The 60948-nt window shown below is 44.6% G+C and overlaps 1 protein-coding gene across 1 annotated transcript; it reads right to left on the bottom strand.

The window, feature by feature from the left end:
• Positions 1-8378: 8378 nt before the first annotated feature.
• On the bottom strand, positions 8379-38896 carry LOC144683423 (beta-klotho-like). Its single transcript, XM_078546420.1, has 5 exons — positions 38051-38896; positions 22910-23414; positions 18368-18636; positions 17016-18195; positions 8379-9895 (listed from the first exon to the last, which is right to left on the bottom strand). Exons 1-5 carry the CDS (start codon positions 38810-38812, stop codon positions 9564-9566), a joined length of 3048 nt encoding a protein of 1015 aa, XP_078402546.1. The 5' UTR covers positions 38813-38896; the 3' UTR covers positions 8379-9563.
• Between the last annotated feature and the right edge of the window lie 22052 nt (positions 38897-60948).

Raw genomic sequence — 60948 nt, 5'->3', positions numbered from 1 at the left:
GCACAGCAAAGGCTATATGCCCTGGTGATATCGTGGCTGGAGCAATGTAAACCATTGCTCCAGGACTAGCTGCACCTTGAGACAAACTGCTCCTATACAGCTACAATGACATCTACTCAACATTTTGAACAATTGCCCAAGTATGTCCTGCAAATCAAAAGCAGGATGAATCCAATCTGGGCAATTGCTGCTTCATCAGGCTACTCCAAATCATCAGTAATATGATGGAAAGAGCAACTAACTTTTTTTTTATTATTCATTCATGGGATGTGGGCGTTCCTGGCTAGGCCAACATTTATTCCCCATCCCTAATTGCCCTTATTCAGAGGGTATTTAAGAGTCAACCACAGTGCTGTGGGTCTGGAGTCACATGTAGGCCAAAACAGGTAAGGACAGCAGATTTCCTTCCCTAAAGGACATTAGAGAACCAGAGGGGTTTTTAGAACAATCAGCAATGGCTTCATAGTCATCATTAGACTTTTAATTCCAGATTTTTATTGAATTCAAATTCCACTATCCACCGTGGCAGGATTCAAATCCGGGTCCTCAGAGCATTAAAAGCAAAATACTGCGGATGCTGGAAATCTAGAACAAAAACAAAAATACCTGGAAAAACTCAGTAGGTCTTACAGCATCTGCGGAGAGGGACACAGTTGGCGTTTCATGTCTGGATGACCCTTCATCAGAACTAAGACATATAGAAATGAGATGAAATATAAGTTGGAGGAAGGGGTGGGACAGGAGAGCTCGATAAGAGGGCCAGCGATAGGTGGAGGCCAAGTAGAGACTGCCAAAGATGTCATAGACAAAAGGACAAAGGAGTGTTGATGGTGGTATTATCTAAAAGATGTGCTAATGGGGACATTTGGGGTAGCAAACAGGACAAGCTAGTGACAGATGGCCCTAGTGCGAGTAGGGTGGGGGGAAGGGATCGAAATGGGCTAAAAGGTGGAGATGAAACACTAGATCGAAATAAATTTAAAAATAGGAGGGAAAAGAAAAAATTTAGTGTGTTAATAAAAATAATAAATTAATAATAAAAAAACCTATAAATTATTGGGAAAAGGGGGATCGGAAAGGGGGTGGGGATGGAGGAGAGAGTTCATGATCTGAAATTGTTGAACTCAGTATTAAGTCCAGAAGGCTGCAAAGTGCCTAGTCGGAAGATGAGGTGCTGTTCCTCCAGTTTGCGTTGAGCTTCACTGGAACATTGCAGCAGGCCAAGGTCGGACATGTGGGCATGAGAGCAGGGTGGTGTGTTGAAATGGAAAGCGGCAGGGAGGTCTGGGTCATGCTTGCGGACAGACCGAAGGTGTTCCGCAAAGCAGTCACCAAGTCTGCGTTTGGTCTCTCCAATGTAGAGGATACTGCATTGGGAGCAGCGAATGCAGTAGATTAAATTGAGGGAAGTGCAAGTGAAGTGCTGCTTCACTTGAAAGGAGTGGACGGTGAGGAAGGGGCAAGTAAAGGGGCAGGTGTTGCACCTTCTGCGGTTGCATGGGAAGGTGCCGTGGGAGGGGGTTGAGGTGTAGGGGATGATGGAGGAGTGGAACAGGGTGTCCCGGAGGGAATGATCCCTGCGGAAAGCCACCAGGAGGTTGAAGGGAAGATGTGTTTGGTAGTGGCATCATGCTAGAGTTGGCGGAAATGGCGGAGGATGATCCTTTGAACGCGGAGGCTGGTGGGGTGATAAGTGAGGACAAGGGGGACCCTATCATGGTTCTGGGAGGGAGAGGAAGGTGTGAGGGCAGATGCGCGGGAGATGGGCCGGACACGGTTGAGGGCCCTGTCAACCACGATGGGTGGAAAACCTCAGTTAAGGAAGAAGGAAGACATGTCAGAGGAACTGTTTTGGAAAGTGGCATCACCAGAACAGATACGACGGAGGCGAAGGAACTGAAAGAATGGGATCGAGTCCTTACAGGAAGTGGGGTGTGAGGAGCTGTAGTCAAGGTAGCTGTGGGAGTCGGTAGGCTTATAATGAATATTGGTGGACAGTCTATCACCAGAAATTGAGACTGAGAGGTCAAGGAAGGAAAGGGAAGTGTCAGTGATGGACCACGTGAAAATGATGGAGGGGTGGAAATTGGAAGCAAAGTTAATAAATTTTTGCAGATCCAGACAAGAGCATGAAGCGGCACCAAAGCAGTCATCGATGTACCGGAGAAAGAGTTGTGGGAGGGGGCCAGAGTAGGACTGGAACAAGGAATGTTCCACATACCCCATAAAGAGACAGTCATAACTGGGGCCCATGCGGGTACCCATAGCCACACCTTTTATTTGGAGGAAGTGAGAGGAGTTTAAGGAGAAATTGTTCAATGTGAGAACAAGTTCAGCCAGACGGAGGAGAGTAGTGGATGGGGGTTGTTCAGGCCTCTGTTCGAGGAAGAAGCGGAGAGCCTTCAGACCATCCCGGTGAGGGATGGAGGTGTAGAGGGATTGGACGTCCATGGTGAAGAGGAGGCAGCTGGGGCCAGGGAACTGGAAATTGTTGATATGATGTAGGGCGTGAGAGGAATCGTGGATGTAGGTAGGGAGAGACTGGACAAGGGGGGAGAGAATGGAGTCAAGATAACAAGAAATTAATTCCATGGGGCAGGAACAGGCTGACATGATCGGTCTGCCGGGACAGTTCTGTTTGTGGATTTTGGGTAGGAGGTAGAAGTGGGCCGTCCGAGGTTGGGAGACTATCAGGTTGGAAGCTGTGGAGGGAAGATCTCCAGAGGAGATGAGGTCAATGACAGTCCTGGAAACAATGGCTTGATGTTCAGTGGTGGGGTCATGGTCCAGGGGGAGGTAGGAGGAAGTGTCTGCAAGTTGACGCTCAGCCTCTGCGAGGTGGAGGTCAGTGCGCCAGACAACAACAGCACCACCCTTGTCAGCAGGTTTGATGACAAAGTCAGGGTTGGACCTGAGAGAAAGGAGTGCGGCAAGTTCAGAGAGAGACAGAATTACCTGGAAAAACTCAGCAGGTCTGGCAGCATCGGTGGAGAAGAAAAGAGTTGATGTTTCGAGTCCACATGACCCTTCAACAGAACTGAGTGTAGTTAGGAGAGGGGTGAAATATAAGCTGGTTTAAGGTGGGGGGGGGAGGGGGGAGAGAAGTTGAGGGTGGGGTGGTTGTAGGGACAAGCAAGCAGTGATAGGAGCAGATAATCAAAAGATGTCACAGACAAAGGAATCAAAGAGGTGTTGAAGGTGGTGATATTATCTAAGAAAAGTGCTAATTAAGAATGGATGGCAGGACACTCAAGGTACAGCTCTAGTGGGGGTGGGGTGGAAAGACTGACAAGGTATTAGTTGTAGATTTAAAAATAATGGAAATAGGTGGGAAAAGAAAAATCTATATAAATTATTGGAAAAAAACAAAAGGAAGGGGGAAGAAACGGGGTGGGGATGGTGGGGAGGGAGTTTAAGATCTAAAGTTGTTGAATTCAATATTCAGCCCGGAAGGCTGTAAAGTGCCTAGTTGGAAGATGAGGTGCTGTTCCTCCAGTTTGTGTTGGGCTTCACTGGAACAATGCAGCAAGCCAAGGACAGACATGTGGGCAAGAGAGCAGGGTGGAGTGTTAAAATGGCAAGCGACAGGGAGGTTTGGGTCTTTCTTGCGGACAGACCGCAGGTGTTCTGCAAAGCGGTCGCCCAGTTTGCGTTTGGTCTCTCAAATGTAGAGGAGACCTTTAGTCTTTCCACCCCACCCCCACTAGAGCTGTACTTTGAATATCCTGTCTTGCATTCTTAATTAGCACTTTTCTCAGACAAAGACCACCACCTTCAACACCTCTTTGACCCTTTTGTCTCTGACATCTTTTGATTATCTGCTCACACCACACCCTCAATGTGTCTCTTCCCCCCCACCCACCTTAAACCAATTTATATTTCTCCCTTGTTGAAACTATGCTTCAGTTCTGCTGAAGGGCCATGAGGGCTCGAAACGTTGACTGATTTCTTCTCCGCCGATGCTGCCAGACTTGCTGAGTTTTTCCAGGTAATTCTGTTTTTATTTTGTAGAGGAGACCGCATTGGGAGCAACGAATGCAGTAGACTAAGTTAGGGGAAATGCAAGTGAAATGCTGCTTCACTTGAAAGGAGTGTTTGGGCCCTTGGACGGTGAGGAGAGAGGAAGTGAAGGGGCAGGTGTTACATCTTCTACGTGGGCATGGGGAGGTGCCATAGGTGGGGGTTGAGGAGTAGGGGGTGATGAAGGAGTGGACCAGGGTGTCCCGGAGGGAACGATCCCTACGGAATGCCGCCGGGGGGGGTGAAGGGAAGATGTGTTTGGTGGTGGCATCATGCTGGAGTTGGCGGAAATGGCGGAGGATGATCCTTTGAATGCGGAGGCTGGTGGGGTGATAACTGAGGACAAGGGGGACTCTATCATGTTTCTGGGAGGGAGGAGAAGGGTGAGGGTGGATGCCTTTTGTCTGTGACATCTTTTGATTATCTGCTCCTATCACTGCTTGCTTGTCCCTACAACCACCCCACCCTCACTTCTCTCCCCCCGCCCCCCCCACCTTAAACCAGCTTATATTTCACCCCTCTCCTAACTACACTCAGTTCTGTTGAAGGGTCATGTGGACTCGAAATGTCAACTCTTTTCTTCTCCGCCGATGCTGCCAGACCTGCTGAGTTTTTCCAGGTAATTCTGTTTTTGTTTTGGATTTCCAGCATCCGCAATAGTTTTTTGTTTTTATCAGAGAGAGACAGGTTAGAGTGGGTGAGAGGAGCAGAGAAATTGAGACGACTGATGTCACGCCAACAGTTCTCAATGAAAAGATCAAGAGCAGGTAAAAATCCAGAGGAAGGGGTCCAGGTGGAGGGAGAATATTGGAGGCGGGTAAAAGGATCCGTTGAACGGGGAGAGGACTACTGCCCAAAGAAGTGAGCACGGAGAGGAAGGTGGCGGAAGAAGACTTCAGCATCACACCTTCCTCTCCCTCCCAGAACCATGATAGGGTACCCCTTTTCCTGACTTATCACCCCACCAGCCTCCGCGTTCAAAGGATCATCCTCCACCAACTCCAACATAATGCCACTACCAAACACATCTTCCCTTCACCGCCCCCTGGCGGCTTTCCGCAGGGATCGTTCCCTCCGGGACACCCTGGTCCACTCCTCCGTCACCCCCTACACCTCAACCCCCTCCCACGGCACCTTTCCATACAACTGCAGAAGGTGCAACACCTGCCCCTTTACTTCTCCCTCCTCACTGACCAAGGGCCCAAACACTCCTTTCAAGTGAAGCAGCACTTCACTTGCACTTCCCTCAATTTAGTCTACTGCATTCGTTGCTCCCAATGCGGTCTCTTCTACATTGGGGAGACCAAACGCAGACTGGGTGACCGCTTTGCGGAAAACCTTCGGTCTGTCCGCAAGCATGACCCAGACCTCCCTGTCGCTTTCCATTTCAACACACCGCCCTGCTCTCATGCCCACATGTCCATCCTTGGCCTGCTGCAATGTTCCAGTGAAGCTCAATGGAAACTGGAGGAACAGCACCTCATCTTCCAACTAAGCACTTTGAAGCCTTCCGGACTTAATATCGAGTTCAACAATTTCAGATCATGAACTCTCTCCTCCATCCCCACCCCCTTTCCGATCCCCCTTTTCCCAATAATTTATAGGTTTTTTTATTATTAATTTATTATTTTTATTAACACACTATATTCTTCTCCCTCCTATTTTTAAATTTATTTTGATCTAATGTTTCATCTCCACCTTTTAGCCCATTTCGATCCCTTCCCCCTACCCTAACTGCACTAGGGCCATCTGTCACTAGCTTGTCCTGTTTGCTACCCCAAATGTCCCCATTAGCACATCTTTTAGACAATACCACCACCATCAACACTCCTTTGTCCTTTTGTCTATGACATCTTTGGCAGTCTCTACTTGGCCTCCACTTATCACTGGCCCTCTATCGAGTTCTCCTGTCCCACCCCTTCCTCCAACTTATATTTCATCTCATTTCTATATGTCTTAGTTCTGATGAAGGGTCATCCAGACTTGAAACGTCAACTGTGTCCCTTTCCACAGATGCTGTCAGACCTGCTGAGTTTTTCCAGGTATTTTTGTTTTTGTCCTCAGAGCATTACCCTGGGTTGCTGAATTATTAGTCCAGCAACAATACCACTACACTATTACTTCCCCCTATCAAGCAACACTTATTTATCAACAGCCTGCTCAATAATGCTCAGTTGGACTTCTAGCAGTACCACTTAACATAGAAACTTAGAAAATAGGAGCAGGAGTAAGCTTTCAGCCCTTCGAGCCTGCTCTGCCATTCAACATGATCATGGCTGATCCTCTACCTCAACGCTGTACCCCTGCACTCTCCCCATACCACTTGGTGCCTTTAGAGTCCAGAAATCTATCTATTTCCTTCTTAAATACATACAGTGACTTGGCCTTCACAGCCTTCTGTGGTAGAAAATTCCATAGATTCACCACCCTCTGAGTGAAGAAGTTTCTCCTCATCTCAGTCCGAAATGGTTTACCCTCAGTCCAGACTCTTGTTCCAGACCCCCAGCCAGAGGAAATATCATCCCTGTATCCAGTCTGTCCATCCCTGTCAGAATTTTATATGTATCAATGAGATCTCCTCTCATTCCTCTAAACTTCAATGAACACAGGCTTAATCGACCCAATCTCTCCTCCTACGACAATCCTGCCATCCCAGGAATCAGTCTGGTGAACTTTTGCTGCACTTCCTCTATGGCAAGTATATCCTTTCTTAGGTAATGAAACCAAAACTGCACGCAATACTCCAGGTGTGGTCTCACCAAGGCCCTGTACAGCTGCAGTAACACATCCTTCGTCCCGTACTCAAATCCTCTCGCAATGAAGGCCAAAATACCATTTGCCTTCTTAACTGCTTGCTGCACCTGCATACTTACTTTCAGTGATTAGTATACAAGGGCACCTAGGTCCCTTTGTACATCAACATTTCCCAACCTATCATCATTTAAATAAAACTCTGCCATTCTGTTTTTCCTACTGAAGTGGATAACTTCACATTTACTCACATTATACTGCATCTGCCATGTATTTTTCCACTCACTCAACCTGTCTAAATCACCTTGAAGCCTCTTAACACCCTCCTCATTGCTCACATTCCCACCAATCCATCTTTGTCTAATCCCGTTGATAAGTGTCCTGTTATCGCATTCTTTATGATAAGCTCTAGCATTTTCCCTACTACTGATGTTAGGCTAACCAGTCTGTAATTCACTGCTTTCTCCCTCCCTCCTTTTTTAAATAGTGGGGTTACATTTGCCGTCCTCCAATCTGCCGGGACTGTTCCAGAATCTACAGTATTTTGGAAGATGACAATCAACTTCTTCTATTTCAATTGCCACCTCCTTTAGTACACTGGGATGTAGATTATCAGGCCCTGGGGATTTATTGGCTTTCAGTCCCATTAATTTCTCCAGCACTATTGTTTCCTTCAATTCCCCCCTTCTCACTTGACCCTTGGTTCCTTAGTATTTCTGGGAAGTTATTTGTGTCTTCCTCCATGAAGACTGAACTAAAGTAGCTGTTTAATAGCTCTGCCACTTTCTTGTTCCCTTATAAATTCTCCCATTTCAGACTGTAAGGGACCTACATTTGTCTTCACCAATCTTTTTCTTTTTACATACTTCTAGAAGCTTTTACAGTCCGCTTTTATGTTCCTTGCAAGATTACTCTCATACTCTATTTTCCCCTTCTTAATCAATCTCTAGGTCCTCCTTTGCTGAATTCTAAACTACTCCCAATCCTCAGGCTTGCTACTTTTTCTAGCAACTTTATATGACTCCTGTTTGGATCTAATACTATACTTAATTTCTTTTGTTAGCCATGTTGTGTTTTTGTGCCAGAAAGGAATGTATAACTGTTGCCACGCATACATTCATTCCTTAAATATTAGCCATTGTCTATCCACCATCATGCCTTTTAATGAAGCCCCCCAATCTATCTTGGCCAACTCACTTGGCTCTAGACTTCATTGCAGTCCTGGTCCAAACATGGACAAAAGAACTGAATTCATGAGATCAGGTACGACTGACTGCCCCTGACACCCAGACAGCACTCGAGTAAGTGCGGCACCAAGAAGCTCTAGTAAAACTGAAGTCAATGCTCTCCAGACATTGGCGTCATACCTGGCACAAAGAAGCAGTATTGTGATTGCTGGAGGCCAATCATCTTAGCCCCAGAACATCACTTCAGGAGTTCCTCAGGGCAATGTCCTAGGCCCAACTATCTTCAGCTAATTCACAAGGGATGTTGATTATCTGGGTGGATCACCAATGCTGGCCTTGCCAGTAATGTCCACATCCTTGGAAGAAATAAAATAAAATGCAACTCTTCTTAAATTTTTCTTTCTTAATTTTTTTGAGGCAGAAGGTATAGGAAGTTGCTGTATAGTGCAGCTTTAAGTGTTCTTAATGAGCAGTAAGAATGCAAAATCTTTTCTTTGCAAAAATATTTTTTGAAATATACGTTTTTAGTATCCACAAGTAATATGGCCATTCTCAATGAATGATCCTATAAAGTCAGTGATGGCCGGCTATTCCCCATGTAGAGCATCACAGCCAAGTCCCTTTCTCTCCTCACATGATCATGAGCAGAAACTGTGGCTCATATTGCACTTTCCTTGGCTGAGAGATGTTGAGACCAACTGTAGCATGTGCATTCTTACCTGGGCTGTGATTAGCTAACTAGAAACTGACCAAATAGTCTCTTAGGTAAGGTAAGAGTGGCCATGGAAATACATCCCTTTAGGAAAGGAGGGAAAATGGACTTAAAAAAGATTAAGGAAGATGTCAAAAACATAATGTAAAAAACAATGATAATGTACATATTACACTGAACTTTTAATAATATAATAAATTATGTTACTTTATATGGAGAAATATATCAGCCACAGTATAGTATACAAGTTTTAAAAAATTACATTCTATGGATACAGAAAAATCTGATATAAAGATGTACACATGTATGTAAAAATATTCCTATTGATTGAAGCAATCAATCCAATAAAATAATTTCTCTTTAACTTCACACACAAAAGAAAATGTACTAATATGTGTTTCTTACTGACATTCCACCTCAAAGATCTGGAAAAAATAACTAACAATTCTCCAAAGTAAGGTGAATGATTTCAGATGACAACCAGCTCTACAAGTGAATCTCATATCATTTAGGATGAAGCTGAGCCTTCAGCTGTCTCAACTGCTGGGCTGGATAAATCAGATGATCTTCACTTGTCTTCTGATCATCTAATATAGTTATGATGTTTGCTTCATATGAATATAACAGCCGTTCATGTCCCATTGACCTCAGAAACAAAACAAAACTGAAATCTACCAACTGACATTGGTAAATCTCATTCCTTTATCTTTTAATCTGGTCTTTTCTTTATGAAAATATGTGACAATGATGTAATTTCCCTTCTTTTCTTGCATTGGAAATCTGGTAATGAAAAATGGTATCTAAGCAGCTAAATGTACAGGCCATGCACACAATGATATGAGCTGGAGCATCAAGACTTCAGGCAGCCCTTTGTGAAGTTGTAGGTATTTGACTCAGTATGGTTTTCTTTGCTTTTTCTTGTGTATGAAAATGATTGCAGTGAGCAGTGCAGTGGTGAGCAGAAGACAGAATCCAAAGAATATAAATATTTTTTCCTCTTTTATAAGTACACACATGGGGCAGTGCCTTGGTTTGTCATCCATGGGACATCGTTTTCTTGACATTCCTAAAGGAAAACCATTGGCACTGATAAGTTTATTGTAAAACTCTACTGAAGTCTTTGGCTCAGAAACATTGAGCAATCTCAGTGACAGCTCATTTGTATTTGTATGCTTTAACTCCAAGGCATAGTATCCTCTGACGTTGACTTGGTCTAGTAGGTGTGCTGTGGACAGAAATGAATATTTATTTCTTAAAAAGTAAGTTATATTCTCACATTTCAAAATTATTTTTCTCTCCAACACATACATTATTCCCTGATAGCATGGGTAGCTCAGTGCTGCAGCTTTCTATTAACTCCAGTCTGTAACGGGCTCTACACAGTTTGCAAATGTAGTACTAGGTTGACTTGCCTTCCGCTTCTTCCTTTCTTTCCTTCATCTTCAGACAGAAGGGCTCCCATCCTCCCTACTCCCCACCAAAAGTTGGCCAAGAATTGGAAATCAATGTATGAGGAAGATATTAACAAAGTTTATTTAAAACTCCATTTCTGCTATCATTGAAGCTTGTTGGTAAATGCCCTGCTTTGTGTGATACTGAGCCATTGAGACCAGGAAAGCTCAGGTTTGACTCCTAGTCAGCATTGGGTTTGTTGATCCCAGCAAGACCAGTGGTGGAAACATTGGAATCAGCCTCAAAGTCCCTGAGTCAGGGTAAGAAAATCAAGCATGGCTTCAACTCCTGATTGTCGTCCAGTGACCGATTCTGGAAAGAAGTGTTAGTGTGGATTTCGGGTGAGGACAGGATTGGACTTGGTAGTGATGGTCTTTGCAGTGGACTAGCCTGCTGACAATCATTGTTCTGAAGACTAGAATAAAATTCTCTGCAGCGCAAGTCAACCCATCATTTTACCATGGAGGAAGGGGGAATTACTTCAGAGCCCATGCCTTCATTCACTCTCCAAACATGGTTGCTTCCTGTAGGAATTAATGGCTAATAATTAGGAAAGGGAATTCTGCCCTAGTTTTCCCTCCTCTGCTTACTGACTCAGCATAGATCAAGGATGGGCTGTAGGATCTACCTGCTCTGTGTGGTTCAATGCCACACCGTCAGTTTCTGTGATATATTCACTTTGCAATTATGGAACAAATTTTTTCTTTGACAATTAATTTGAGGAGAAAATCAAAATCTAAGTATTTTAAACTCAGATTGCACAAGCAATAGATGACTTATCGTTTGCACTGGCTCAGCTGCACTGAAACCAAACACGGAGCAGTACATTGAACCATTAACCCCAAATTTTCTACATCTACCTGAATGATTTCACTTTATGCAATTACTTTTCCCGCGTTTTTGCCTTTTTTTCACTCTCCCAGTTCTTGCTGTGTATAGTTCTGTATGTGACCACTGCCCTCTGTTCTGTAATGAGTTAACTCTAACTGTTTAATATGCTGATCAGATATTGTGTACATCACAGGAAGTGATGCAACATCACATGATTCTTTCTCTCATTTAGCCTCGTGTCAGATGTAGCCAACAGTAAGATATGTTCAAATTAAGTTCCTGTTTTATATACCTCTGCAGACTCAATATATGTTCTGTATTAATTTGACAATATCAAGAATATCATGTGGTGGCAGCGCATGAAAGAACAGCTATGAAAAATTCTCCACCATTACAAGAAAACTTCTAGAAAGTCACAGGCCCCAACCAAGCAGATGCATGGCTGAATTGGTATCAGAGGTTTGCTAGATATCAAACCTTATTCAGCCTCGCTGTGAAGGTAAGCCACTAGCAGGTCAGTATGCTATTATATGTGATGGGTGGTTGCACAGATGATATCCTCATCAGGCAGGGTATCAATGAGGAAAAAGGCACGTATAATGAAGTAATCAAAGCTCTTGATACATACTTCAATCTGAGAAAGAATACTATTGCTGAGCAGGCTAAATGTAACAAACATACTCAACAACAAGAGGAAAGTATTGATGCATTTATAAACAATCTGTATAGACTTGCAGAGAACTGTGGGTATGGCACCTTAAAAGATGAGCTGATCAGAGACAGAATTGTGGGAGTGTTGGATGATGCCTTGTCTGACCACTTGCAGTCAAAGATGATCTAACTTTAGCAAAGGCAATCCAATTGAGCAACAAGCTGAGGTAGGGAAGCAAAATCGAGCTGTGATTCGAGGTGGCGGGGGAGCCCTATCTCAAAAGCAGCTGACTCAGTAGAGTATGCCAAATTTAAAAACAGAGAAGCTGTTGTAAAAAATTAGGGGAGAGAGGAAGAGGGTCCATCAGCAGATTAACTAATTGGCAGGGAAAAACACAGGCATGAAAACTGCCCTGCTAAAGAGACTGAATGCCATTTATGCATAAAGATTGGTCACTTCCAGGCTCTGTGCTGTGGCAAGAAGCCTTCCTGTTACACACACAATACACACAAAGGCAAGTCTTCAAAAGGTAGCAAGATCCATAAAGTAGATGATATCCATTTTACTGAAGTGCCTTTCCTTGGAGACATCCAGGAATCAAGCGGAAGCTACTAGAGTGTGATATCCTATAGAGGGAAACAAGACGTGCTTTAAGTTAGATACAAATGTAGCAGATTTGGTTCTTACTGAAGCTGAACTATGGTTGTAGAGAAACTCTCTTCAGCCATCATGCAAAAACCTATATGGGCTGGGAGGGATAGATCTCAGGCTCACAGAAGAATTGAGCGCAACCGTCCATTCAAGGAAACGGTGTATGTGATTCAGAATCAGAGTTGCTCACTTTTGAGCAGGAAAGCCTGTACTGACTTGCATCTAATTTGCAGAGTAGGGAAGCTGAAAAACCAAGAAGATCAGTCCCAAAACTTCAGAGCTGAATTCCCACTGCTGTTCACAGGACTAGAAAAGCTGAAGACTGCATACCACATAACTCTACGTTCAGAAATAAAGCAAGTGCTCCTATTTTAACACCCACAAAGGTTCCTCATCCAGTCTTGCAAAACTAAAGAAGGAAATGACACTATTTTAAAGCAGGGGGTTATTTCACCTGTGACAGAACCAATAAGCTGGTGCTCAAGGATAGTCCTGGTGCAAAAATCCAATGGATCTATGAGAATTTATGTAGATCTTACACAGCTGAACAAAGCAGTTTAACATGAAGTTTATCTTCTGTTGTCCGTGGATGAGAGCTCAGCTAAATTGGGAAAGAGTTCAGTCTTCACAAAGCTAGATGCAAATAGTGGTTTTTGGCAACTACCCCTTGATGAAGAGTCTAAGTTGCTCACAACCTTCATTCCTCTGTTTGGGAGGTTTTGTTTCAACAAACTATCCTTTGGCATTACATCAGCATCAGAACTCTCCTGAGGACCATGTCAAGTATCCTCGAGGGCTGGTGGAGTCATATGTCACATGGATGATGTCCTGATCCATGGATCTACTCAGACAGAACATTACACTAGGGTGCAAGCTGTGCTGCAATGCCTAGAGAAAACAGGGCTTCCTTGGGCATATTGTGGATGCATCTGGTGTCAGAGTTGATCCACAGAAGACAAGAGCAATCAAAGAGTTTCAGCTCCTCAGAATGAGCTCCAGAGATTCATGGGTATGGTAAACCAAGTCAGAAAGCTACTGCCCAATCTAGCTGTTTTCAATGAGCCACCACACCAACAAGACAATACTTTATTTTTATTCATTCACAGGATGTGGGTGTCGCTGGCTGGGCCAGCATTTATTGCCCATCCCTAATTGCCCTTGAGAAGGTGGTGATGAACTGCCTTCTTGAACCGCTGCAGTCCATGTGGTGTAGGTACACCCACAGTGCTGTTAGGAATGGAACTCCAGGATTTTGACCCAGCGACAGTGAAGGAACAGCGATATATTTCCAAGTCAGGGCGGTGAGTGGCTTGGAGGGGAACTTCCAACATGGTGCTGGGAGGAAGCACAACAGAGCTATTATGAGAAGATCAAAGAGATGTTGGTATCGCCTGATATTTCAGCTCTCTATACCCCAGAGCTACCCACTGTCATTGCTGCAGGTACACCTTCTACCGGACTGGGAACTGTACTCATTCAGATACAGACAGATGGGAAGTGCAGACCAGTTTACTATGCATCCCATTCACTGACAGAGACTGAACAGAGATTTGCAGTGATAGAGAAATAAGTGCTAGCTGCTATGTAGGCTTGCGATAAGTTTGCAGGTTATGTTCTTAGTCTCCACTCCAAGAGAGAGACAGACCACAAACCCTTAGTGACACTCTTAAATTCTAAGGAGTTAGCAAAAATGCCTTCAAGAATACAATGGTTCAGAAAGAGGATGATGAGGTTTGATGCAAAGACAGAGTATGTTTCGGGAAAGCAGCAGAATACAGCAGATGCTTTGTCCCAAATCCCAGTGGCAAGGCACTAACAAAGTGATGTAGCCCTTGTTGAAGAGGTAGAATATTTGCATTGACAACAATCACAACTCTACCAGCAACAACTCAGCCACTGACTGAAATCAGAGATGCACAGAATTCTGATGAAGAGTGTGTTCAGGTTGGAGAGTACTGTGTCAAGGATGCCAGCATACATGCCACACAATCCCATTTTCAGAGTGTACCATGAACAGTGAGGACACCCCAGTATGGTTGATGATTTATTCATCCATGACAAGAGATTGGTCTGAGAGTTCTGAGACTTGACATACTACAACAATTGCACCTAGGACATTTGGGAATCACAAAATGTCGAGCCAGAGCAAGATTTCTATCTCAAAATCATTGGATGAGATGATATCAAACTGTATTACTTGTGCTATTCATCATTAGGAGACAAGAGAAGCATTGATGTCATCTTCTTTCCCATCAAGACCATGGGAACATCTTGGGATGGACTCTTCAAACACAAAGATAAGATGTTCATGATCACAGTAGACTACTGCTCCAGCTGGATAGAAGTCAAACAACTACAGAGTCATATTTCTGAAGCAGTAATTACATCGCTGAAGGAGATACTTGCAACACATGGAATCCCAGACATTGTAATCTCAGGCAATGGACCACAGATTGCCAATGAATACTTTAAAGAGTTCACAGCATTGTATGGATTTGTCCATACTACTAGATCACCAAGATACCTCAAGCCAATGGTGAAACTGAAAGATGAGTGCATACTGTGAACACATTGCTAAAGAAGAACAATGACATCCAACTTACATTTCTGAGCTATTGTTCAACCCCATTCCAAAATGGTTTAACACCGCATTAACTTCTGATAGGAAGAAGACTGAGAACTTAATTCCCTACTCTGCGACACACACTCATGCAGGGTGTACCAGCTGATGACTTGGACAATGTGAGAGAAAGAGGACAAATATCATTCCAGCCAGTGAAACAATGACAAACATCATAAGATACAAAACCTGCCAGACCTCCAACCAGGAGTGCCAGTTTGGACCTGAGGCCAAGCTCACTAGGAACAAGTGGTTAAATAAACGCCACATCCATGGTCCTACCTCATCCAAAACGCAGCACAGTACAGTGAGATGGAACAGACCTGCACTGGTTGCCATATAGAAGCTGCCTCCTACCCTGTGGAAGCATTAATCTACCCAATCTAACCAGCCAGAGATGCTGCATTCATCCACCAATCCAGGTGACAACCTGACTGGTGAACCTGAGTCATCTACCAAATCCTCTCCTGCCCAGCAGAGTCTGAAGGATGACCTGTAGGACTCAAAAATCCCCCAGCCCCTCCAGAGAAGAGAGCTATTCTGGTAGACTTGTGAAACCACAACAGCAGTTGTCTTTATAAGAAGAAGGGAGGAAATAAGCAGACATAAGAGAAGAAACACACGAGACTGCAACACACCAGAGTTCAACATTGTTGTTTGTTTGATCTTTGTGTCATGAAGGTATTAATGTGTATAACGTTATTGGAAATTATTTTAAATTGGACTTGTAGTAGGGTCTGTGTCTGTGGGTGTGTATGTATGTCTTAATTGGATTAAAGCCAGATAGCCTGGGTGCTTTGATGTATAGTAGTTTTGAGATGTTAAACAGTAAGGTAAAGGGGACATTTGCATTTTGTTGAATAAACCATTCAAAGACTGGGGGTGAAATCTTGCACCTAGCTAGGAAACACCAAGCAATATGTTTATATTACTAATAAAATTGGTGCTATGAAAGGGGTTTTATTGTTAGAAGAGGTGGAGTTCAAAGGGCCTGGTGATACAATGAGAATTTACATTCAAAGGGAAAGTTAGGTGTATACAGAAGAGTTTTGTGTGTGGAAGTTAGAGGCATATAAGATCTAAGCCTGTAAGCCTACCACTGTGTCTGCGAAGGAACAAATTGAAAGGGACCTCATTTTGAATTTGTAAGATAAAATGTGCTTTGCCTGGTGTCTGTTTAAGTCTATGGGTTATTGTTGCCTTGGGGAAGATTACCTGGGAGTGATTAATTTTTGGATTTGTTTAAAAGTTATTATGGTAGTAATTTGTAGGCGTGTATGTGTTTAATTTCTTATTAAAATTAATAAATGTTTAGTTTAATTTACATAAAAAACCTCTGGAGGCTTGGTGGTTTCATTTCCAAATTCAGAGCTGCATCTCAAACATAGCAATTGAAAATATAGGTTATGACAGTTGTTTAAAGTTTTCCTCTAGGGTTTTAAATAACTCAGCCTTTACCAACTGCTGTGTCGTAACACTTTGCAATATAGAAATGGAAATCAGAGACTTGGGGAAGATGTAGAATAATGGGTTAATTCTTACTATTTAATATACTGATCAGATACTGTGTATATCCCCACAGGAAGTAATGCAACATCACATGATTCTCTCTCATGCAGCCTTGTGGAAGATAACAGTAAAATGTGTTCAAATAAAGCTCCTGTTTTACATTCCTTGATTTGCAGACTCATATGTTTTGTATTTGTCAAACAATACCAAGAATATGATATCCTCCATACTTCATCAAATGTGGATTCATACTGTATTAACCATAAGGAACATCACAGCTGAGCCCATCGTCACCCAATATCCAGATATTCATGTTTTCTAGCAGGAGTCCTGGATACAATCATGAATAGGAACTCTGGCTGGTCTTTACCCCTGCTAGCTGAAGCCAATCATAGATGAGTTCAGTTGACTTCAGAGTGCCCCTGGGTTACATGGCTTGGACCACTCCAGGAACCAAGCTACTGGGGACGCTCTGAATATCTACTTTATTTAATCTAATTTTTAACTATTGGCATAAATAGGATAAACTTTGTCAGTTGTGAGTTATCATGTCAGCTGCCTATGAGATATAAACCAGGTGTCACAAGTATTCATTATGTTTCTCCTATGTATATAAATACTAAGACTCACCTTTCAAAACCTCATTAATATAATTTTTATGATAATATATTCGAAGTTCATCACTGATGGTAGAAATGTCCCAAACTCCATTTGCCATGATATAAATGTCCATATTTCCATAGCGAGATTTGATCCACTGTAGGACTTTACGTATCCCCCGTGGTGCAACTGCCATCTCAGAATGAGTTTGGCGGTGAGAGAGAAAAGGAAAGAAGGAATGGGAGGGGGATGGGAATGTCAGCAATGTTACATCTCTCAGCAAACTCCCATCATGATCCATTTCATACTTGGTTCCATTTTTGGGTTTGTGAAAGATGAGCCTTGTGGTAAAGTGACTGATAGCAAAGAAATCAGCAGTTCCTTTAATCATCTGTGTTTCTTCCTCAGTGAAATATGGTAAGAAGGAACTGGAGAGACCTTTTATATTTTTACAGTGGATATATTCCCTCATCTTATGTGGATAATCTCCAGTCTTGAAAATGGCATCTGCAAACCAGGCTATTTGGAATTGCAGGAGCCTCTCAGCAGCTCTCTTGTCGGATTCCAGGAAGGGATTTGCTTGTTCTGCCCAGTCAGCACGCAATGTCAGAGACACAAGACCATGGTACTTATTTCTGTAGTCTCTATTATAAGTATGCCAGGCCAAGGCATGAGCAATGATCATGTTATGTGCTGCCTTGTAGGTGTCGCGACTTGTCTGAACGTTTATGTTTGGTTCATTCATAGTGAGCCACAATTTGACCAAATCACCAAATTCTTGAAAGCATAATTTTGCATATTCATTGAAAGCAACAGCAGTCTGTCTACTGAGCCACCCTCCCTTCTTCAGCAGTAGTGCAGGTAAGTCAATATCACTGGATGTTGGGTGATACAAAGTGATGGTGCTGGTAATATTTAGTTTTAATAATTCACTGATAATACATCGGTAATAAATTAGAATGCTTCTGTTTACACTGGACAGACTGACATGGGGTAGGATCTGGGTCCACCTGAAGGCGAAGCTGTAGTGAGTCACATTCATCTTCCTCACCAATGCTACATGTTGCTTGAAGTTGCTGAAATCAGTGCACTTAAGTGGATGAGGCGACATAGTCACTCCATTGACTTTGTATAGTTTCTGATCTCCACTACAGTTCCAAATGTAAAGATTGTTGTCAACAAATTCAGGAGACAAAAACACATTGTTTACCTGAAACCAAAGAAAAAAGTAAGAAGGAGGCTTCCAGTTTTGGGTGTACTACTTTCACATTGTAGCTAACAAATGTGTAATTTTCTGATTTCAAAATTTCAATGAGAAAGGATCCATGCCATGCAACTCGAAGTTGAAAATGATCCATGTAATTCAGACAGAGATGTCTTACCTGCAGCACTGTTTCAGCAATTCCCCAGGAGAAGTTACATGGAAACTGTCCATTCACCATCTGGCTAATCTCAGTCACCGGAAAACCATTTTGTTCTATAATCTGTTTATAGAAGAATGCAGAGGATTTTGCAATCCTGGACTTGTTCTTACTGCTGAAATCCACATAAAACAAACCCTTTCTAATACCATATTTAAACTGCCATTCAAAGCCATCCAGCAGAGACCAGGCAGTGTATCCAAACACGTTGACTCCATCAAAACGGATAGCTAGCCAGAATGAAAACAGAACAAATTAATGATCAAAAGGCATTAGGAGATATTGACTTTTTTATAAACAAGCCTTTTTTGTCACATTATTGTCTATTTGTCTCACATTAACCAGTTTTCATTCCGTACAAGTACGTGAAAGGGCAGTTTTCTATTTTGCTTCTATTTTTTTTCTCATTTTCTGCCCATGTGAAAGTATTGATTCTCTTCTGGAGTATATTTCCGGGGAGTGCCAGTCATCCTCTGGTACCTTGTACAAATGGAATCTATTCATGTGTGATAGTAAGTGTTGGTGAACTATTCAACCACAGGATGCAATCCAACTTAACATGATCCTGCCCTCATCCAGCTGAGAGGTTATGGGAGAGCCTAGGACCAGGGGGCATAATCTCAGTGTAAGGGATCACCCATTTAAAACAGAGATGAGGAGGAATTTCTTCTCTCAGAGGGTGGAATTCTTTACCGCAGAGGGCTGTAGACGCTGGTTTGTTAAGTATATTCAAGGCTGAGATAGACAGATTTTTAATCAGTAAGGGAATCAAGGGTTATGGGAAAAAGGCAGGAAAGTGGAGTTGAGGGTTACCAGCTCAGCCATGATCTCATTGAATGGTGGAGCAGACTCAATGGGCTGAATGGCCTACTTTTGCTCCTACGTCTTATGGTCTTATAGAACTTAAATATATGCACTTATAGCAGCCAGTTAATGTACAGGATTGGGACATTGGCCAATCTTCACTCCCTAACCCAGAGGCACTGAGATCAGCTATAGGATCCCATCTACCATCCGAGATATTCCCAGTCTGAATAACTCCTCTCCCCGCAGCTGTAATCAGTTAAGCCACTGAGGAGCAACAGGGGACAATCACAGCTTTTATTTTATCACATTTTTTTCCTGAAGGATCTTTAATTGTGCTCATTTTAGGAAGTGCAACAGAGTTACTGAAGCTCCAATTTTCTGCTACTCAGAAAAGCTTCCAACTTCCACCTATTTCCTTTGTTGATTGGAACAGTTCACATTAAAATCTGAGTAAGCAGTGGACAGTAGAGAAAGTGGGAATTGGATGATAGCTAGAGTGGGAAACTGTAAAAGTGTAGATGATAGAATTAGAAATGTGGAATGGGTAATAGTGAGTGAGTGATAGTGAGAGTGGGCAGCTGATGATAGTGAGTGAGTGATATTGAGAGTGGGGATTGGGTGATAGACAGAGTAGGTAGCAGTAAAGGAAAGGGATGGAGAAAAAGAAGCAGGGAGGGAAAGAGCTTAATTGATGATAATTAAAGGAGAGGGAAATGGATGGCATTCAAAGAGGGAAATGGGACTCATCAAAGGAAAGGGATATTAGGATGAATTCATGTAGCACCAGAGGTGTATCTCAACATAAGTTGGTTGGGAGTCTGCGCACCCTCAGGGAATTCAGATGGGAACCAGAAAATGCAGACACCAGCCCAGAATTTCCGATGAGATTTGGGATTGATGGAATCTGTTTCCTAAACATTGTGCATGATGTCAGAGATGACTGGTCCAAGGAGAGGGAATTCCCATGACTGAAGTTTCCTCGATCTCAGCCCCCCTACCAGCCAGACACCTCAACATCGGACGAACCAGGCCTGGTCAGCTAAAGGTGTGGAACTGGAGCCAATTGGGTTCTGCCCTTGAAATCCTTCAGGTCAACTATCAAAGCAACTGTTTGCCAGCACTTATGGGTGCAATAGGTGCTGGGGTTATGCAGCACCACATTTACTCCCCCCTCCTCTGGCATCGGAAGATGTGCCCACATTGGCATTTGTGCCCACTATATAGGAATACTAATGGGACTAAAGGATGGGCCTGATGACTTGCATCCTAGGATCTTAAAAGAAGTGGTAGAGAGATAGTGGATGCATTGCTTGTAATCTTCCACAACTTCCTAGATTCTGGAAAGCTCCCTGCAGATTGGAATGCCGCAAATGTAACACCTCTGTTCAAGAAAGGAGGGAGTCACAAAGCAGGAGACTGACTTTCAGCCAGCTTAATGTCTGTCATTGGGAAAATGCTAGAATCCATTATCAAAGAGGTAGAAAATCATAATACCGTCAGCCAGAGTCAACATGATTTTGTGAAAGGAATATTACGTTTGACAAATTTATTAGAGTTCTTTGAGGATGTAACAAGCAGGGTGGATGAAGAGGAACCTGTAGAGTAATGTATTTGATTTTCTCAAAGACATTCAATAAGGTGCCAGATAAAAGGTCACTACATAAGAGCTTATGGTGTTGGGCATGATATATTAGTATGGATAGAGGACTGGCTAACAGGAAATAGACAGTCAGGATAAATGGGGCATTTTCAGGATGGAAAACTGTAACTAGTGGAGTGCCACAGGAATCGGTACTGGGGCCTCAACTATTTAGAATCTATATTAGTGACTTGGATGAAGGGATTGGACTGTATTGTAGCCAAATTTGCTGATGATACGAAGATAGGTAGGAAAACGAATTGCGAGGAGGATATGGAGTCTGCAAAGGGATGTAGATAGGTTAAGTGAGTGGGCAAATGGAGTTTAATGTGGAAAAATGTGAAGTTGTCCAATTTGGCAAGAATAATAGAAAAGCAGAATATTATTTAAATGGAGGGAGATGGCAGAATGCTGCAGTACAGAGGGATCTAGGCTTCCTTGTACATGAATCAGAAAAAGTCAGCATGCAGGAACAGCAAGTATTCGGAAAGTGAATGGAATGTTGGCCTTTCTTGCAAGGGGGTGCAATATGAAAGTGAGGAAGTCTAGCTACAATTGTTCTGGCATTGGTGAGAACACATTTGGAGTACAGTGTACAGTTTTGGTCACCTTACTTTAGGAAGGATATACTTGCATTAAAGCAGTTCAGAGAAGGTTCAATAGGCTGATTCCTGGTATGAGAGGTTTGTCTTATGAGGAAGGGTTGAGTAGGTTGGGCCTATATTCAATAGGGTTTAGAAGAATGACAGATGACCTTATTAAAACATATAAGATGTTCAGGGGGCCTGACAGGGTAGATGCTGAGAGGATGTTTCTCCTTCTGTGGATATCTGGAACTTGGAGGCACAGTTTCAAAATAAGTGATCTCCCATTTAAGACGAAGATGAGGAGGAATTTCTTCTCTGAGAGGGTTGTTAGTATTTGGAAGTTTCTTCCCCTGCGAGCGGTGGAGGCTGGGTCATTGAATATATTCAAGGCTGAATTAGACTGATTTTTGATTGACAAGGGAGTCAAGGGTTATGGGGGAGCAGGCTGGAAAGTGGAGTTAAGGCCACTTTCAGATCAGCCATGATAATAATGGCAGAGCAAGCTCGAAGGACCAATGACCTACTCCTGCTCCTATTGCTTATGTTTTCTTATGTACCCAAGTAAATTCAGTGACCCTCCACCCTCAATGCTCTAGAGCAGAGGGCAGTGGCTCCCACTCTGCTACACTTCCACTGTCAGAGATGAGATGGGAATTTTCAGCCTCCTTGTTTCCAAACTCAGAAGAGTAACCCATCTTCAGCAATTCCCACAGCAACCATCCTTATGCATCTTCCAGTGTTAATGCCAAATGCGGTGCAGTTATATGGAGTGGGCCAACAACCGTTAGCAACTGGGTTAAGACTGCCCAAACGTATTTCACAGAGAATGCATGTCGTGAAGAGACAGACCCAGAAGTGAAAGGATAATGCACCAATTCACTGCAACATTCACTACATCCTCTACTCCCAGTTTTGCTCACCATATGATCCAAAACTATTCTGCGAAGACTAATTTGTGTAGAAGTTTGAGTGACGTTTCAACCCTGTTTCCACAACAAAGTAGTGCTGGCCTTTATTCTGCTATTCACACCTACTCTGGATCAATCATTTGTTTCTTTAGTACTATCATTGCCACTCCCTTTGTCTTTGGTTCCATGACACCATTGTCATTTAATCTCTCCTGTCCTCTAACCTATCCCTGACCTCTTTTTCTGTTATTCCCCCTTTTTCAACAGCATAAAACCCATCACACTCCTACCTCTCTTCAGTTCTGAAGTAGAGACATATTGAACTTGAAATGTTAACTCTGTTTCTCTCGCCAGAGGTGCTGCCAGACCTATTGAGTTTTTCCAGCACTTTTTGTTTTTATTTCAGGTCTCCAGCATCCGCAGTATTTTACTTCTATTATAGTAATATTCTTACACAATATCAACAGCTATAATTTAGCTTTGGTCATTAATTAGAGGTAAAAATGACAAGGTAGCCTATTGACTATTGGATATAGCGATATTAACACTAAAATATGCTCACCTTTTAACAACTCATTTATGAATTTTTTCATAAGGTAAATAGCAATGGTGTCTTCTGTTTTAATATGGCTATCAGAAAACCATCCATTCTCTGCAATTAAGATCCTGGGGTTGTTGTATTCCAGCTTTATCCAGGTCAGGACCCGCCCCAGATGGAGAGACACGCAATCTCTAAGTTTGAGATGGTGTTGCAGTGTTCGAAAGATATTTGGACCAAAAGAAAATGCAAAGAAATCTGCAGTTCTGTTGATGAAACTCTTTTCTTTTTCAGTGAATGTAGGTAAAGGCGGGTTGATTTGTGCTTTCAAGCTGTCAGGGTAGTCACCATCCACAAAGATTGGTTTGGCAAACCACCCGAGCACCAGGTCCATGGACAACTGGAAGCTTTTATAGTTGAAGCTGTTATTCTTTGGTTCAATCCAATGGGAGCCCAATACTATGGACACGAGGCCTTTCTGCAAATTGCGAAATTGCCTGTCATAAGTGTGCCAGACCGTTGCATGTGCCTGCAAGAAGAAAACAATACAATATTGAGCTGCTAACAATAGCAAATCTGACTAGAGATTCAAGACTCATTTTAAATATATGGAGCTGTGGGGCTGGATTTTATGCCCCCACCTCCCCCACCACCCCCGCTGGGTGTGTTTTCGGTTGGGCGGGGCATATAAAGTATGTCAGGTGCCCACCCCACCACCTTCTCACCCAGCTCTGACCTGTTCCCCATAATATGTGGGGGTGTGGGGGTTGTGGGGAAGGGAGGGCGAGCAGGCCACCCCCTCATGAAATCCAGCCCATGATTGTTCTTTAGGGCAATGTATAATATTGTCACAAATATATGCCAGTATGCAAATATCCACCTCGGACGCCTATGGTAGCAATTGTATGGTTGTAGGAAGGACGTGAAGGCATAGAGAGTTATTCAAAAAGTGGGGGAGGCAGAAAGTAGGAAATTATAGACCAGTTAGTTTAATGTCTGTCATTGGGAAATTGTTGGAATCCATTATTAAGGAAGTAGTAATGGGGCATTTGGAAAGTCAAAATGCAATCCATCAGAGTCAGCATGGTTTTATGAAGAGTAAATCGTGTTTGACTAATTTGCTAGAGCTCTTTGAAGATGTGACAAGCAAAGTGGATAATGGGGATCCTGTAGATGTAGTATATCTGGGCTTCCAGAAGGCCTTTGATAAGGTGCCGCACAAAAGATTAATACACAAGATAAGATCACCCGGAGTTAGGGGTAATATATTAGTTTGGATAGAGGATTGGCTAACCAACAGAAAGCAGAGAGTCGGGATAAATGGGTCTTTTTCTGGATGGCAAGCTGTAACTAGTGGGGTGCCACAGGGTTCGGTCCTTGGGCCCTAACTATTTACAATCTATATTAATGGCTTGGATTCAGGAATAGAAGGTACTATAGCTAAATTTGCAGATGACACCAAAATAGGTGGGAAAGTAAGTTGCAATGAAAAAATAAGAAATTTACAAATGGATATGGACAGGTTAGATGAATGGGCCAAAATTTGGCAGATGGAGTTTAACATGGATAAATGTGAGGTTATCCATTTTGGTCGGAAGAATAAAAAGGCGACTTATTATTTAAATGGAGAGAAACTTCAGAATGCTTCATTGCAGAGGGATCTGGGTGTCCTCGTGCATGAATCACTGAAAGCTAGTATGCAGGTACAGCAGGTAATAAGGAAGGCAAATGGAATTTTGGCATTTATTGCTAAAGGAATAGAGTATAAAAATAGGGAAGTGTTGTTGCAACTGTACAAGGCATTGGTGAGACCACACCTGGAATACTGTGCACAGTTTTGGTCCCCTTACTTGAGGAAGGATGTAGTTGCACTGGAGGCGGTTCATAGGAGGTTCACTAGATTGATTCTAGAGATGCGGGGCTTGTCTTATGAGGAGAGATTGAGCAGTTTAGGCCTATACTCGCTAGAGTTTAGAAGGATGAGAGGAGATCTAATTGAGGTATATAAGATGCTAAAGGGGATAGACAAAGTAGACGTGGAGCAGATGTTTCCCCTTCTGGGGCATTCTAGAACGAGAGGCCATAGTTTTAGGCTAAGGGGCGGTAGATTTAAAGCAGAGATGAGGAGGAATTACTTTTCTCAAAGGGTCGTGAATCTGTGGAATTCACTACCTCAGAGTGAAGTGGATGCCGGGACACTGAATAAATTTAAGGAGATAGATGGATTTTTAATTAGTAATGGGTTGAAAGGTTATAGGGAGAGGGCGGGAAATTGGATTTGAGGCCGAAATGAGATCAGCCACGATTGTAATGAATGGTGGGGCAGGCTCGAGGGGCTGAATTGCCTACTCCTGCTCCTAGTTCTTATGTTTTTATGTTCTTATGCAGTAAAGACTCAGGAGAATGGTTCCAAGGATGAGGAACTTCAGTTATGTTGATAGATTGGAAAAGTTAGAGCTGTTTTCCTTAGAGAAGAGAGGGTGGGTTGAGATTTGATAGAAATGTATAAAATCATGAGCCCAGGCAGAGTAGATAGGGAAAAACTTCCCAATGGTGGAAGGATCGAGAACCAAAGGACACCGATTTAAGGCGATAGACTAAAGAAGCAACAGCGACATGAGGAAAATATTTTTCACGCAGCAAGCACTTCGGATTTGGAATGCACTGCCTGAGAGTTTGGTGAAAGCAGATTCAATCATAGCTTTCAAAACAGAATTGGATCATTATCTGAAGAGGAAAAATTTGCAGGGCTATGGGAAAAAGCCAGGGGAGTCACTAGATGAATTGCTCTTACAGGGAGCCGATGTAGACACAGTGGGTCAAGTGGCCTCCTTCTGTGCTGTAACCATTCTATGATTCTATGATCAGTGATCCTAACACCTTGGGAAATCACAGGCTGAAAGTTTATCATCTCTCAGCATGTGCTTTCTAATAATACTACTATCCACTGGGAGAGCTGGCTTGTGGGATCAGCCCCTTCATGGTATATATGGTACATCAAAACATTGTAATGACATTGCGTGACAATTACTCCTAATGAGTGAAACCTGGCAGTCTGGCAACATTATCTTCTTGGATTCTTTTCATTCTCTCCAATGCTCTTTCCTCTTTTTCTGAAGTCAGCTACTGGTGCTGGCATACAGATTCATGGACTCAAACATGCAGAGAGCAAAGGGGAAACGAGAGAAAATATACAAATGTAAAATCAGCAATAGAACTAGCAGATGAGTGAGAGATTGATGCGCTTCTCACCTTACCATGTTCCAGGTTTGTATTCCAGGACTTATCCAATATTTGGAATTGAAGGTTGGAGCAAACTCCTTTTTAGTGCTGACCTTAACTACCTTTCTGCCTGTGGACTACCAAAAAGCAACCACAAATGCCTCTTCTATCCAAGTGTTCCTGGGAGATGAGCCACAGGCATTCATTTAGGATAGTGGCATGAACCAGGTAACCACCGTATCAAACCAGGAACATAGTAAAGCGAGAAGCACAGTAATCTCATGTTCACCTTCTATATCCCTTGCTTAATTTATATTTTCATATTTTCCTTTTGGTTGCTCTTCCCTTTAATTTTAAGACCCCTTTGTTGAGAGATTCATTAGTTTTAAAACAATGGTCTGAATTTCATGCTTGGTAGGCCCGGAAGCAGAATGCGCTCCTGCCCGCGATCGGCCCCTGAGCATTATTTCACGCTGACTGGTCAACTAACAGTCAGCCAGTGTGAAACGTGCGCTGAGAAAGCCTCAGGCCTGCCGGGCGGGGGGTGGGGGGTGTGGGAAGAGGGCGGGCGCTGACAAAAGTGAGGGTGCAGGTGGGCGCCTCTAGCGAGCTCCCTGAAGGCAGACAGCTGCTGCGGAGCTGCCTCAGGGAGCTGCAGACCTGGGCAGGTTAAATGACAAGAAAAAAATGCACCAAACTGTGTCTATGCAACACATTCAAGCACCTCACAGAAACTCAAAAAATATCAGCCCCCAGATATCTTTTGTTATTATGTTTCACCCCGGACATTTCATCCCACCCTTGGGTGAGGTTTTGTTAAAAACGGGCTGCCCGCCTGCCCATTTTGCCAGTGCGAGGAGCAGTCATCACACGGGCAATGTAAAATCGTGGACAATAGGGTTTTTAATGGCCTTAATTGGCCCTTTAATTGTTGGCGGGCGCGTCCCTGACTCCCGCATGTGCCCACCAGCCTCAATATTGCTCTTGTGCACGATGACATCGTACGCCCGCCTGATCAACATAAAATTCTGGCCAATATCTTTTCTGGGGTGGGGAATATTGCTGATTTGTGCTACTTCAGAAACAATGGGATTTCTCTCAGGCATCTCCTGTTCCTTTGCTGTGGGAGATGAGAAGGCTCAGGGGATACAACACATTTAAAAAAAAATAATTCAAGGGATGTGGGTGTCACTGGCTGGGCCAGCATTTTTATTGCCCATCCCTAGTTGCCCTTGAGAAGGTGGTGGTGAGCTGCCTTCTTGAATCGCTGCAGTCCATGTGGTGTGGGTACACCCACAGTGCTGTAAGGAAGGGAGTCCCAGAATTTTGACCCAGCGACAGTGAAGGAACGGTGATATATTTCCAAGTCAGGATGGTGAGTGACTTGGAGGGGAACTTCCAGGTGGTGATGTTCCCATGTATCTGCTGCCCTTGTCCTTCCAGATGGTACTGGTTGTGGGTTTGGAAGGTGCTGTCTAAGGAGCCTTAGTGAATTCCTGCAGTGCATCTTGTAGATGGTACACACTGCTGCCACTGTGCATCTGTGGGGGAGGGAGTGAATGTTTGTGGATATGGTGCCAATCAAATGGACTACTTTGTCCTGGACGGTGTCCAGCTTCTTCAGTGTTGTAGGAGCTGCACTCATCCAGGCAAGTGGGGAGTATTCCATCACACTCTTGACTTGTGCCTTGTAGATGGTGGACAGGCTTTGGGGAGTCAGGAGGTGGGTTACTCGTCGCACAATTCCTAGCCTCTGACCTGCTCTTATTTATACAATATATATAAACAATGAACAATATTTATATGGCTAGTCCAGTTCAGTTTCTGGTCAGTGGTAACCCCCAGGATGTTGATAGTGGAGGATTCAGTGATGGTAATGCCATTGCACATCAAGGGATGATGGTCAGATTCTCTCTTGTAGGAGATGGTCATTGCCTTACACTTGTGTGGCACAAATGTTACTTGCCACTTGTCAGCCCAAGCCTGGATATTGTCCAGGTCTTGCTGCATTTGGACGTGGACTCCTTCAGTAGCTGAGGAGTATCTATTAGTGGGCTTGCTAACTTTTTCTGGTCATCTTCTTTCTCTAAGTCTGGATCATGCCCTTTTATGGGCCTTCTTCCTTTGGGGCCAAATCGATCTCCTTTCCAGGTTTTGGACAACGGCAAATCAACTGAAAAGAGTGTAATGTGGAGACTTGCTGCCCTGAACAGTAATGAATGACGGACATTGCATTGCTTGGAAAAGATTGCTGCTTCAAGTTGCTGCAGTTGCTTCATTTATGCAACAATATCCCATTTTGGTCCTTCCCTGCCAGAGGGGGGCTGCTTATAGTGGGTGCTAATAGCTTTTAATGAAGGCACTCTGAGGAAAATTGGACAGGGTCATGGTGATGTAACACTGGCAGGATGAATACCTGTTGGTAAAATGATCAAAGAGAAAAATCTAGCCCCAAGTGCCAGAAAAGTATTTAATTGTGGAAGGCCTACAGCCAAGTTCAATGCTGTCGTCATCAAATACCTGCCTGAGCACTATCCACAGTACAGTGGTCAGAAAACCTCCCTAGATCAGGGGGAAAAGGCATTTCAGAGATTCCATGCTGCCACAGCTGAGGTAAGGTAACTTAGCAACATGAACTTGCACTTAAATTGTGTCTTCAATGTAGTAAAACAGCCCAAGGCAATGCACAAGAGCATTTGCAAGCAAAATTTGATATCAAGTCATGGTAGGACAGTTGACCAAAAGCTTGCCATAGAGGATAGTTTTAAGGGATGTCGTAGAGGAGAAAATGTTGAGATGGTCAAGGAGGGAATTCCAGAGCTTAGGGACTTTGGCAGCTAAAGGCACGACTGCCAATAAGGAGCAATGAAAATTGGGATGTATAGAGACCAGGATTGGAGGAGTGCAGAGATATTGTAGGGTTGTAAGGCTGGAGGAGGTTACAAAGATAGGGTTGGATGAGGCCTTGGAGGGATTTGAAAAGTAGGATGAGAATTTTAAAAACAAGGCATTGCCAGACTGGGAGCCAATGTATGTCATCGAGCACAGCGGTGATAGGTAAATCGAATTTGTTGTTAAAGGTAGGACACTGACTGGAGAATTTTGGATGAGCTCAAATATACTGAGGATATAAAATGGCGGCCGCTCAGGAGAATATTGGAATAGCTGAGTCTAGACCTAACAAAGGCATGGTTAAGGATTTCAGCGTCAGATAAGCTGAGGCAGGGGCGAAGACAGATGCTGGTTTTGGAGGTGAAAGTAGACAGTTTTGATGAGGTAGTAGATATGGGCCAGAATTTTGACGTCGGCATGCAGGGGCGGGCCCGACATGTCAACACGTAAAATGACGCGCGGTGACGTCGGGCGTGCGTCCCAACATCATTACACGTCATTTAGATATTACATTCAGCAGGTGCGCGCCGGAGGTGGCTGCATCCCCGCTGAACTGTCAACGGCCTATTAATGCCATTAAAAAACCAATTAAAGCACTTATCAACACTGCCCGTCCAACCTTAAGGTTGGCGGGCAGGCGAAGATCCCAAGCAGCCTTCCGTTTTTCAGGAAACCTCATCCACAGGTGGGATGAGGTTTCCTGAAGGTTTTATTAAATAAATAAATACATTCTGATAAATTGACAAATATGTCCCAGCTCATGTGACACTGTCACATGAGGGGACATGTGTAAATAAGTTTGACCTGTCTTTATTAAAATATTTCAATCTGAACTTCATCTCCTTGAGGCAGCTCCGTGGGTCAGGGAGTTTTCTGCGCTTTTCCGGCCTTAATTGGCCCACCCACGTAAAATAGCAGCGCGCAGCCAATCGCGGGCGGCAATCGGCTCCACCACCGCTCCCGACCGGCCCGCTCGACAGGCAGAAAATTCTCCCCATGGGGTTGGAAACTCAGTTAAGATCAAACAGGAAAGCAAGTTGCAAACAGTCTGTTTCAGCTTTAGACAGGGGCGTGGGAGAGGGCCGGAATCAGTGGTTAAGGAACGGAGTTTGTGGCAGGGCCAAAAGACAGTGGCTTTGGTCTTCCCAATATTTAGTTGGAGAAAATTTCCACTCATCCAGTTTTGTACAAACTGAGACAAATCTGAGACAGCAGAGGGGTCAAGAGGGGTAATAGTGAGATAGATCTTGATGTTGTCAACATACCTGATGTTATCTTTTCAGATGATGTCAGTACAAATGAGTGATTAGACTTGTGCACTTCAAGTCCACTTGTCTTCATTCTTTTACTGAGTCATCAGGGTGTTTCTGAATACTTAATTACAACTGTGCAACATAAGACTAACATGTCAATATTTGAGTGGCCTTGTTTTTATTGTATAATACGTGCAACATTATAGCCTTATAGAAAGATTGCAGGTTTCACATGTTGCTGGCTCCAGCTTCCTGTCCATGACATTTTAGCATTCAAATCCATCCATTAAATTTTAATGAGTTTAGTTAACTCTCATCCAAGCTACATCTGATAAGAACTAGACTCTGAACCTTGATTCCATTTAATATTTATTTTCTTAACTTCAATTTTGTTTCCTTTATACATTCCTTAGTTGGAGATTTTGTAGTGCACTGCGTACTGTCCCTGCCTCCAAGCCAGACACTGTAGGTTCATCTCCCTCCCCAAGACTTAGTGGTCAAAGAAGTTGCATTCATAACGCAGCCAAACAGATTGAGTATCAGTTTGTTAGTCCTTCCAACACATGCCAATGGCAGGCAGTAAGAGTGGGAGAGATTCCTGGTCAGCCATGTGATGGAACAAAATTGGAGATTCTACTATCATTATTCATAGCTCCAGGACTACAACATGTATGTAAAAGTGTATGTTGCCATAGCAACTCAAACTTCTTGGGGGGGCCAGTTGGCTGGATGGCTGGTATAGATTAGTTTGGTGCCAACAGCATTGAGTTCAATCCCCATTCTGGCTGGAGAGGATTTGGGACCTGCATCCTTGCCCTATTCCTGGTGCTATGGGTCAGATCTGCTTTTGGGTAAAGAACTGAAGAAGAATATATTCTTGTTGTCTAAAGCTTGTTACTGTTAAACTTAAAATTTTCACCTGTCTTTCTATTTCAGGTGCTTGTTGATCTGCTTTGTATTTCTAATTTTTAAAAAAAATTTCAGTGACTGGCCAGCTATCTTCCTGTGGCGGAGCAAGTTTTTTTTATTCATTCAAGGGATGCGGGCGTTGCTGGCTGGGCCAGCATTTGTTGCCCACCCCTAATTGTCCTTGAGAAGGTGGTGGTGAGCTGCCTTCTTGAACCGCTATAGTCCATGTGGTGTAGGTACACCCACAATGCTGTTAGGAAGGGATTTCCAGGGTTTTGACCCAGCAACAGTGAAGGAACGGCGATATAGTTCCAAGTCAGAGTGGTGTGTGGTTTGGAGGGGAACTTCCAGGTGCTGCCCTTGTCCTTCTAGATGGTAGTGGCCTTAGGTTTGGAAGGTGCTGTCTAAGGAACTTTGGTGAGTTTCTGCAGTGGGGCCCCATTGGACATGAAGGTTAGAACTAAATCAATCTTCTGTGGTAGACCCAAGGCTGGCAGGGCTGTAATACTCCAATGATCTTGGTTCATGATGGGACTTGGTGGGTTAGACCTGTCACTGAGGCTGTGATTTTACCCACTCGGATAACTTTGCTAGCTAATGTCTCAATGGGCAGGATGGCTTTGTCTACAGGCAGGTAGCAGGAGGCTTATGCTTTGTGCCAGTGAATGGTATGACTTTCCAGCCGTAACCCTTCCTACACTTGGGGGTTCCTAAACCTTGTTTTTTGACTAAACTGCATTTAAACTTTCAGTACTTGGGAGCACGAGGTGTGGCCCTGCAAGTGGAGAGTTTAATATTCCACAAAAGCAAACAGAAACTCTACCTGTCTGGATTTCTCAATAGCTTAGATTGGAGATTCTTAAACATGTGGAGGCAGGGGGCGTGGCTGAGGTGTTAAATGAATACTTTACATCTGTCTTTAACAAGGAAGCCCAAGCTACCAAGGCCACAGTGACAAAGGAGGAAACTCTGTCACTAGAAGGGTTCAAAATTGATAAGGAGCAAGTATTTGGGATAGAATTAGTAGTCACATGGAAAAATGTGGGTTGATTAGGAAGAGCCAGTATGGATTTCTAAAGGGGAAATTGTGTTTAACTAACTTGCTGGAGTTTTTTGAAGAGGTAACTGTAATGACTTGATGGAGCAGGCAGGTTTCAACAAGAAACAGATAACTTTAAACTTTATTTCAGGGAGCATTTCAGGTGCCATATGCTAGACTAGGACTCTTGTCAGGAAGCGCCCCCCCCCCACCCCTGGATTACCCGCGCTTGGGGCTCGTTGACTGGAGCCTTCCAGAACATCACGTGACCCCTGATAGACAGCAGAAAAGGCTATACCCAAAGTTACTGCATTTCCTCCCCCTTTAGTTTTTTTTTTACAATTTCTAGTTACAGGGAAACATTAAATATCCAACAATATATACATAAGTACAACTTCAGGTAAGTAAAGATCAAGTTTCTGTGGTGCTCTACTTATATGGCTAGAGTGGTGTAGCTCTACCACTTGAGGTTCCACAACAGGATCGACAGGGTCTGGAACTGCAGCATGAGGCACATCATTAGAAAATGGCAGTTCAGGGTTTGGTAACTATACAGAAATATTGGGCATGTCTATTCTAGGTCGGTCTGTCACCTCAGGAATTGACAGTTCAACGTTAATCACAGGCGGAATAGTTAGTTGTTGGAATGTCTCTCTAACATGAATATGATTTACATGCTTATGGACAATTCTACCTTCTACCTGTACTTGGAAAGATAACGGACCAGTCTCTGAGACATTAGTTCCAGGAACTCAACAAGGCCCACATCCGAAATTTTGCATGAATACTGTGTCGCCTACACTGAATGTGTGAGTTTTTCTCCTGAGGTGCTTGGTATTTACACGTCTGGTCACTAGGTGGTGCAGTACTGCAGTTCAAACTAAAAGGGCGACTAATGTTGAATGCAGTTCAGTTAGTGAAACATAGTTAGATCACTGCATACCTGCTGTTACATACAAGTGTAGGTTTTTTGCATAACTTCTTACCCAGTCAATGAGTTTCGCAGTTACTGAATGCTACAAGAATGAAAAACAATGGGCTATGTGAAACAAGAGTGTGCAAGTGAACATGATCACAGGATAATGGAAAATATCTTTGTGTCTCTTGTTTCTCCATATGGATCTTCAGCAAATGCACCCAAAGGTTTTGCCCTTTCCATCAATTTCCAACAATATTTTGACAGCACCATATGTGCTGAGAATATTAGCTCCTGTCCAATACAATATGTTTGAAAGAAATTATTAGTGCATTTGCTGCCTTAAACTGTGGTGGCAGGAATATTTAAGTTGTTCAAAATATTGTTACAATTAAAGGTAGTTACAATTAAAGGTGGCTTTTGTGCACCAGATGGTGTAGTATTGAGCCAGCTCAGTGGGGAGGTGGGGGTGGGGGGTTGGTGGTGTGGTGATGGGGGTGGGTATGCAGTAGGTAGGCGTCAGGTAAATTGCTGATCTGTATTGAGTCAGCTGATCACAGATGATTGGCCACATGGACTACAGAGAGGAACAGAAATGGCGGGGAGGGGGTTATAATTTAAACCTAGTTTGCCCTGCAGGAAATTATCAAGATTAAGTCCGCCTCACATTTAACATGCAGTCCAATTTTACTTTCTATTGAAGTCACCCCCTTCAATGGCACAACCATGTCTGAGTCCTCCACCATAAATATCCCGGGGGTCTCCATTGACCAGAAGTTGAACTAGACCAATCAAATCAACAGCATGGCAATGTGTGATATGTGGTTCTCTTATAGCCTCTCAACTATCCGCAAGGCTCAAGTCAGAAGTTTGATGGAATACAGCACTTTCTTGGACATGTGTCACCACAAAAAACAATTAACAGCAGGAAAGAACAGTTCGCTCGATGGGTGCCACTGCCACTGAACTTAATTTCTGGCCATCACATGTGCGATCTACAGAATGCACTGCAACAAATTATCAAGGTTACGTCAAGTATCTCCCTTTCCTGTGACATATATCACTGAGAAAGATACCTGTAAGTTCTGTCCATATCACACACCATACTAACTTAGCTGCATATCATCATTCTTTCGTGGTTGCTCCATCAATGTCCTGGAATTCTCTACCTAACTATTGTGGGAACGCTATCACCAGAAGGACTGCAGCAATTCAATGAAAGGCCCCATAGCACCTTCTCACAGCACTTCGGGATGGACACTAGATGTGATCTTTTCATCCTGACATTATTAATAAAAAGTGGGTCGTGTATTGAGGGCAAGATCAGCTAATTCAGCATGGACTGGAGATTGAATCAGACTTTTTCCTTCCTCATTCTTGTTTCAAATCCCTCCATACCTGCTTTCCACCCTACGCCTGCAAACTCCTCCAGTCTTACAGTCCATCACAGTTCTGTTCTTCTGACTTGGGTCTACCGTGGTTTCCCATCTTCTACTCTGTTGATGATGGCACCTCAGGTACCACTTCCCTGAATTCTCAAACTCTTTACATGGTGTCAGTTTGGTTCATTTAGTAACACTGCTGCCTTTGAGTTAGAAGGCTGTGGATTTAAGTCACACTCCAGGACTTGAATGCATAATTCAGACCAACAATGTACCACTGAGGGAGAACTGCTTTGGAAAGGTGCTTTCTTTGAGATAAGATATTAAACTGATGCCTCATCTGATTTTTAATTGGATATAAAAAACTCTTATGGAACCTAGGGAAGAAGAGCATATGGACATACAAATTAGGAGTAGGCCACTCGGCCCTTCGAGCCTGCACCACCATTCAATAATATCATGGATGATCTGACTGTAACCTCAACTCAACATTCCCACCTACCCCCGATAACCTTTCACCCTCTTGCTTATCAAGAATCTATCTAACTCCACCTTAAAAATATTCAGACTCTGTTTCCACCGCCTTTTGAGGAAAAGAGTCCCAAAAGCTCACAAACCTCCAAAAAAAAAATTCTCCTCATATCTGTCTTAAATGGGCAACCCCTTATTTTTAAACGGTGGTCCCTAGTACTAGATTCTCCCACAAGAGGAAGCATCCTCTCCACATCCACCCTGTTAAGACCGCTCAGGATCTTATATGTTTTAATCAACTCACTTCTTACTCTTCTAAACTCCAGCAGACACAAGCCTAGCCTGTCCAACCTTTCCTCATAAGACAAGAAGAAGACTGCTCCATAAGCATGGAGCTCTCTGGATGTTGGCAGACACTTCTATAACCATCACCACTAAAATAAACAGTTTAAATAGTCATTTTTCTCATTTGCGGAACAAATAGAGAAAATGTTGGAAATTCACAGCTGGTTACAGTAAGATTGTATTCCTGAAACATCATAATCTGTTTTTTTCTCTGTTCAGGTGCAGGATGCCCCATTGTATCTTCAACTGTTTCTGTTTATTTCAGATTCCTGGCATTTGGAGTTTTCCTCTTCTATTTTGATGTTTATGGGATCCTGCTATGCAAAAATTGACTTTCTACATTTACCTACACAACGTGGCTGCACTTTAAAAACTAGTCCTTAAGGTGGCATGCAAAGGCAAATTTGTTCATTCTTTATTTGCAAAACTGCTCCTTCTTGCCATCTCTCTGCCCAACTGCTCAAAATTGTGCTTACAATCATACCTTTGATCACCTCCTATAATTTCTCTACTGCTGCCTTCTCAACGTCCTCCGATAACAGCACCTTGAGAAATTTTGCACATGGTTCTGTTCTACACACAGCAGAATCCTCCGTCAACTGACTTGGGGAAGCAACAAATTCCCAAATTACCCCAAACATTCGGGGCATGAAATTTTGTGGTGGTTTTGCTGGTCTCCCACTGGAGTTACTATGGATTTTCACAGCCATTGTCTTTTGCAAAGTGCTCCTTGGTGCTTAAGTGTTCAAACTAAATTCCTGATTTAAAGGTAGTCCATGAGACTTGACTACCTAGCCCAAGAACCATCATTCCTGTGATGATTGACTGCATCTACTGGGACATATTTTCTCCTGTAACTAAAAGTTTTGGAGCAGTTTTCTAGGGAAAGGGAATAGAGTAAAGAAAGAGAGAAAGTGATTAATACAGAGAAAAGTAGTTTCATTTTGGAGGTGTGTGGGAGAATAAGCAGTACTTATCAAGCATCAATAAAACGACAGATAAGCTGGACCTGACGTCTATGTGCATGCAGTATCATTTTAGCTTTTAAACTTCAAACCTAAAATGGAAATTCCTGTATGTGTCAGAGTGACCAACTGTCCTTTCTTTTACAGGATTGTAATTGAACCCACTGTCCCAGGTCCCAGGCTGCATGAATCCGGGACACCATTTTTCATGCAACTTGGGCTTTTAAATCTTGTGCATGTGCAATGACTGATCTCCTTCAGTTTTCACTCCTCACAGCTCTGGAAATACCAATAACCACCCCCCACCCCCTGCTCCCCCCTCCTCACAGCTCTGGAACTCCACTGTGCTCTCACAGCTCTGGCAGTACCACCACCACCACCGCATTCTGCCCCCCCCCACCCCCGCACAACCCTCACAGCTCTGGCAGTACCACCACCACTGCGTTCTCTCCTCCCACCCCCCCGACAACCCTCACAGCGCTGGCAGCAAATCCCCCCACCTCTTCACCGCCCTGTTCCCCCATGCCAGAGTGTCCCTTATTTTTGCAACAGCTGGTCACCCTGGTATGCTTTAATGTGAAATAAATCTCTACTTCAGTCACTTTTTGTTTGAGACATTTGAAGGTGCTCAGTGGTTGGGGATTGGGAGCTGCTGCTATTTGATACCTCAAAAAATTTACCCCAGAAAAGGTGGGAGGAGAACCTCTGGACAAAGGGTGCCACCAGCCTAAAATAGACAGGAATTCCACTCTCCCAGCTTGTTACTGCGTTGCTGAAAATACACCAGGACTGGAGTAAACCCTCTGTATACTCTATTATTGAAGAATATGTTTAAATGGGAAATATACAGCTGTACTGTTGTGCCATGTAAGGAAACTTCATTCCAAAATTGTAATAAGTGTTCCCATGCTACTCCATGGTACATGGTACTAGCATATATTTGACATGCGGGACACTTCATGGTACACAACTAGCATACACCTCCAATGGGATTCCAGGTTACATAGCTAAATGGAGTACAATAACAAAAAGGTTGGACACCCCTGCTATAGTTATAGTCTGTTTAGATACTTTAGAACCTACTCCATAGACTGCTTTCAGAAAAATAAACATTGTAGAGGACAAATTATAAATAATGAACAATTTATTTAGTGCTTCTTATTTAATTTAAAAGTTATACAAGACAATTTTTAAAACCTTTTACACAGTATTAATATTATTCTGGAGTCAGGCCATCTGGCCAACAAGAGCTTATATTCATGTGGTGACTTGAATATAATGAGAAGTTGAGGGAGGGGAGGGAAGGAAGAGTAAACAGTCTCAATCTTTGAGATGATACTCTGAAACACTTGAAGGGGATCGAGGGCACTCGAGGCAGGGACAAGGCCACAAATCAAGAGCTACATAAACATCATCCAGAGTAAAATCCCTTTTCCATGAAAAGCAGGAGAATAAAAGCAAAATGCTGCAGATGCTGGAAACTGCAAGGTGTTCTGAAGAAGTCATACTTGACTCGAAACATTCTGTTTCTCTCTCCACAGACGCTGCCAGTCATGCTGATTATTTCCAGCACTTTCTGCTTTTATTATAACAGCAGGGGAATGTCTGTTATCTCCATAATTAATGATCCATTAACAGATTAATGTTCCCAAAAATCAAGGCCGTATGTTCCCATGATTTCAATAACATGTCATTCATTTTGGAGAAAAGCGGAACATTTCTGTAACGTTAAATGAAAGAAGTCAAGAAAAGAAATTTCTGTTTTGTTTACCTTAATCAAGTTGTGCCCTACGGTATACATTGCTGCAAGGTTCTCTTTCTGTCCAGGGGGATATTTCCCTGTTTTGTATCCATGCCAGGCAATTAGAAAAGGATTGTAGATGGTGATCCAAAATTTAACACGATCCCCAAACGCCTGAAAGCAGAATTTAGCATATTCATTAAATATATCAATCATTGCCTCGCTGCTCCAGCCTCCGTACTGCTCTTGCAATGCTAAAGGCAGATCCCAGTGGTAGAGGGTGACAATGGGAATTATTTTTCTCTGTATCAGGGAGTCGATAAGTGTATTGTAGTACTGAAAACCCTTGTTGTTGACAGACCCCACCATTCCATTTGGAAATAGACGGGGCCAGGAGATGGAGAAGAGGTAAAAAGTGACTCCCAGGGATTCGAGAGCTGTCAAGTCCTTGTCTAAGGAGTTGTAGCTGTTACTGGAGATATCTGCAGTTGCGTTGTTGAATCTGAAGTATTCAGTGTGGGTAAAGTGATCCCAGACAGAAGGTCCTTTTCCATCCGTCTTCCAACTTCCTTCGATCTGAAATGCAGAACTTCCCACACCCCACATAAAGTTTCTGGGAAAGGTGTCATACAAAAAAAGCTTGCTATTCTTCATATAATTGTGGCTCCATTTGTTTTCCCAGACAGCCTTTCCTGCCCCTGGATCTCCTTGAACAGCAACGTTTGCTCCAATATAAAGCAAAAGGAGAGCTATGAAAAGTCTCTTTAACCCACGCTCACTCATCGTGCGCATGTGGATCCCAAAACAGACCTGAGTCAGTTCATTATTGTAAAAACAACACTGAAACACGGCAGTCTGGCTCCATTAAAAGTGAACCAAGCAGTAGTTTAAGTGCGTGGTTATATCTGATCTCTGTCAATGATTAGCTGCTTCTGGACTTCTAGCTATGGGCTGTTTAAACATTGTTGCTGAAACAGCACATTGGATAGGTCGGTGTCAAAATTCATCATCTACAAGGTGTACAATAATGCTGGAAAAAACATCTATATCATGTAATGCAAGCCACTAACAATGAATTATTATCTATGTGTCTATCTATTTACCTATCTATCAATCTAATCTATCTACACTACTGGAACTACATGACATAGCTTGTGAAATGGTAGGAGTGCTGTACTACATAACACATTATATATTATCTCTGAAGCCTCTCCCTACACCCACACAATTGATCTCCTTTGACATTTTGTGCAAACAACATAAAACCTCTTCCTGTAACTGTTTCTCTTCATTTTCCTCATTTTCCATTCTTTTTTGTGCTGTACTCTGAACTTTTTTCCCTCTTTCCCATTCCCACCACAAACCCTGAAAATGCACAAGCCATAATCCTGGTAGATATGCCAGGATTGCATCTGCCAGTGTCCCCTAGCACTGGCCCTGCTGGAGTCAGTGGGAAAGTACCTCATTAGCAGGTGGGTTTATGTGCAACTGGGGGAATTATCGGGTGCTTGCCTGCTCTATATGGGAAACTCCAGAATTTAACTGCCATCAGGGTGGGTGACCTCCCCGCAGATCTCAAGGTTACGCGTTGGCCCCATGTGGCACTTAAACTAACACACGGGGTGTGGATCCAAGGCTAAGTGTATCACACAGGCCAAATTTATTCATTAATTCTGTTTTATTCTTCCTTAAGTCTCTCTTCCCTTCGGTCTTTTATCTCTTTTGTTTGTCTCCAAGATTTCTGTGTGATTCTCACACATGTTCCCTCAATGATGTCTTCAATACAATTTTCATTGCTGGCATGAGAATGGGCATATCACAAGAATTCCACACAGACCCCCCATGAGTTTCCATCCATTCGCTTTATACATGTCAGCAGTGTCATGTTGTAAAATTACCCCTAATATGCCTCTCCTGTCTCTTTTAGACCTCAGGCAGACAGGAAGCTGGAATACAACCAATATTGAATTGGAAGAAAATGCTGCAGCAATATGGGCAGTCAATTAAGGTATTGGTAAGGGCCAGGCTCGGAGGAAACTGGAATGCTGCCACAGGGATGAAGCAAAGGGCTTGGGTTTGGAGCCTGGGCAGTAGTAAAAGGGAGCAGTGGAGCTGAAAATAATCATGGGTGGACTGGGGATTGAAGGTTGGTATCTGGGAATATGCCAGGTATTTTAAGATGACTGGGTTTTAGGAACAGGAATGGAGAGATTGCGCATGGACTTTGAGACCTTGAGGTAAGGAAGGCACTGATGCTGTCGTCAACAACAATACTCAAGGAGTAATTGAAAAGTTGGTCTGGGAGAGCTCAGCGACAAGAGTCTGAAAACAGACAGGGCCAGTCGGGGGTGGGGTGCAGGGGTGGTGGGGCAGTGAGGACATAAGCACTTGCAATACCACACGGGCATTGGTGTTTAGAAATGCTAGAAGTAGGTGGGTTATGGTAGCTCTTGGAGGGTGGGTGGATTCTGGAACACAAGGGAGGATCTGGGAGGCTGAAACAGTGGCATCATCTACAGGCAAAGGTTTGCTAATCACACATAGCTCTATTTCTTCACCTCTTATCTTGACCCCTCAGTTACAACTGTCCAGTCAAACTGCCTGTGCAATGAAATCCTGCATGAATGAGAACTCCCTCCAGTTCAAAATTAGGAAGTTGGAAAGTTTCATCTTTGGCCTCCAGCATAAAGTTAGTTCCTTTATCCCTGAGTCCATCCCCTCCCCAGCCACTTTTTCATTTTTAACCAGATCATTCTCAATCTCGTTATCCTATTCCACCCTGAGCTGGGCTTTAAACACCCAACTTCACCATTAACAACACTGCTTACTTCCACTTCCACAATGTACCACACAGGAAGTGGAAAAAAAGGGAGAGAAAGTGAATCAGTTTATATCTAAGGTAACATGTATTGTAAGTAGAAAATCTGTTGAACCTTTTTAGACTTCCTCACGTTCGAGGGAATGAATCACCTAGGATGGTGGACACAATAAATTGGAGAATATGGTCTCTCTTTTTAAGTGTCTTCATTTTACTGTTTCCCTTTTTAGCTTCTCCCACCTTAACTCCATTGTTGATAATGTTCTAACCTTAATAGAAGCTAAAAAATAAATTTCAAAATCTTTATTCAGGTAGTGAGCGATTTTTCTGAAACAGAAAGTTGATGTGTATGTGTGTGTCTGTGTGCCTGTGAGGGAAAGAGGCAAAGAACGTGTGTACAGCAACTTAGGACCTAGGAGCAGGAGTAGGCCATTTAGCTCCTCAAACCTGTTTCGCCATTCAATGAAATCATGGCTGATCTGTGACCTAACTCCATATGCATGCCTTTGCTCGTATGCCTTAATATCTTTGGTTAATAAAAATCTCAGTTTTAAAATTAATAATTGATCCAGCATCAATTGCCCTTTGCAGAAGAGACTTCCAAACTTCTACCACTCTTTGCAAAAAGAAATGTTTCTAAATTTCAGACCTGAAAGGTCTGGTTCTAATTTTTAGATGATGCCTCCTAATCCGAGACTTCCGAAATTCTGGAAATTATTTCTCTCTACCTACCCAATCTATTTCCTTTAGTACCTGAAAAATTTGATCAAAGCACCCCTTAACCTTTTAAATTCCAGAGAATACAACTTTCCTTGGTTTAACCTCTCTCGTGACTAAACCCTTAGGGCTGAATTTTGCTGTCGGCGAACAGGGGGCGGGGCCCGCTCGCCAACGCGTAAATTGACGCGGGATGATGTCAGGGGGAACCCCCAACGTCATCCCGCCCCATTTAAATCTTCAGGAAGGCGGGGGCACAGCAAAATCAGCTGCGGGCCTGCCAACCTGTCAATGGCCAATTGAGGCCATTGACAGGATCATTTAAACAATTAAAGGACCTGCCCGTCCAACCTTAAGGTTGGCGGGTTGGCCAGGAGCCCCAGCGGGGAATAGAAAATACCTGAAACCTCATCCACTGGCAGGATGAGGTTTCATGTAGGGATTTAAAAAGTTTAATAAAGTTTCAGTGTAATTTATGAACATGTCCCATCTCATGTGACATTGTCACATGAGGGGGACATGTTAAGGATTTTTATTTCTATTTTTAATGTTTTTAAAACTGTCAGCGATCTCCCTGAGGCAGCACTTAGCCTCAGGGAAATGTGCGCTCTTTCGTGCGCATGCGCGAAAGAGCGCACTCTCGCTTTTGGGGAATCCCCCCCACCCGCACAGGAAGTGCATAGAGCTTCCCGGTGGACGTCACGCTGGGCGGGCCTTAATTGGCCCGCCCACGTAAAATGGCAGCAGGGCCCGCTTCTCCGGCGGGGATCAGCTCCTCGCCCGCTGGAGATTGAGTCGGGCCCGCCCGCCCGGCAGGCAGAAAATTCTGCCCTTAGAGTCCAAGTATCATTCTATTAAATCTATGCTGCACTCCCTCCAAGGCCAATATCCTACCTAAGGTATAGGCAAAGTATAGCCCTAACCATGGTTTTGTCTAGTTGAAGCATGGCATCTATCACCTTGTATTCTAGTCCTCTATATATAAAGACCAGCATCCCATTAATGTTTTTGATTATTTTCTGTACCTTTATTTTAATGATGTGTTTCCTTGGACCCCCAAGTCTCAGGACATCCACTGTTTAGACAGTATTCTGTTCTATCCATTTTAGGTCCAAAGTGGATGACCTCACATTTGCCTATATTGGAATCCAGGGGCAGGATCTTCGGCTCGGCGAGCAGGGGCAGGTCCTGCTCGCCGAGGTGTAAAATGATGTGGGGTGACGTTGGGCGTGCATCCCCATGTCACTGCGCATCATTTAGATTTTCAGTTTGGCAGGCGCGCAGCCAACTCGGCTGCCGAACTGTCAAAGATCTATTACAGCCAATCTATCATGGAGCACTTCTTCAAAGATCTTTCGAAAATCCAGATAAGTTACATCTACTGCATTACCAATGTCTTCTCTTTCTGCTACTGCCTCAAAAAATTCAATATAGTTGGACAAGCAAGATCTTCCCTTTTGAAATCCATGCTGACTGTTCACTGTGATATTTTTCATTTCTAGATGTTCTTCTATTCTCCCCTTAAGTATAGATTCCATTATTTTTCTTACTGCTAATGTTCAGCAGACTGGTCTTTAGTTCCCTGGGCATATTCTGTCTCCTTTCTTAAATTAGATCAGCTATCTGCCAGCCTTCTGGCACCACACATTTTTCTAATGATATCATTAAATATGTGTAGTAATGCCACATTGTTTCTTTTCCAGGTTCTTTTAAAATACGTGGATGCAATCCATCCGTACCAGGGCCCTTATCCTCTTTGAATTTGTTTAGTTTATTTAATGCATTCCTTTTTTATTTTAAATGCACTTATCTCATTGCTCCTCTCACAATTCAATGTCACGTCTATCTGTTCTATCTCCCTAATAAACAACAAAGCAAAACATTCAGTTAATATTCCTGTCACCTCTCTATAATTACCTGTGGCCTGATCCTGTCTATCCCTTAATGGTTCTATTCCCATCAAAGCCTACCTTTTTTTATTTATATGCCTGTAAAATATTTTACTCTTTTGTTTTATGTTCCTTGACAATTTAATTTCATAGTTCCTCTTTGCCATCTAATTGTTTTTGACTTCCCTCCTAATCTCTTTGTTTTCTCTCTGATCACGCACTCCCCTGCTGCCTATGTACTTAATGTATCCCTCTTTCCTAACTTCAGTTGTTACCTTATGTCTTTATTCAGCTATGGAGTTTTACTCGTGTCTAGTTTGGTCATTCCTTATGACATTCCTTTTATGAAGGTGAGGAGGCAAAGAGGTTGAGAAGCCCCTTTTCTCTCAACATCCATCCTTTCAGGACCAAGATCACAAGATCATAAAAAATAGGAGCAGGAGTAGGCCATTCGGCTATTGAGCTTGCTTAGCCATTCAGTATAAGATCACAGCTGATCTTCACTTTCCTGTCTGACCCTCAAATCCCTTGACTCCCTTGTCGATCAAAAATCTGACTAACTCAGCCTTGAATATTTTGAATAACCCAGCCTCACTGCTCTCAGGGGAAGAGAATTCTAAAGACTAACAACCCTCTGAGAGAAGAAATTCATCATCTCTGTCTTAAATGGGAAACCCCTTATTTTTAAACTGTATCCCAAATTCTAGAATGTCCCATGAGAGGAAGCATCCTCTCAGCATCTACCCTGTTGTGCCGCCTCAGCATCTTACATGTTTCAATAAGATCACCTCTTATTCTTCTAAATTCAAATGAGTATAGGCCCAACCTGCTCAACCTTTCCTCATAAGACAACCCCTTTATTCCAAGAATCAGCCTAATGAACCATCTCTGAACAGCTTCCAATGCAGGAGGAGGCGGTGACATAATTATGTTGTCGCCGGACTAGTAATCCAGAGACCCAGGGTAATGCTCTGCGGACCGGGGTTCGAATCCCATCGTGGCAGATGGTGAAATTTGAAAATAAAAATCTGGAATTAAAAGTCTAATGATGACCATGAAACCATTGTTGATTGTTGTAAAAACCCTCCTGGTTCATTAATGCCCTTTAGGGAAGAAAATCTGCCATCCTTATCTGGTCTGGCCTAGACCACAGCAATGTGGTTAACTCTTAAATGCCCTCTGAAGTGGCCTAGCAAGCCACTCAGTTGTATCAAACTGCTAAAAAGTCTGAAAGGACTGACACTGGATGGACTACTGACCTAGGCATTGGAAATGACAATGGTAAATGCAGCCCTGCTGATCCTACAAAGTCTGCCTGGCTAACATCTGGGGACTTGTGCTAAAATCGGGACAGCTGTCTCACAGACTAGTCAAGCAACAGCCTGACAGAATTATACTCGTGGAATCATACCTTACAGACAATGTCCAGACACCACCATCACCATCCCTGGCTATGTCCTGTCCCACCGGCAGGACAGACCCAGCAGAGGTGGTGGCACAGTGGTATATAGTTGGGAGGGAGCTGCCCTAGGTGTCCTCAACATTGACTCTGGATCCCATGAAATCTCATGGTATCAGGTCAAACATGGGCAAGGAAACTTTCTGCTAATTACCACGTGCCATGCCCAAACCCCCTTCCCCTGCCTCAGCTGATGAATCAGTGCTCCTCCATGTTGAACACCACTTGGAGGAAGCACTGAGGGTGACTAGGGCTCAGAATGTACTCTGGGTGGGGACTTCAATGTCCATCACCAAGAGTGGCTCAGTAGCACCACTACTGACCAAGCTGGCCGAGTCCTAAAGGACATAGCTGCTAGACTGGGTCTGCAGGAGGTGTTAAGGGAACCAACAAGAGGGGAAAAATATACCTGACCACATCCTCATGAAGATGCCTACCGCAGCTGCACCTCTCTATGACAGCATCAGTCGGAGTGACCACCGCACAGACCGTGTGGAGACCAAGTTCTGTCTTCACATCGAGGATACCCTCCATCATGCTGTGTGGCACTACCACCATGCTAAATGGGATAGATTTCAAACAGATCTAGCAACTCAAGACTGGGCAATCATGAGGCGCTGTGGGCCAACAGCGGCAGCACAATTGTACTCAACCACAATCTGTAAATTCACGGCCCGGCATATTCCTCACTCTAACGTTACCACCAAGCCAGGGGATCAACCCTGGTTTAATGAAGAGTACAGGAGGGCATGCCAGGAGCAGCAACAGGCATACCTAAAAATGTGGTGTTAACCCTGTGAAGCTATAACACAGTGCTACATGCATGCCAAACAGCATAAGCAGCAATTGATAGAGTTATGTGATTCCACAACCAATGGGTCAGATCTAAGATAAAAGCAAAATACTGCGGATGCTGGAAATCTGAAACAAACACAGAAAAAGCTGGAAAAACTCAGCAGATCTGATAACATCTGTGGAGAGAGAAGCAGAGTTGACGTTTCAAGTACGTCTCCACAGATGCTGTCAGACCTGCTGAGTTTTTCCAGCATTTTCTGTGTTTGGGTCAGAGCTAAGCTCTGCAGTTCTGCCACATCCTGCTGTGAATGGTGGTGGGCAATTAAACAACTCACTGGAGAAGGAGGGTCCACAAATATCCCCATCCTCAATGATGGAGGAGCCCAGCACAGCAGTGCAAAGGATAAGGCTGAAGCATTCACAACAATTGTCAGCCAGGAGTGCCGAGTGGATGATCTTTCTCGACCTCCTACAGAGGTCCCCAGCATCACAGATGCCAGGCTTCAGCCAATTCGATTCACTTCACGTGATGTCAAGAAACGGCTGAAGGCACTGGATATTGCAAAGGCTATGGGCTCTGACAATATTCTGGCAATAGTGCTGAAGACTTGTGCTCCAGAACTTACCGCGCCCCTAGTCAAGCTGTTCCAGTACAGCTACAATATAGGCATCTACCCGGCTATGTGGAAAAATTGCCCAGGTATGTCCTGTACACAAAAAGCAGGACAAATCCAACCCAGCAAATTACCACCCCGTCAGTCTACTCTCCATCATTGGTAAAGTGATAGAAGGGGTCATCAACAGTGCTATCAAGCGGTACTTGCTTAGCAATAACCTGCTCACTGATGTTCGGTTTGGGTTCTGCCAGGGCCACTCAGCTCCTGACCTCATTACAGCCTTGGTTCAAACATGGACAAAAGAGCTGAACTCCCGAGGTGAGGTAAGAGTAACTGCCATAGACATCAAGGCTGCATTTGACTGAATGTGACATCAAGGAGTCCTAGAAAAACTGGAGTCAATGGGAATCAGAGGGAAAACTAGCACAAAGGAAGATGGTTGCGGTTGTTGGAGGTCAGTGATCTCAGTTCCAGGATATCATTGCAGGAATTCCTCAGGGTAATGTCCTTGGCCCAACCATCTTCAGCTGCTTCATCAATAACCTTCCTTCCATCATAAGGTCAGAAGTGAGGATGTTCGCTGATGGTTGCACAATGTCCAGCACCATTCGCAACTCTTCAGATACTGAAGCAGTCCATGTCCAAATGCAGCAAGACCTGGACAACATCTGGGCTTGGGCTGAGAAGCAGCAAGTAACATTTGTGCCACACAAGTGCCTGGCAATGACCATCACCAACAGGAGAAATCTAACCATCGCCTCTTGACATTCAATGGCATTCCCATCATTGAATCTCTCACTATCAACATGCTGGGGGTTACCATTGACCAGAAACTGAACTGATCTAGCCATATAAATACTATGGCTACAAGATCAGGTCAGAGGCTAGGAGTCCTGTGGCGAGTAACTCACCTCCTGACTCCCCAAAGTCTGTCCACAATCTACAAGGCACAAGTCTGGAGTGTGATGGAATACCCTCCACTTGTCTGGATGAGTACAGCTCTAACAACACTCAAGAAGCTTGACACCATCCAGGACAAAGCAGCCTAATTGCTCATCCACAAACATTCACTCCCTCCACCACTGACACACAGTGGCAGTAGTGTGTACCATCTACAAGAGGCACTGCAGACACTCATCAAGGCTCTTTAGACAGTACCTTCCAAACCCATGACCACTACCATCTAGAAGGAGAAGGGCAGCAGAAAGATGGGAACACCACCACCTGGAATTTCCTCTCCAAGCCACTCACTATTCTGACTTGGAAATATATCGCTGTTCCTTCACTGTCATTGGGTCAAAATCCTGGAACTCCCTTCCTAACAGCACTGTGGGTGTGCCTACACCACATGGACTGCAGAGGTCCAAGAAGGCAGCTTACCACCATCTTCTCAAGGGCAATTAGGAATGGGCAATAAATGCTGGCCTAGCCAGCGATGCCCACATCCCTTGAATAAAAAAAAGAAGTATATTCTTCTCTAAGTAAGGAGGCCAAAATGGTACACAGGACTCCAGGCATGGTCTTGCCGATGCCCTGTACAGTTGTAGCAAGACTTCCCTACTTTTATACTCCCCCTTGCAATAAACACCAACATTCCATTTATCTTCCTAATTACTTGCTGTACATGCATGCCAACTTTTTGTGATTCATGCACAAGGACACCTAGATCCCTCTGTACTGCTGCATTCTGCAATCTCTCTCAATTTAAATAATAATCTGCTTTTCTATTCTTTCTGCTGAAGTGGACAACCTAACATTTTCCCACATTATACTGCATCTGCCAAATTTTTGCCCACTCACTCAACCTGTCTATATCCCTTTGCAGACTCTTTGTATCGTCCTCACAACCTGCCTTCTTACCTATCTTTATATCACCTGTGAATTTAACTATAATGCTGACAGTCCCTTCATCCAAGTCATTAATATAGATCATAAAGAGCACTGATCCCTGTGGTACTCCATTATTTACAGTTTGCCCATCTGAAAATGACCCATTCATCCCGGCTCTCTGTATCCTGTCAGTTAGCTAATCCTGTGTCCATGCTAATATATCATCTCCAACACCAAGAGTTCTTATCTTCTGCAGTAACCTTTTCTGTGTCACATAAAAATAAGAGCGGAATGAATGAAAGATTAAGGGTGAGTTGAGTTACAGCAACATGAAGGGGAGAGGAAAATACAATGGTTGAATGGCTTGTTGAATAGGGAGTGGGAATGGTAATGATGGGAGTGAGGGAGTGGTTGGAAAGTCAGAGGGTAGTGGAAATATGAAGGAATAGGGAATGCAGTGGAAGTGAGTAAGCACAAGTGATGGTGAAGGAGATAAGAAGGAAACAATTGATGGGAACATTTCTTGCAAGCCTCTGGGGAACGGAGCTGGCAGCCAGGGTGGCTCCTGTTCATATAACACCGTACTACAACACCCATCACACAAAAGAAAATAAGAAAAAGACAAATAAAGGAGCAGAAGCAATTGGAGCCAAGAGAATAGATGGGGAATTGAAGTGAGGGAAACTGATGAGGGAAACAGAAAAATGAAGACAGGCAAAAGAGAAACCAGTAGATTCACTCTTTAAGACATGAGGGAGTCTGAAGAGGTTAACAAAGAACTAAGAACAAAGAAATGTACAGCACAGGAACAGGCCCTTCGGCCCTCCAAGCCTGCGCCGATCATATTGCCTGTCAAACTAAAACATTTTGCACTTCCGGGGTCTGTATCCCTCTATTCCCATCCTATTCATGTATTTGTCAAGCTGCCTCTTAAACACCACTATAGTACCTGCTTCCACCACCTCCTCTGGCAGCGAATTCCAGACACTCACTACCCTCTGTGTAAAAAACTTGCCCCGCACATCTCCTCTATAGTTTTCTCCTCTCACCTTAAATCTACGTCCCCTAGTAATTGACTCTTCCACCCTGGGAAAAAGCTTCTGACTATCTACTCTGTCCATGCCACTCATAATTTTGTAAACTTCTATCAAGTCGCCCCTCAATCTCTGTCACTCCAGTGTGAACAATCCGAGTTTCTCCAACCTCTCCTCATAGCTAATAACCTCCAGACCAGGCAGCAATCTGGTAAACCTCCTCTGCACACTCTCCAACGCCTCCATATCCTTCTGGTAATGTGGCGACCAGAATTGCACGCAATATTCCAAGTGTGGCCTAACCAAGGTTCTATACAGCTGCAGCCAGCTTTTATACTCAATAACCCTGCCGATGAAGGCAAGCATGCCATATGCCTTCCTGACTACCTTATCCACCTGCGTTGCCACTTTCACTGACCTGTGGACCTGTACACCCAGATCCCTCTGCCCGTTGATGCACTTAAGGGTTCTGGCATTTACTGTATAATTCCTACCTGTATTAGACTTTCCAAAATGCATTACCTCGCATTTGTCCGGATTAAACTCCATCTGCCATTTCTCCGCCCAAGTCTCCAACCATTCTATATCTCGTTGTATCCTTTGACAATCCTCTTCACTATCTGCAACTCCTCCAACCTTAGTGTCATTTGAAAACTTACTAATTAGGCCAGTTACATTTTCCTCCGAATCATTTACGTATACTACAAACAGCAAAGGTCCCAGCACTGATCCCTGCGGAACTCCACTAGTCACAGCTCTCCATTCAGAAAAGCACCCTTCCACTGCTACCCTCTGTCTTCTATGACCAAGCCAATTCTGTATCCATCTTGCCAGCTCACCTCTGATCTAAACAGATCTGTTATTTACAATAGGTATTATCTGAGATATAAACTATTAACTTCCACACAATGTTGTTGTCCTTCAGGTTGGATATCACAATGACCAATATCTAGACAAAATGGTAATCATTTCAAAGTGGTCACTGCGATTTGGGGAGTAGGTCAGATAATTACCAGTGTCATGCATGTTGTTGGCTTTCAGTCATCAGGAAATTATTTAAACTTACAGAGGTTCCAATTCCCAGTGCATCATTAGGACAAAGGCAGAGAAAATCAGGCAGGAACATTATTTAATAAAAACAAGCCAGATACAGTAAAACTTAAAAGATGAGAAATGGGCTCATTCATTTTTGGGACACTATGAGTCCCCTCAGAGCTTCAAAATGACATTTGTGGTGCATGTGTACACTTGTGGGATGAACTGCATTATGGTGAGGGCATCAACACACATGTAGTGAACGTCCACCAGAAACATGCAAAACAGACATTTCATCACATCGATCAATGATATTTGACCCTAGTGGTGTCATTTTTAGAGCTCAACACTCCAGCTAACATCCTCTCCTAACCTCACAAAGCAAACATACATTCAACAATAGGGAAGATCCCCACCAGCACTCCCCCGACCCCCTGACCCCCATCACCACCACCAGTGCTGTTCAAAGGACTCATCAACTACTTACAGGTTAGTTGATAAAAACAAAAAACTACTGCGGATGCTGGAAATCCAAAACAAAAACAGAATTACCTGGAAAAACTCAGCAGGTCTGGCAGCATCGGCGGAGAAGAAAAGAGTTGACGTTTCGAGACCTCATGGCCCTTCAGCAGAACTGAGTATAGTTAGGAGAGGGGTGAAATATAAGCTGGTTTAAGTTGTTGGGGGGTGGGTGGGGGGGTGGTGGTTGTAGGGACAAGCAAGCAGTGATAGGAGCAGATAATCAAAAGATGTCACAGCCAAAAGGTCGTTGACAGGGCCCTCAACCGTGTCCGGCCCATCTCCCGCGCATCCGCCCTCACGCCTTCTCCTCCCTCCCAGAAACATGATAGGGTCCCCCTTGTCCTCACTTATCACCCCACCAGCCTCCGCATTCAAAGGATCATCCTCCGCCATTTCCGCCAACTCCAGCATGATGCCACCACCAAACACATCTTCCCTTCACCCCCCCGGCGGCATTCCATAGGGATCGTTCCCTCCGGGACACCCTGGTCCACTCCTCCATCACCCCCTACTCCTCAACCCCACCTATGGCACCTCCCCATGCCCACGTAGAAGATGCAACACCTGCCCCTTCACTTCCTCTCTCCTCACCGTCCAAGGGCCCAAACACTCCTTTCAAGTGAAGCAGCATTTCACTTGCATTTCCCCTAACTTAGTCTACTGCATTCGTTGCTCCCAATGGGGTCTCCTCTACATTGGAGAGACCAAACGCAAACTGGGCGACCGCTTTGCAGAACACCTGCAGTCTGTCCGCAAGAAAGACCCAAACCTCCCTGTCGCTTGCCATTTTAACACTCCACCCTGCTCTCTTGCCCACATGTCTGTCCTTGGCTTGCTGCATTGTTCCAGTAAAGCCCAACGCAAACTGGAGGAACAGCACCTCATCTTCCGACTAGGCACTTTACAGCCTTCCGGGCTGAATATTGAATTCAACAACTTTAGATCTTAAACTCCCTCCCCCCATCCCCACCCCGTTTCTTCCCCTTCCCTTTTGTTTTTTTCCAATAATTTATATAGATTATTCTTTTCCCACCTATTTCTACTATTTTTAAATCTACAACTGTAATACCTTGTCAGTCTTTCCACCCCATCCCCACTAGAGCTGTACCTTGAGTGTCTTGCCATCCATTCTTAATTAGCACATTTTCTTAGATAATATCACCACCTTCAACACCTCTTTGTTCCTTTTGTCTGTGACATCTTTTGATTATCTGCTCCTATCACTGCTTGCTTGTCCCTACAACCACCACCCCCCCAACTTCTCCCCCCACCCCCACAACTTAAACCAGCTTATATTTCACCCCTCTCCTAACTATACTCAGTTCTGCTGAAGGGTCATGAGGACTCGAAACGTCAACTCTTTTCTTCTCCGCCGATGCTGCCAGACCTGCTGAGTTTTTCCAGGTAATTCTGTTTTTGTTTACAGGTTAGTTGATGGTTAGTTAACGGCTGTTGTTATGATTGAACAAGTGTTTGATGCTTTCTATGGTTGGTTCAAGTTACAGAATTCTACATGGAGAGGTGCAGCAGCTGCTGAAGGATTTTTTTCTGACTTCAAGGCTTCTGTACAAACCAGTTGCTCCCAGTATAAGAGGCCAAGCAAACAGGACAAGCTGCTGGTAGAGAGAGGAGGAGAGGGGACAGAAGAATCTCAGCAGGAGACTATATCTGCCCAGCACGTTCAGGGAGCAATTCTTCTACCTAAACCACAGTAAGAAACAATCTGAGATTTCTGTGCTTCATTAAGGATGTTCTCCCTGAAATCTACCTCCTGCTTCAGCAGAGTAGGGATCGCATTGCCAGTGGCTATGTAAGTGGTTATAGAGATGAGCTTTTCTGCATTTGGCTTCTTCCGGGCTGGAGCTGAAGATATTTGCAACAACTCCCTGTTTGCCTTCCACTGTTGTGTGAGGGAGTCACTGAGGCTTGAACTGTAATCTTGCCAGACAGCAGCAGGTGGAGTGAACACATGGCTTTGTTAAGGTTGCAGGCTTTCGCCTGGGGCAGGGTGCCATTGCACATAGTTCAGTTTAGTGGGTACATCATATCAATTTTGCCTTATAACTGAACCAAAAGGAATTCCACTCACTCAGTGCAGCTGGTGTGTGACCTTTCACAGTGAATCATGCAGGTCAATGCCAGGTATCCCCACAGAAATCATGATGCCTTCATTCTGCAACAGTTGCTGTGCCAGCCACATTTGAGGCATGGAAAACCAAAGGGTGGCTACTGGGTAACAAGAGCTGTCCACTAACAACATGGAATATAACCCCAGTGCGCAACTCAGGCACACATGGGCGGCATGCATATAATGAAAGATATGCTTCCATATGAAATGTGATTGAACAGATGATTGGTATGATGAAACAATGCTTCCACTACCTGGAACCCATTGGAGGAGCCCTGCAATACTTCTCAAAACGGGTGTCAATGTTAGTGATGGATTGGTGCATACTGCGTAATCTCACCATCTTGAAGGCACAGCCCTTGGCACCAGCTATACAGCAAGCAATTCAGGAGCAGGAGCATAACAAGGAGGAGAAGAAGGAGTAGGAAGAGGAAGAGGAAAAGAGGAGGCAACCTAGCCAACCGCTTTCTGACGGGGCTCCCGTGAAAAACTTAACCCACTACGGTACCAGTGAATGCAAGCCTAATTCCCCATTCACCAACAGTCCTAAACCTTCTCTTTCCTCTCTTACTGACCATCATTGTGTCTACTTGGCCACAATACAGTTATAAAAGCCACCAAAAAAACAAAGGTTTCAAACCAAGTTTATAAATGAAATCTTGCCTTATTGCATACCAAGTTCAACTAAACGTCTTGTGCATTCCCTCAGTGCCTGTCTTCCTTGTGCCTTTGCCTGCCCAAGTGCTCCTTTGCAGTGCCACCCCAGCATCTGCAGCATCCTGTTTAACATAATGGAGGTCCTCAGGGTTTGACTGCTGCCATTGACCTCCATAGCTCTCTGCACTCACTTCTTTTGACCGCATGACTGCAGGGTTTCCTGGAGCCCTCTGCATACGGGGCACCTCTCCTATTTTCTATTTCCTGCACCAAGACCTCGGGTACAGTGTCTGAAAAGCTTGGAGCCCACTCTTTCCCATGTTGTACCATCCTCCACTGTTTCTCAGGTCAGTTTCACTTCCTACACGACTGCAACGCCTGTTCCAGCCACAATGCATCTCTTCCTTAAGAAGTGCAGGGTAACGTTAAGCCACGCAAGCTAGCTTTAAATGATGCTAGAAAAATACGATTCTGGGCTCTGCTGATGCAGGTGGCCAATGAACACTGCAGTTAGAACTGATTGCATACAGGGTTTATTCAAATTAGCAGTTGACCTGCTGCCTGCATTATACTAAATGGACATGAGTTAACCATGCATGGCAATTTCTGTCTGTTTTTGGGACTATCAAATGTAGCCCCCAAAAAGTTTCATTTAAAATCAACAGAACCTCAGCATTTATTCTACTTATAATAACTATGATGGCAATAATGGTAACCATTCCATAACTGGTGGTCTTTGCTTCCAGCTCTTAAGGACCAATTTTAACCCTTTATGTCCAAAAGAGACATTTTCTAAGGATAGGTAGACTTAATATGAGAGCTATCAATTTTAAAAACTTTCTGAAATGTAAATCAAAAATTTCTCTAGTTTGTCACCCTAAGTGTTACGGACACCTTTCTAGTCCCGAGATGATTGAAAGTTTACTGTAATTAACAATATAAATTAAAATGAGTGGGGGGAGAGAGAGAGTATAAGGAACAAACAGAAAGAAATGGAAATATGACAGTCAAATTTAGAACAAAAACAGAATTACCTGGAAAAACTCAGCAGGTCTGGCAGCATCGGCGGAGAAGAAAAGAGTTGACGTTTCGAGTCCTCATGACCCTTCAACAGAATTTAGAGCTTGATAATGGTAGCTGGAAAAGTAGTGCAAAATATCCTTCGAGAATAGAATAGTGAAAGGAGAATAGTGAAGCATCAGGAAGACTTCATGTATCTCCCCTCAACTCCCTTACAAAGGAGCCCCTGATATAAAATGGAATTTTATTTTTGCCAATCAAGTTTGACTTCACAAGTGCCACTGAAGTGCCAATTTCCTCTTGGCATTACAGCATCCAATGGTCCCAGCATAAAGAGTGCCCATTTCCAGCTGTGCCCTTTACACATAAATTTTTCTGGTAGGCAGAGCCTGTACCGCCATCAAAACCATTGGAAAATCGTGTGCTATATTGGCCCTTCTGCTGCACTCCCGCAAATGTTATAGCTGGAGTGCAACAGGAGGGCAAAGGATTTTGTGCCTCATGAGAGAATTCCTTAGTAGGAAAAGACCAAAACTCTCTGTAGACAAGATTGCAGGTTAATTGCTCAATTAACCAACATTAAAGATGCAATAATAGCTAAGAAGACTGAATATCATGTTAAGGAGTAGCTGTCCTTACATATCCTAATTGCTTTGATCATGTATAATTCAGGTCACAGGTCTATCTTGTCTAATTTCTAATTCAACTAGGCCTGAGTCCACTAGATGACTTTATTACCCCTTGGATGCATGCCTCTAGGTTGGTGCTTGGCAAGGTGAGCGACAGCAGGGCTGTGTTGGCAGGACTAGATCATTCTAACTGCCGTGTTTCATCCATAGGAAGAGGAGAAGAAGAAGAATAGAGGTTATAATAGGCCACTGAAAAGCAGAGTCTGCATGCTTATTTCTGTGGACGGACTGAAAAGGGGGGTTCATGACCTGGTTTACCCCTACATAATGTGTTGGTTCTGTAGAATACAAAGGAGGACAGACAGAAACCTCCAGCTGACACCTTTCCTCCGACTTCTACCTTTTCAAATACCTCTGCTCCCCAGGAGCTTCAAAACTTACTTCTCATAGGCCATGGGAGTTTTGGGAGGTCCAACACCTGTGACCAAGCTCTCTAACATATTACAGGCTGTCTTTTCCTTTAAGAAAAATGGAACAGGTGAGAATGCTCTATGGTTGCCATGCAGCAGACACATGCATCAGCAGGCAGAGCATAAGGAGGATGGGTGAAGGATGACATGTGTATGAAAACAGCAATAATGGGCAGAAGTTTCCCGTTGGTGTGCAAGGGCGGGCTGCGCACACACACGCGTAAATGACGTGCGGTGACATTGGGCGAGCGTCCCGACGTTACAGCGCGCCATCGTGATATTTCGGTGAGTGGGCGCGTGTTGATCTCCGATGCGTGCCCGCCATTAATTAACAGACCACTTAAGGCCCTTGGGGCAGCAATCGACAGTGATTTTTCGCCGCCCGTGCGATCTTTGGGTCGGCGCACGGACACAACGGGCAGACGGGTAGGACACATTTGTATAAAACTCATCCACGGGCGGGATAAGAGGGCTCAGTGGGGTCGCGAGTGTGCTCTGTCAAATATTGATGTTTCAAAGTTACTGATACTTGCCTGTGTGATCTGCAATACTTCAAAATGCATACCAGTTGCTTGGTCTGGACTCAAAACCTTCAGGTCAGCACTCTGCAGTGAGGAATCTTTTTGGGGCCTGCAGGTTTCAGGAAGCCTTCCCTTAGCCTGGGAATGGGAGCTGAATTCTCCACTGGAGGCACCTCCTCTGAGGAGGAAGGGAGGGCCAGAAGGGGGAGGAGGCCAGGAGTTCACTTCCAGTCTCCAGGGGAGTCACCTTTGGGAGGTCAGGCGCAGGTACAAAGGGTGCAGGGCCTAGAGGTCATCCAAGACGGAAGGGGCCGCAGAAGACACCAATATCCTGCTGCCAGGGTTTACAGACGGTGAAGCAGCTACCTCAATATATCTGAGGTGCAGTGCCAAAGGAGGCTCCATCTCTCAAGGGAGACAGTCAACTATTTCTGTCAGATGATTGGGCCTGAGATCTTCGCTAACTGTGTGGGTGGACACCCCATGGCAGTAGCTCTAAAGGTCACAGCTGCCCTTAACCTCTATGCCTCTGGCTCCTTCCAGGGCTCGGTGGGTGATCTTTGCTGTGTCTCCCAATCAGCTGTCCACATTTGTGTCAAGCAGGTTACAGACGCTCTGTTCAGACGGGCATTGACCTTCATCCACTTCCGTTGGGACCAGGCAAGCCAGACACAGCGAGCCAGAGGTTTCGTGGCCATTGCTGGCTTCCCCCGCATCCAGGGTGCTATCGACTGTACACATGTGGCCATCAAGGTGCCAGCAGGTGAGCCCGGTGCCTTCGTCAACAGGAAGGGCTTCCACTCCATGAACGTGCAGATAGTGTGTGATCACAGGATGCTGATTTTGCAAGTCTGTGCAAGGTACCCTGGCAGCTCCCACGATGCTTAAATACACAGGCACTCCCAGGTGCCGGGGCTCTTCAGCGCTCCAGCCCGGCTGGGTGGATGGCTGCTGGGTGATGAGGGCTATCCCCTCAGAAGGTGACTCATGACGCCTCTCCACCATCCAAGAACAGAAGCTGAGCAGTGCTACAATAGGAGTGACGCCTCCACAAGGGCTGTGGTGGAGAGAGCCATTGGTCTTCTCAAGATGCGCTTCCGATGCCTGGACTGCTCAGGGGGCGCACTCCAGTACCCCCCAGATCGTGTCTCGGTGATAGTAGTTGCATACTGCGCTCTCTACAATCTTGTGCAGGAAAGGGGCAACTCTGTGGACGATGAAGACATAGACGCAGTGGCTGCGGCTGCACACGATGAGTCCAGCAGTGAGTCCGAGGATGAGCAAACACAGGGAAATGCTGAGGGGGTAGATGCTGACCCGGGCATACTCCAGGGGGGCAGGGACACCCGGGAGGCTTTAATCCAACAAACCTTCCGCTAGCATACACATATGGACCTCCAGGACAAGCCTGTATGCTTCATATTCGACACCTAAGTGCAAAATCGGCCAGGTTAGGAACATTAACTATGGTCCTTGTTAATAAAGTTGAATGTCCCACAAAGCACTCGTTACATTATTGGAAACCATCCATCAGCAGAAGAAAAGAGGCACCCTGAGCCATGGTGACATGTCTGAATTTAATATTGCAACCAAAGAAACTTAATGAAACAAAATAAAAAAGGTGTTAAAAGCCACACCAATTCATAAAGACCTCATTGCGAGCCAACACAAAGCACCAGTGATAAATCCATGGTGTGCCTAAGTCCAGCAGTGAGTCCGAGGATGACCATGCACAGGGAAATGCTGAGGGGGTAGATGCTGACCCGGGCATACTCCAGGGAGGCAGGGACACCCGGGAGCCTTATGTTTACATTTTTGGGTGCTACATCTTGGTGCTGACCCCTCGCTGGGAGTGGCATCTGAGACAGCCTGCTGACTCTGCTGTCCTGTTGGCCTCGATGACTTTGGCGGTCATCCTCTGGCCCGTGGAGCCTGTGCTGGACCTGTCTGGGAGGGAACGACCAGTTCCACAATTGGTATGTCCCCAGTCATCGCAGCCTCATCGGATGCAGTGGTCACTGGCAGAGGTACGGAGGAGCTTCCGCCTTCATCTGGAGCGCCCTGAGAGGAGCCCGCAGAGACGACAGGCAGCTGCTGCGCCGACGTGAGGTCGCTTCGGACCTCCCTGCTCACCGTGGATGGATGGGCAACGAGCTGGGAAACTTGTTGCCCAGACCATCTCCCACACTGGCACTGACCAACTGAGGTCAATGCTGATGTCAGGGCTTGCTGGTCAGAGCGCATCCCCAGGAAGCCCTGATGGATCTCCTGGAGGAGCCTCTCCACAAGAGTCGCCACTCTCTCCATGGAGGACGCATGGCGCTCGGACATGAGGCTCATTGCTTCAGCGATAGACCGTGTAGACTCCTCCACCATGGGCACCAAGCCAAGCATAGCCTCATGTATCTCCCCCAGATGCTCCCGCACACCCGGCCGCATTTCCTGTGCTTGCTGTGTCTTGGATGACTCCAGAGGCACATTATCAGGCACCGACTGAGCATGTGCTTGGCCCCCTGCAGTCCTCCGGCTGCTGGCTCCATGGGCACTCCTCATCTCTGTCAGCTCCTCCAGCGACTGTGAAGTGCCCTCACCACTGTGCCCCGGGACACTAGCTGATGTTCTAATTCGCACCGAGGTTCTAGTATCTGCGGTGGTGCCTGCCTGGCAGAGATGGTGTGACGCTGGTGAGATTTCAGGGCCCTCAGGTGTGAGAGGGGGCCTCTGCTGCTCCTCCTCCTGGCCCTGCTCTGATGATGCTGAAAGGAAGAACAAGGACATTGGATCAGTTAACGTGGAGACAATGTCAATGTGCATCCCTGTCCCCCGGATCACTATGCACTCGTCCTTCCATAAGCAATGGTCAAGCCACGTTGCAAACTTCAACCACCAAGCATTCAGCAGTGCCATGGCTGCTGGGAGAACAGTGGTGACCTCACTGCTGGGCAAACATACCTGCCTGTGGCACCCCAGCCTCACTGACACCAGTGGACCTGGGTGCATGGGGCCTCTCCAAATCTATGGCCTCCTGCTCGAAGCGGCTAAGAATCATTAACAGTCACCAGTCTTCACCCACTCGGCGGCATTATGTGCATTCTTCTCCTGAAAAGGGGAGAAGAGCATTGATTAGTGCTAATTGTACCTGGACTCTCTCCGCAGACAGCCCACCCCAACCAGAGTGGGACATTGCAGGGCTCCAGTGCCTCCTCACCCCGCTGCTGTCGAACACTCACACAAAGATGCTAGGCCTGTTCCCCACCCCACCCCCCACCACCTTGGCCAAATGCTGCCTACATCACATCAGGCACCACACAGTCAAACATTCCATAGCAAGGAAGCACAAGCATGTGGAGCGCAGAGCACAGCAGATCAATCGGTGCCAGACCACCTTGAAGCTCCCCTCCCAGCATGTCATCACCCTGACTTGGACATGTCCTGGAGTTCAAGCACAGCCCCTAGGTGCAGCTCCTCCAGGTTGCCCCCAAAACAGTCATGTGGGTCTCAGTGTACCACATGCTGCGGGGGCAGAGTCCATCTCATCACCACCCTCTCAGGGTGACCTCGGCATGGGCAATATCTGCTGGCCCACCCAGCAAAGGACACACGCCATCAATAATTCAATGCAGTCACTACACTCAGACTTGGTGGGCTGGGGAGAAAGCCTACCTGCTGGGTTAAGTGACCAATGCCAACATTGTCCTCACCCTTCCTGAGCGCAACAGGTCATTGAAGCGCTTGCGGCACTGGATCCAGGTGCGCTGCACCACATTGCAGGAGCTCACCACCTCCTCCCAGGCACTTTTGGTCATGTGGGGGGTCCTCCTCCTCCGGTCCTGGAGTACCAGGACCTCCTGCCATGCTGCCATCTCCTTGAGGAGGGAAGCAAGGCAATCATCGGCAAAACAAGGGGCGCAGTGCCCCCCTGCCCTACCCTCCTGCCTGGCCTGCTCACCAGCAGGAGGGTAGGGCAGGGGGCACTGGGAAGTTCTTCCACTGGCCATGATTCACAGCCTTTGAAAGGCTGCAGCAATTTTTAAAAACAGGCCGCAGGGTCGTCTTTGGACCTAGGGGTCATTGCAGTCCCGCCGCAGCCCACCCACTCCCGCTGTCCTCCGGAGCCGCCATTCATGCTGGGTGGGCTTTAATTGGCCAGCCTGCTTAAAATGGCAGCGCGGACTGTGATCGGGTCCACGCCCACCTGCGCTCATTCCTGCTTTGCCTCCCCGCCAGCAAAAAAATTCTGCCCATATTGCATTATACGGAGCCTCCAGATAAAGTTGTGCTACACGCGCAAAACTTATGGGAAAGGGACAGTTCCGAAATGCTTCACAGCCAACGAAGTACTTTTGAAACGTATGAGACAATTTTAACCCACCTCACCCGGATGGAATAAAAAAGACTTGCATTTATATAGTGATTTTCACAACCTCCGGATGCCTCAAAGCGCTTTATAGCTAATGAAGCGTAGTCACTGTTGTAATGCAGGAAATGCAGTGGCTAATTTGTGCTCAGTTAACTCCCACAAACAGCTATGCAATAATGACCAGATAATCTGTTTATAGAGATATTGATTGAGGGATAAATATTGGCCAGGACATGGGGGGTAACTCACCCTATTCATCTGTGAAATACTGCCATGGGATCTTTTAAATCCACCCAAGCAGGTAGACAGGGCCTCAGTTTAGCATCTCATCTCCAACAGTGCAGCACTCCCTCAGTACTGCACTGGAGTGTCAGCCTTGATTTTTGTGCTCAAAACTTAGAGTAGTAGGACTTGAATCCAGGACCTT

Source organism: Cetorhinus maximus, chromosome 1, assembly GCF_964194155.1.
Source record: "Cetorhinus maximus chromosome 1, sCetMax3.hap1.1, whole genome shotgun sequence".
In the NCBI taxonomy this organism is placed as follows: domain Eukaryota; kingdom Metazoa; phylum Chordata; class Chondrichthyes; order Lamniformes; family Cetorhinidae; genus Cetorhinus; species Cetorhinus maximus.
This window is presented reverse-complemented; position numbering and strand designations above follow the sequence as displayed.

Excerpts from the sequence above, each read along its gene's own strand:
- LOC144683423 (XM_078546420.1), bottom strand. The coding sequence starts at position 38,812 with ATGCGCACGATGAGTGAGCGTGGGTTAAAGAGACTTTTCATAGCTCTC. Across the intron at positions 23,415-38,050 it reads TAGGGCACAACTTGATTAAG|GCACATGCAACGGTCTGGCA; the intron begins GTAAACAAAACA and ends TTCTTCTTGCAG. Across the intron at positions 18,637-22,909 it reads CATAAATGAGTTGTTAAAAG|CTATCCGTTTTGATGGAGTC; the intron begins GTGAGCATATTT and ends CATTCTGGCTAG.